Source organism: Tyto alba, unplaced genomic scaffold (assembly GCF_018691265.1).
Source record: "Tyto alba isolate M040663 unplaced genomic scaffold, T.alba_DEE_v4.0 Super-Scaffold_48, whole genome shotgun sequence".
Lineage (NCBI taxonomy): Eukaryota > Metazoa > Chordata > Aves > Strigiformes > Tytonidae > Tyto > Tyto alba.
In genome coordinates, this window is record NW_024881324.1 from 12,157,820 (window position 1) to 12,229,908 (window position 72,089).

Genomic DNA, 72,089 nt, shown 5'->3' on the forward strand with positions numbered 1-72,089 from the left:
CATCCTTTGCAGACAAATCCACAAAGCTACTAAACTCCTTCTCCCACAAACTGAGCATTATTACATTTATCCTATATTTGGGAAATATTCATGTACAGTAGTGAATGCGTCTATATGGATAAGCAGACAGACTGGACCTAGATTGCAACTGTTCAGGAATTTAAAAACCTGTCTTCCTCTTGACTTAACTCATAGATTGATGTGCAACAACTTGAACTTCTTGTAGATCATCACATGGCAGCAGTGGAAACCTGCTGTGAAGTTCCTGGGGTAATGAGCTGACTGACTGAAAATAACACATCCTTGTGGTTTCTTTACCCTGCGATTTTAATTAAATTAATTTGCCTAGTTTTCACTGTTGTTCTTTCCTTCACCTCTTCTCTTCCTCACAGGAAGATGAGTAGGCAAGTTTCTTACTTTATGGATTTGTAAATTAGAAATATATATTTTCTCCCACTTGAAACATACAAGGAAAGTCTATGCCAAGTACTGCTTAAATGTGCCAAGTTTAGCCTAGTCCTGCCCTACTAGTTTGCTTTTCTTGTTGCACATTTCTTTCTTTCCCCACAAGGGTGCTAGTCTGGGATATGTGGAAACTCCAGCAGATTGCAGCAGTGTTTTTAGAGAGCCAGACCATGCCTGCCTACCTGCTAAGGAGGACAGACATTTACTGATTAAATTAGAGCAGGACTCTAATAGCACATGAAGCATTAAGGGGTTGCAAAAATGTCTTATTCATTTGCTTAAAAGATCAAGTTTGTTTAAAAATATTAAAGGACTAAGGTGAAAAACTCGTCCCACTGGAATCAGTAGCCAGTTGCCTGTTCTTTTTGTAGAGCCAGAACTTCATCCTAGATCTCCAGAAGGCAAAGCCTCTGTCCTTGTAGCTGCAAATCAAAGTACTTCCAATTCCCCTTAATTTACCTAAGATCACAAACAGGTGTGGTTACTCTGATTGAGATCTGGTTTTGAATCTGAGTGTAAATTTCAGCTCTAGGGCCATGGCAAATTTAAGTTTGGGAGAAGAGAGGCTTTTTCCAGTCTTTGAATATTTTCCCTTCTTAACTCTTTACAGGCATATTAGCTTTTACCAGTAGTGATGCACACTGGGTTGGGGGAAGGGTTAATAAATATAACAAGCAGAAAAATGTTAGTAACCTGCAGCCTCTTCACACAACACCCTTAAATATTTTTGGCCTGAAGTCTCGACTCCACTCTCCTGTCTGTTATATGGTACATTATCATCTTGCAATGAGCCATCAGAAGCACTGATGTATAGTATCCCAATCCATTGCTGATTTATATTCTTTGTCCTTAAGTATGACTCTGGAACTATTTCTTCACATGGGACTCATGCAGTCTGAAGCACATTATGTCTAACATTACCCTCCAGAAATGTTTTTGTGCTCTTCATCCAAGGGGTGAGAATGAAGGGCATCTAGATACTGTAGGGAAACAGGAGCAGCGCACATTGAGGAAAGGTTTAGAGAGTTAGCACTGTTCAGCCCAGAGGAGAGAAGCTTCAGGATAATATCATCAATTTGTACAAATATCTGAAGACAGAGCCAGGCTCTTTCCAGTGGTGCCCAGTGACAGGCCCAGAGGCAGTGGGCACAAACTGAAACACTGGAGGTTCCCTCTGAACAGCAAGAAACACTTCTTTACTGTGAGGATGACCAGGCCCTGGCACAAGCTGCCCAGGGAAGTTGTGGAGATACTCAGAACCCCATCCAGACATGGTCCTGGACAACTGCCTCTAGGTGGCCCTGCTTGAGCAGGAAGGTTGGACCAGATGGCCACATGTAGGGTGGACCCACCTCAACCACTGTGACTATAGGGAGGACAGCAATGTAGTGACACCTAGGAAAAGCAAATAATACTTATCTGTCAGATACTTAGGAATGAAATATTTTTTTTTTATGCTCTAACCTTATTCCCACTACAAAAGCCCATATCTTAATTTGAACTGCAGCTAACAAAAAGTGATAAGGTCTGTTAGTAATATGAGATGCCAAGAATTACTATATGAAAATAGAAATGACAAGAAATCAGTGATTGCAGTGTGAATTACATTTTTGACACCTGCTTCTCCCCCCCACACCTCCCCAAGTCACTAACACCTGCACTGATTTTTATCTGGACAGCTTTTCATCCAAAATTCCTTCTGTGTTTAGGTATCAAATGCTTTCTTTATCAGATAATTGTTATCTTCTGGCTGGTAGTACTAAAAAGGAAAGTCTGGTAGCTTGGCTGAGCACCAAGAACATCCACAACTAACACATCAGGTATGATTCTTACACAGCCTCTCAGTGAAACACCTCAGGATCATTATTGCTTAAGATAAATGTTTTCTTTTCCAATTTATTTTTCTCCCCAATAACCTGCTTTTAAACTAGCCTAATACCTGCATATACATAAAATCATGAGGCATGTGGTATGCATGAGTTATTACAGAGTATATCACCATTAGGCACCAAGCGTTGTACAACTACATTTTACAGAAGCACTTTCATCCTTTCTCCATCTTTCAAGACTACTCATAGTACCAGAACGTCAGCTTGAAAATTATTTCATCTTATCTGTGATGTCCCTGCTCCAGTTACCAATTAGTACTTGCTTTATAGTTGACAAGTTGACTCAGACCCAGTAGGCTCTGAAAGATCCTCTGGCTGCTCAGGAACTATGGTAAATGATCAAAAACCATGAGCAATTACAATTCATGTAGTTTCAAAGCATATACCAGTTGCTGTGTTCTTTTGTTCTCTTCATTAAATATTATCTTTTTTTCTTTATCAGATGCCAGGGACCAGGGATGAGGAAAATCAACTAACAGGACTTCAATAGCTTTGGTTTTGTCCAATTACAAAAAGAGAGCGAGATTTTACCACACAATACATGGGTTTGAAACTTCTTACTTCTATAAATATCACATGAATAACTGTTGGGTTTTCTGAAGAAAAAGGTAAAGTTGATTCTCAAGGTGGGGAATCCAATATTTTACATTGCCTCATACCTCCCCTTTAATACTGAGCCTCACTTAATTAGTACATAACCATATCGCCCTTGCTTACCCATCGTTTTCACTTGCAAATTCCTGTTGTATGTTTAGATTGCGGTATTTCCCAATCCAAGACTATATTTTGTTACTTGTTTTGATCAAGCCAAACTACCAGAGACTTGGGCTGCTTATTGACCTTTTCCAAGCTTATTTTTGATTAATTCATACTCAGTAAGGAATAACATCTAACCGTGCATATTGTGAGGCTGAGAAATGAAGAAATAATTGATTCAATGTGTCTATTTTTAACTGTTTGAAGTCTCCATCACATGGAGATCCTACTTTGTCAGGTCCACGGGGTATATCTAAACCAAGAGAACACATGATACACAATTTATATCTTGCATTTTTACATTGTTTGCTGGAAGCAGCTAGGCAAGAATCATTGTAATCATACTGCTCATTCAAAACCCAAAAGTAACAGCTGTTTTTTGCATTCCAGGATGGTATTGATAGGAGTGAGGGAGACAGTTGCTCATGTGCAAGAGAGAAGTTATGTCAGCCTAATTACAATTTGCATTTGATCTTGTTGCTGTGTCCATAAGAAACAGAGGTCCAGAACAATGAGTATTCTCAATAGTAACATTTTACTGCAAGTAGACATTTAATCATACCTTTCAGCAATGTTATCCTTAAGATAAATTTCAGATGAAACAGTGTGTCTTCTCCTCTATGCAAATGACATATACTTCACGTTGACCAGCTCCCACTGATTTAGTGCACCGACGCACATAACTGCTTATGAAGTAGCTAAGAAGGCCACTGAGGCCCACCACAGCTCCTAGATATCCTATTTAGCTGTGGTTTAGCAGCCAGCAGAAGCCAATCCTAAAGCCACATCATTCCTGAGCAGCTATACCTTTTCTGTGCCTTTTTTTTTTTTTCTAATCCGTTGGTTTCCAGCTGCATCCATTCTTCTCTGCTCAGGCTATGTAAACAAAGTAAGCAAAGCAGGATGAATGTAGGATTTCCCCTTTAAATCACAAGTCACACATAAAACAGCATAATTAGCATGTGAAACTGCATCCTCAGATAATCTCAGGGAGCATGCAGAATGCATTGGCTGAAAAAAATTGCTTTGCTCAGACGCATCAAGTACCTGAGAGCACTGGCTAAAGCCAGAAACTTTGGCCTGGATTTACAGTAAGACCATCACAAGAAATTTTATTATCTGTAAACAGATTAAAACAATAAAATAATGGTTTGGGTTTGTATTTTGGACTAGGGTCCTGGAATAACACCAAGAAAACAATGATCTCCAAGAATTGATGGACCCAAGGTAATTGGTTGGTGACATCACTGCAGAACCAGCCTACTAAATGCAGCTAGATGTAAATAGAATTAACTACAAATAGCCTTTTAAAGGAAGAGAAAGAAACAAAAGTCATCTCAAAAACCAGCTCAAGACAAAGCCAAGGTTTGACAGGAGGATTCATGTAGGCATGTGTATAAAAGGGAACAAGAACTGTCAGTACATCTTACATTGACTGCCCAGATCTTTGTGACATGAAGGCCAATAGGACAAATGTCCAGCTTCGTTGTTCTCCAGAAAAGAACAGTTGCTTGTATAGGATTAAGGATCAAAAAGGAAACAATAATTTACTGGTGGTACAAACCTGGGAACAAGGAGGATGAAGGGGAAGAGCTACAGACAAGGGCTTCTCTAGTCACTGGTGTTCTATGATGACATGGCATGATCCACTGCACAGACCCATGTCTTCAAATTAGACTTGTCCTGGCAAGTACTGTAAATTGTTTCTGAACATCACTGATCATGGAAAGAAGCAGACTGAAGTTTCAAGTCAATGCCAAGGCTATGAATGTGGGTTAAAGCATACTACATTGAGTGGCCTCCTAAAACAGCAGATTTTTCTCCATCCAACAGTTCTCCGGGTACGGCATTATATCTGCACTGCCCAGTTCTGTCTACTCCAGCTCTTTCCCTAGGGGTGTCTGACCTGAGGTAGACCTTGCAGCGAGAGGAACCCAGATCCCTAGAGGTACACACAGCAGCACATCCCTATGTCCCATGTTCTGCAGTTTGATGAAGTTCTGAAAGCACCAGACATTGATTTTGCTAAACTTGGTGTCACTGACTGGCATATGGCTTCAGGTGAATCTAGAGTGAAACTGGGCAAGGAGAGAGGCTCCTGAGCCCAGCTGGAATTGAACTTGCCCTATTCCTTTATCATATTAAATCTGGTATCATTTTGAGAACTCATCATGGCACAGAATTTGTAGCAAATTCAGAGGGCTGGCTGTGGAGTCTAAAGGAGTACAAGCATAATTTAGTGAGGAATATACAATTGTGTTGAAATAACAGCTCTCCAGGTGCTAATGGAGCCAACTGTCTACCTGGAGAGATGATAAGTCTGCAGCAGGACAAGCCATGCGTTGTGCTTCTGTTGATGCTGTGAATGGATACCCCGAACATGCAAATCCTTTCATGGTCAAATAAGTTCACAGAAATCTTGCAGAACTAAATCACAGCAGATTTAGGCACAATAGCCCTGCTATATGCAGAACTATTACTTGCTTTGGTCTGTGGTCACTCAAGTAGTCATTAATTAAACCAGTAGGATAATTAGCAATGAAGCAAGGCTTATCCCAGTGTTGGTGCTCCCAAGAGGCCCAGACAGGCCCTATACATCCAACCTACCACCAGTGTAACAAAAATGCCTTTACAGGGACCAAGTCACTATTCCTGCTCGCTCATTGAAATACCTTTCCCCAGAATAAGCCCTCCTGACTCCAGCAGGACTGAACGCTCAAGGACCTAGAAGGCTGCAAAAATCAGACTTAAGGAAGGATTCAGTGACTTTCAACAGGCTTAGCTGAAAGAACAGTACTACCAAGAGCTGTCTACTTTTTAAGGTTGTTATTTCTGCACAAGTTACTAAGAAGGGCACAAATCACTTGGGCAATCTCACTTTATCAGCCAAGGGACAGAACCCAAATAAAAAGCTACATGGTAGACAGACACAGTGTAGCCTTGAGTAGATTTTATTCATTACTGTAAAAATTAAGGAAATTTTTTCTATACAGGGTGATCAGTCCTGACAGTGGTCTTTGCAAAACAGCCACTCTGAGATTGAAGACTGATAAAAGCTTATAAAAGATGATTTTCTGATGCTTGTTATTCAAAGGATCACAATATTTTTGATGTCATACACTGCATACCACAGTTTCAGGCAACTCAATTACAGCACCATTCCCTTAGGTTTGCTTTACCTAAGGTTATACAGGAGGTATGGGAAAGACTGGAGAAGATTAGCAGATTATATAAAACAAGGTCTATTTTTAATTTAGTCCTATGTCATGGATATCAATTGTTTTTGCAGATATTTCTGGCACCAATATAATTTTTTAAAAGTAATTTTTAGGAATCAATAATGAAAAAAAATGTATATTTTTTTCCCCTTTTTGGAAATTACCAGCATCCCTGCTATGAAACAACACCTTGTTCTTACTTCTGGAAGGACTTCACTGCAATATTTTGGCTTCACTGAATAATATTATGCAGAAAATGCCATTTCCCTGGTTTGCTGACAGACTAACAGAATTTTCTCTTGGGGGGCGAACTAGAGAATGGAAAGGAACAAACTGTTCCACACGTTGTTCATTTGGCCTAAAATCAAAATTATTCTCTTGTGCCTGAAGATGGCTAACTAAAAACATGTAAGTGGAACCTGATGTGTAAACTTCTAGCTTTGAAGCAGTTTCTGTTCAACGTTGGAAATAATTGTCTAGCAATATCAAAGCAGATTATCAGAGAGCTTTAAATTCACTTAGCTATACAAACAAAATCAAAAAGATCCTCTGCAACACTGAGAAATAATGAAGGAGATGGAGAGATTTGTTTGGAATGCTTTGTTATTTCCAAGGTGATGAAGGGTGTGTGGGGTCTCAGGAGTGGACAGCAGTCCAGAAAAGCATGTGAGTTAGGGTTCACTTCAAAATGCTAATGAAGCCAGTTTTCAGGCACTAGGAGCCTGACAAAGATTTCATTTATTCCTCAGGTTCCCTTGGGGATTGTAGGGCCAGGGAGCAAGACAGGATCCCTGGGACCAAAAGACAGTAGCACAGCTAGCCCATGAAATCAGTTTCAGCACTCACAGTAATTGGGACACAACAAAAAACAGCAAAATTATAGCAGAAAGGAGCATCTTCCAGGGCTTTACCTTCCAACAGTATGTGACTAACTTTACAGATAAAACTAAAAGCCTTGCCAAAATCTAAGAGTAAAGAACTCCAGATGACTCCTACAGCCTAATTTTTGCTATGATTACACCAAGAGGCTTGCCACATAATCCAATAATATTCTTGGCTATTGCTGCTGCCTTCTAAGTTTCTGCTTTCTGCTAGTCAATGCTGCTGTAAAAATGAGCTAGAAATAGAGATTTTATCATTCCTCCAGAAATAAGAAATAAAAGTTCCATAAGCAATGATGAGTCCAGCTTAAATGACTCTCTTAAGATTCATCTTAACTGCATAGTGAGCTTGGATCAAAGTCTATTACCATTAACTGCCCTTTTCCAGAAGTGAATGATCCCAGATGTTCTCAACTGCCTTGTCAGGAGCAAAAGGTAGGCCAGGTCAAGGATGCTCCCCAGCAAGATTGGGCTTTATTGTGCGACACAGCACAATCCACTGCTTCAGTGGTGAACCTTGGGTACCAGTTTTAGAACCCAGTGTGGTACAAATACATATGTGGCAGTGCGTGCCTGTCCACATGTCAGCACAGTAGAAAGCAGCGATTTTAACTTACTTTATTTTACTGATTCAAACATCATTTCCAGGCTGCTGCAAATCCTGAGCAAGAAGGACAGCAGTTTGGAGGGAAGCTGGTATGTGGCAGGAGGATACCATGGTGTTAATATCTACCTGCACCATCTCAGGCAAACACACAACTACAATCTTGTGAATTATGTGGATGTCTGGGGTGCAGCTGGGACCAAGGGGAGCATCAGCTCCCTGCTACAAACAGAGTCCTACTGATCCCTGGGGCAGACGTGCATGGCACTGTGCAGCAGCAGCTCAACAGGGCGTGATGAGAAAAGGTCACCTGAAAGTGCTTCCAAGGTTGCCAGCAGGAAGGAAAAGCCTTGTTTGTAGGACCTGCTTTTGTTTCCAGAGGGAAAAAGAGAAAATGTCATCTTGACTATTTCTGGAGACCTGCTCACCAAAACTTGGGGAGAGTTCAAGATCCAAGTCTGAATTTTACTTACTTAATGATACAGATATTTCAAATATTGAAATTAGAGAACTGTAAAGCAGACAAATCTGTACAAGAGAAAATCTGCCCCAAAATGACCTCTAGAAGAAGGATAAGCCAAATTCTCCAGGGTGGGGGAAATCAAACTTACAGACTTCTCACTAAGTACTTATAAAAATAATCAAATAATGTAACATGTTATTAAAGATAAGTAAAATCAAGCAGATGTGTAACTGACCTTTTAAGCAGCCTCTATGTTCATTAGTGGAGAAGTCTAGACACAGTCTGCCATTTTATATCCTCTAGAACAGGTTTTGGCTCTGATTAATTTAGAACTCAGACACACTACCATGTTAGCACAATCTAATAAGTCTTCTGAGCCACACAGAAGTCATACGCTAATGCTTTCAGACCACAGAAAAGGCAAGGTAATTCAACTACTTTAATAACTCTTTACCAGTCATAAGAGAGGGATTATTAAATTACTTTACTTTTTATTTGTGGGAGACAAGGAACATGCACAATCCCCATTCCATAGCACTGTAGATGTATGGTTACTTGTCCCACACTAAGCATGCTACCTCTGAGCTGACCTGATTTTAACCTGATTTTTATTTCTCTTGTGCTGACTGAGGCTTTGAAAGCACAGTGACACTTCCCACAGGCTCTTCTGCCACCTGAGTGCTAGAATACAGGACGGCATCTCAAGTATTTGCAGGTAGGCATAACCTATCCTTGACAGCTACTCAAACTGCCAAATCAAGAGTTTGTAGGTACATGGCTTTCACATCAAATTGGTCTGATAATTAAATCAGTCATGGGATAGTGTATGCCTTCATGACATCCTCCTTTTGAAACTGCTTCAATAGAGCCTGCCCAATTTGCCTTAACCATTCATTCAGTTTTTCAAGTAGTTTTAGCTTAGATATTCCAACCCTCGGGTCTATATGTAAGTATACCCAGGTATTTTTCAGAATGACTGGGATTAATCTATTGAGGAGTGTGCCATTTATTGTCCATGTTGGACAGTCATTGATCATATGAGAATCCTTTGTAAGCTGGATGTAAAAGCCATGGCACTTCTCCCCTTGTGTTTTGAGGCCTATCAGGTTGCAAAATACCTCTAAATCTTCAATGTTTTTCTCTATTCTGTCCCAGGATTCACTTAACAGAATTAAGTCATCTGCAAAGGCCAATGTTGTTACATTTTCCAAACAGTGGTGGAACCCAAACCCTTCCTCCTTCAACTTGCACTGCAACGGGTCCATAGACAAGTAACATAAAATTGGAGATGTTGGATTGTAAGCTCCAATAGCAACCTGAAAGAAATGGAGGCTCTAAGGTTCCCAGACTATAGATAAGCAAATTACCCCTACTCCTTTTCCCTCAATCTCCAGTTATTTGCCAGAAAACCAAACAATGCCAGATCAATTACAACTATTCTGAAACTTGTTCTAAATGTCATGAGCAGCTTTACAAATAAAAAAAGCAGCTAGAGAGGTTTCAAGATTTTTCCTGATATTTCCTAAATGCAAATGTTTATAGTAACACTTCAAAATTGAACTAAATTTAATCATAAAGTTTTAAAAATAAAACCATATGAAAATTGGATTATGTTTTTAAATTTCTTAGCTCAGCCAAGAAACCAACCACTATCCCAATTCCATGCTTGGTTGCTTGTAAAAATAAAAGAACCCCCTAACTTTCCAGCACTTTGTTCTTTCTTTTGTTTTTTTGTTTGTTTTTTCTCCTATGAAAACAAATATGTTACTTTTGGCCTAATTTAAGTTTGTTTGTTTGTTTTTTTTTTTTTTCAAATCTACAAATTTTAAAAACTGAAAACCTGGTCTGCCTGGTCTTAATGCTGAGCCTGGACTCAGAGGACCTACGGGATTTCCTGGAGCAAAGGGAGCAGCTGGGAAGCCAGGTAGGAAACCCCAAACCTCTCGGGTCATTTCACAAAGCAGAGTTACACAGTGACCAGATGTCCTTCTCCTCTTGATGTGTGTCATGCAGGAGACAAAGGCCATAAATGGTGGGAGGGCAATTTGGGCAGAGTTCTCTTGACTTAGTTGGATGCCAACATCTCAGAGGTAATATACATGTTGAGCGACATCCATGTCTTATCGACTAGTTTTATCCTCTAGTTACCATTGATCCAGCCATTAAACTCAACTTCATTGGAGCAGGAAGGCTTTTTATACAGTAAAGGGTTTACTTGTAGTCGGATACTCAACAGCAGCAGCTCCTATACATTTACTGTTGTAGCTGTGCTGGAATCACAGTACTCACCTGACCTCTGCAAGAAACTGTTTGTCCGACAGTTGCCACTGCACAGGCAGATAACAGGATGTGTCCCTCGGGCTTCGGTGAGGGCAACAGCAGGACCGTGTCTGTTGTTATGTTGAAGGAAAGGGAACGAATGCTGCTTTGTCTCCCAGCAGTTACCCTGTATCAGTGTCGTTTAACACAGCCTCACTCATTTAAGTATTTGCTATATACTGAGTAAAAAATGAGGAGCCCCTAGTCCATTTGCATGAGGAGAGTACAGCATTTAGGAGAAGGCCTGTCCCTCCCCACTGCTTCGCTGCTCAGTTCCCATTGACCTCCTAAGTCCTCACCGTTCGCTCACGATACTGATTTTCTCCAAAGCACATGCTGGATTCAGACCCTCCTCAAATTTTATACTGGTATATTTTCACCACTTCTCGTGAAGTCACTCCCGGTCAGAGCAGCACGAGCAGATGACTTTGTGGTAGATGGTGAGGAGTCAATTCTTTCAGCCTATTTCCTTTATATAGCCTCATTTTCCCTTTCCAGCGTCTCCTGGATACCCTGTGGCTGCCCACATTAGGCAGCCAGGCAAAACACATCCTCCCAGACAAAGTGGCCACCTTGGGCATCCAGCACTCCCTGGTTCACCAGGTGCACCCAGACTGCACGAAGCAAAGGACCATACTACATACATCCCCAGCCTGCCAACAGAACACGAACCTACAGAGGGATCAGCAACTTAAACATCTGGTGTATTAACAGATGGGTGTTCAGCTTTCTTAATGGAGACTTCCACTGGATTAACTCTACCATAAATACTTTGCTGATAGACTATTAAAGTGGCAACTGGCTCTGAGAGATAATGAATAGACCCCCAAATATTGCCTTTTCTTTATGATACGCTGTAACTGTGTATGTACCAACTGCATTTGGTGTGACTGAGAACAAAAAAAAAAAAGTTAGCCTCAAATCACAGGTGCATAATCATTAAACACCAGGCTAGTAGACACAGGCCAGAAAGAAGCAGAGAGCCTATGCACAGCCTACCTTGAGGGGCTTAGGAATTGGTCTTAAATTGTTTAGGCGTGTAAAAAAAGTATTTCCAAGTATAGCATTATTCTGAGTTACACATGACAAGTAACTCCTGCTCACCCCAGAACAGCCTAGGTTCACAGAAACTTCATCAAATTGACTCTTCCAGATTTATAAGAGTGTATAGAAATTGGAATCAATCCTAAAAAAACCCAAACTCTAAAACCCCAACTAAAACCCAACCTCTGCGTACTTATAATTTAATAATAACTCAGACGCTTTTACACCAAGTCATGTAGTTGCTATTCTGTAAGTCTCCCCACCCCTCTTTCATATTCATAAGGCTAGACTATTAATTAACTGGGGCATGTGTGCATTTCCAAACAGCAGAAGACAGACAAAACTCTGGCTTGAGCACTGCTGCACTGTGCAAACCATTACATACTCCGGGTCCTAAGCAGCAGTCATTTTCTAGCCTCAAGCCAGGGGATGGCAAATTCGCAACATCAAGACCATTAACTCAGTCAATAAAACTCAGAAATAAATTCCAATCCTGTTCAGAGGAAAGCCCAATTCTCCAGGGAGTTGACCCTGCTGATGATTGAACCCTCCCCAGCCATAGCAGCTGAGTCAGCACACTGGGCACCCATTTGCAGTTGAACAGGATGAGCATTACCTACACCGAGGCACAGGGAAGAACCAGGAGAAAGCAAATTCAGTGCAACCTACAAAGCTGCTGATGGGTACACCCAGCCCAGCACTCCTCTGCATGGGGAAGTGCTCGCAGCCACAGGCTGGACCAACAAGTTTATTCTGGCTTTTTAATACTAAGGAATTACTGTCTCAGCAGCAGAGATCATCCAAAGTTGCCAATCTTTCTTTTAAAAGATAGGAACAAAGTTCACTTCACATTTGGTGCAAGAAAGCTCCAGACCCCGTGAACATCCCTGCCCCAAACTCACAGCAACAGCCCCACTCTCATCTCTGCACCCCCACCCCATCACAAGCCACAGCCTGCCTGCTCTTCAAACCCCAGGCACAGCTCTCCCATCACACAAACACCAGGTACAGCCACAAAATCACTTTCCTCAGCTTCAGCCTGGCCCTCAGGACATGTTTACCTGCCACATCTCTTTCTGCTGGCTGACCACCACAAAGCTACTGCCAAATTTCAGCTCTGGAGCCTCTTCCTTACACTCCCCCCTCAGCACTGTTTTTACGATGGAGGAAAACTCTCCACTTATCTCCTTGGCACCCTGCGTTATCAGTATCTGCCCCACCTGCTGCCTACTCACTCTGGCCCAGGGCACCTGGGCCTCCTGCACCAAACCCCTCGGGTGTACAAGGCCAGCGCCACCACCGCCACCACCTGCTGCTGGGGCACATGCAAGGAAAAAGCAGCGTCGTCATCATTTCTGGGACGTGATCTTGCATTTAGGCCAGTATGATAAGACAAAAAGTTGATTGAGCCGTAAAGTAAAGGTAACGTGTAGAGGTGGAGCTTTAAACAACCTGACAGAGATGCCAGGAATGCCTTGTGCAAAAATATAAGCCCAGTCCTGCAGAGAGAGCGCAGGATTTCTCAGCCCATGCAAAGTGCAGGGGTGCACGCACCCAACAGCAGACTTTCCTTCGGTAATGACCAGTTTTACTTTTACTGTAGAGCCCAGGAACCTCCTAGTCATTTAAAACTGCAGAAAGTCTGGGATTAAATGAAATGGTGATGTTTGGTTTTTTTCCAGGGCTGTTTCTCCCTAACAGTCAGAAAGCCATTCAGGCGCTAGCTCGTCCTCTGTGGCACAGCTAATGAACTTCACCTGTAGAGAGAAACCTCTGAAGCAGTGGAGTTTCCTAGGAGATGGGATGCACTTTCTCACCTATGTTCTATAGAGGTCTCTACCACTGACTTGTACCAGTCTGTTTAATTTCTTAGCCTGGCAACTGAGGATACTTTATACATGCCAAGAGATTTCATACACAGCTCTCATCTTCAGAAAACACTGGAAATGTTTTTCAGGCTAGGAGGTACATGTTAACCAGAGAGAGCAGTACTGAAACCCATGCTATTCCTTACTGCAGAAAAGGAACATACTACAAAAATTAAGCAGCATCATTAACAATGACTGTCACTTATGCCTATCGGCTTCTTACTAGCTGTAGCAACTGATAAAATCAATAGACCGGTGGAGTTCCTACATGGTACATGGCTAAAAGCAGGTATGTGCTTCAGGCAACAATTTCAACTACTTACAGGAAGAATTTATGTCATCTACTGGCAAATTATACTAATAGTTGGGTCATTAAAGCTCTGTACTAGCAGTTGTCTAATACCATCCTAAATACTTGTAAGTGATCACCCTGCTAAGAACATCGTGCCTACTCAGAGGTACCTGCACTGTGGCAAATGGGAGAGGACAGGACAGTCCCGATGTATACAAATCATTTTCTGCCCCGGCTAAGAACATTCATGGCAGCTGAAGTGGCTTCAGACCATTTTTGTGTCCTCTAACCCTGCTCTGGTTTCCCATCCCAGGAGCTTTTTTGTCAGCTCAGATAAAAGCAGTCAACAGGCTGCCAACAGCCTGTGTAGAACTGACAACAGCAAGGCATCATGCAAACACTGATATAATCTTGCTATTTTCTCAATCTGGGCTTTCAGAAACCAGAAGGCGGGAGGACATTGCAAGAGGTGATTGTTCAGCTTCTGAAAGATCCTTCTCTGCCACCACACTGGCTGGCTAAGCCCCGTTATCTGTATCTGTTCTGCTCCTTGTCTAAAGTTACACTGATGTGGAAGGGAGAATCTGACTCAGTCCCGTGTAGCTGCAGAGACAATGGCTCAGATCAGGAGCGGAAGAAATATGCTTCTGGTCGTCATCAACTCTATAACCAACTGCAGAAAGAGGCTTTCTGCTTCTAGGGGCATAGTTTCCATTATTGGTGCTATCTTCATTTTCCTACTGAAAATGCAGAATCAGAAGTCCACATTCATAAAAATGATGGATCAGCATCATGAAAAATAACGTGCCTGTACACTGTAACAAAGATAGTATTTGCTATTTTTTTAAATTATTCTTTCTCTAATCTGTACCTCCAAGAATGTCCAGAACTAAATTTAGTAAATACACAACAAATACTTTAAAACTTCAAAAGTTTATTGCCCAGAATAGCTCACATGGTGCAGTTAGATTTTTTTTTTTTCATTACATGGAAATCAAGCAAAACAGTAGAAAATATATATGGGTAACAGTAAAACAAAAGCCCATCCTAACAATAGCCCTTTATATCCACCAAGTTATACTTAAGAAAATGGCTAGCCATAGAGAAGTAGAGCATCTGGAAGATAGAGATTTTCATTTTTATCGTATAGATTCTAAACAAATATTAAAGGCATTTTCTGTCCATATTGTTAATATTTTTTTCTTCATAATAGCCAATTGACAAAGGTCTATGTGGAAAAAAGTTAACCACTGCAAGACTTTCAAACGTCAGTTATCAGCTTATGGGTTGACAGTTACAGATAACAGGAGAAGGCACATAGGGTATTTAAAATATACAGAGACCAATTAAAATCCAAACACTAAAGGGAAATGGGAACCAAAATTCAAAATTCACAAATATGAATTTTTGCATTCCCTAATCTATATTCCATAAATTTGCATTCAAGCATTTACAGCTTTTTCAGAAGAGAAGTTGAACACATCCAGAAAAGACTTAAAGGTTTTGCTTTGGGTTACTTCGCAGTTGTTATTAGTTTGGTTGGTTTTTTTTTAGGAAAGAGGATACAGAATAATCTAAACAACATTAAAATGCAGACACATTCCCACACTTGTTGTTAGCGCCCAATAGACCCACTGCTGAAGGTCGAGTATGAGTAAGAATATGAAGAGCTTGCTGATGCATCAAAACTTCCCCTCCTAGACCCACTGCGTGAGCCTGAACGCGAGCCAGAGCGAGAGCCGGGTGCTGAGGAGACATTGTAGGGACTGGATATGCCTTTTGATGAAACTGAGGCTGCTTCCAAGAGTTTAAGCCCGGTGATGTCTTCTACCATTGACCGATTCATTGCATCTTTGTAGGATATTTTCAGTTTGGTCTTGGGGCAGGTCAGGATTTTGGGATAGCTGTTCGTGTCTTGCAATTTCTGGGCAGCGCGACCGTCAATCAATCCATTCCTAATGGCTTCTTCAGTGCTTATTCTTCCACGCACTTCTGGGTCCACGAGACCTCCTGTGAGGTACTGGAATTCAAGGAAACGCTGCCCCGCCTCGTAAGGCAACCATTTTTCCTTCACTGCTTCAGCTGCTGACATCCTCTTGCGTCCACCCTTTATGCCTTCAAACCCTATGAAGGCCTTCTGGGCTGGTTTGAGACGTGTGGCCATATCCTGATCAATGATGCCTTGACTGGCAGCTTCCTGAAGAGAAAGCCTCTGGCCTGTGGTAGGACATATTATGCCCCCTGTGCAGGCCTGGGCTTCAAGTAACCGTTGCCCGGTGATGCTATCCACTATGCCCCGCTGTATAGCTTCTGAAATGGAGATTTTCTCCAAGTTTTCTGTGTCAAATATGGCTGCAATAGGACTGCATTCTTCTGGGGTCTCTGAGAAAGAACCACTCCTGATCAGTGAAGAAGAACTCCTGACACTCAGCACGGTGGGAGACCGAGTCACCGACTCATGCCGGAACACCTCATCGGTACCGTTGCGGCAGGAAATCATGTCTGCAAACTGCGTCAGGCTTAAGCTACCAGAACGGTACTGGTCAAAAAACTTCCTCTCAACCAGACCTTTATCAATAGCATCTTGGATATCGTACTGGCTACCTGTTTTTCTGTCAACAAGGACTACTCTACTGCTACCATCTGATCCTGTAATAGTTATTTCCTCCCACTCACACTCCTGTTCAGCTAGTTCTGTATAGGTGTCATAATCTATAAGGCCTTTGCTGTACGCCTCCTGCACAGACATTTCCCTGTTTGTTTCTGGATCTACAATGACAACCCGGCGCTTCCTAAGGGTGTTCTTCTGCGAGGTGTGCACCACCTTCTTCTTCTCTCTCAGGGGTAGAAGGCAGAGCCCTGTTGCTTCATCCTTTATGCATCTTTCTTTCAGCTGCAAGTAGGTCAAGTTCTCCTCTGTGTTGGGATCAAAGAACCCTTTGGTGTCATCACTTGGATCACTAAGGATCTGGTTGAGCTCTTCATTGAAGTAGCCACGCTTGTAGGCCGTCTCTACTGGCAAGCGGTAGCTCTCTTTGGGGTCAATGATTCCTCCCGTAGCAATCTGAGCCTCCAGCAAACGAATGCCGTGGCCTCTCTCTATGAGTTCTTTGTTCATTGCTTGAAACAGAGAAATGATGTTTCCAGTTTCTGGGTCTTTGTACCCAGTGACAGCTCTTTCAGCAGAGAGGAGTTTCTCTTTAAATTCAATTCCAACAAGGCCTCTTTTGTAAGCTTCCTCAACAGGCAGCCTTACATTGCTGACAGGATCCACTATGAACCCTGTGGCTGCCTGGGCTTCGAGCAGTTCAAGGGCTGTCCCTGGTCTAACCAAACCGATTTTCATAGCCTGGTAAATACCAAGTTTCTCTTTAGTAGCCTCATTGTAGATACCTGCAATACAGCTAGAGCCCTGAAGGAAATCAATAATTCTCTCACTCACTTCTTCCACTGTAATTGCACCTCTTTCCAAGTCGTTCCTTGTTGACTCCTTAATAATTCCAGCCTCTAGCAGTGCATCTGCTGAGACAGGCTGCCTGATCCCTTGGAATGACATACTCCTCTTCTGCACTGGGAGGAGGAGCAGACCAGTGTGTGGTTCAATCCTACATTTCTCCTTCAGCTGCATGTAAGTGACTGCCTTTTTGGTGGTGGGATCAATGAAGTTCTTTGTAGTGCCTTGGCAGTTGTTCAGGACCCTGTACAGGTCTTTGTCAATCAACCCACGAGATAAAGCTATATCTTTGGGTAGGAAGACACTGTTGACAGGATCAACAATCCCTCCTACAGCCAGCTGGGCTTCAAGCAGACGAATCCCAGTTTCTCTGTCGACCAAGTTTTTCTTGATGGCTTCAGATACCGGCACAGTTTTGCCCGAGAAGGGATCTTTAAATCCTGTAATGGCCTTTTCTGCTGTGTAGATTTGTTCTCTGTCATCAAAGTCGATCAGATCTCTGGCAATAGCACTGTCCACGGTCAACATCTCATTTCGGTGTGGGTCTATCACGCCTCCTGTTGCTGCCTGGGCTTCTAAGAGCAGAACTGCATTTTCTGCTGTAAGCAGCTGGTTCCGTTTGGCCTCAACAAACGAGTACTTCTGTCTGGGCGAAAGGGACACCCCTGCAATAGCACCTGCCCCTTTGAGGTAGGGTTCAATGTCAGCCGCAACTTCTTCCACTGACCTCTGCCCCTTCAGCAGTTTATCCAGTGTGAGTTTGTCTATCAGTTGACACTCATACAGCTGCATTGCTGTAATCTTCTTCCGCAGCCCACTGAACAGCAACTTGGAGGCATCAATACAAAAGTCTTCCTCAGTCTGTGTAGATCTGTGGGACCCATATGGGCGTTGCTTGAGTTTCTCAATCTCTCTTTGCAGCCTGAGACGCTCAGACTCCAACTCTGACTGGCTTTTGACAGCAGTCTCTTCCAGTCTGCACCGGTATCTCTCCTCAATCCGTTTGATTTCCATCTGCAGCCTTTCGATCTCAGTCCTCAGGGTGTTCTTCTCCCTCTCGCTCTTCTCTCTCTCACACTGGATCTTCCTTATGGATTCCTCTGTCCGGGAGTGCTGGCTCTTCCACTGATTGAGGTCATTCAGGATTTGTTGCTTCTCACTTTCCAGGCGTTGCTTCAAACGAGACTCTGATTCCAGGGTAACTTTCAAACGGTTCAGCTCCTCTTCTAATCGCTGCAGCCTGGCTTTGTCTTGCTCCAAAGCACTCATTTTTATCAGCAGGGTTTCTCTTTCTTGCATAATGTGACTATACTGACTTTTGGATTCTTGAATTCTATTGGATGCCTACAAATTTAAAGAAGAAATAAACCAAGAGAGAATGGTTAGTTATGCTCTCCACTTACAATGCTCTTCAGCCTGTCATTTAACCTGCAGCAAGCTGCCACTGGAAAACATGCTAGTCGCAGCAGTGCCTTACCCAAGACCACAGATACACATGAACCAGTGAAGGTACATTGTCCCTTCAGTGACAGTGCCTCCAGTACCACTGGAGACTCCATTCTGTTACCCACAGCCTTGATTTTCTGCTGATTTAGTTAGCTCTTCATAACTTTTTATACTTCTCACAGTATACCTACACATACACAAAGCATTCAAGATTCATTAAGAGTCTGATGCTCAGCAGATGTACGCTGGCACAGTCCTTCTAACCTGGGTGAATTTGTATCAGCTAAAAACTGTTAATAATGGATCAAAAGGAAATATATCACTCAATTTTAACTTGCCTATTATTTTCATGTTACTCCAAACAATTTTACCTGTGTTGCTTTACATTTTAATTCACTTCATGCCTTCATGTATGTATACATACCCAAACACCTACAAGCATGCACATTTGTATGCGATCCATATTAAATGGAATACAAGTTTATATGTTTGTAATACATGCATATATATATATACACGCACAGATGTCAGATAGTCCTAAATGTTAATATTTTAAAAAAATTAGTATAAATAATTTTAAAATAAAGGAAAGAAAAACTGAGTAAAGGAAAGAATAGCTGAGAATGGGAATGAGAAAAGAAATATAAAGGGCAAGTATATGAAATATCAAAGAAACATTGTCACAAGTCCTCACTTGTACATATTTAAACAGTAGCTGTCTGGACAAGAAACCAGGCAGAAGAATGAAATAGGAAAAAAAGTTTTCCTTAACTTGTTTATGCTGTCACCTCAAGTTTAAGAAATAAGGGCCAATAGTAAAATTTGCAAATGCTCTTAGTGACTTAGGAACATAAATCCCCAAAACAGTCAATGAAATGTAGGCTTCAAGCACCTTAGGTAGAGCTGACAACATGACCTTTAATCCTCACTTGTAGTCAACACCTTACCCAGCTAAGTAGCACTTTGACAGCTTGTTGGTTCCGGGGTTTTTAGCTGGTTGAGGTTGCGATAGCACTCAGGTCAGCCTCGAAGGACTGCTTTAAACCCATCCTGGCTGAAACAGCCTGGGGAGACACACAGCCAGCATGGTACAGCTAAAGCACAGTGGTTTTCCATGTACTCTCATCCTCCCCTAGGATGGTTTGGTGGAGACTGGCACAGACCCAGGGTTTCTCCTGGGGCAAGGGCTGAGGGCAAGGCTCAGCTAGACGATAAAACAGCTTATGGCTCCCTAGTACAGCTCCCAGGAAGAAAAGAGGCTAAGAAAGCAGCCAAATCCTGTCATTTTTGCTTAAAAATGAACAAGGGGAAGGGCCATAAAGGGGATATTAGTCATGAGTACAGTGAACTTAAACAGCAAAGTGTGAATTAGTTGATTCAACTGGACACTGCAATTAATTACATATCCAAGAGACAGTAAAGCTGGGATCAAAATATGTGTGAATACCTCTAGAGCTTGCTTTTGGAATTTTTCAATTTCCTGTCTCAATTTTTCCCTTTCTTTTTGTAAATCATTAATCAACCCCTGAAGTTCCAGGGTTTGCTTGCTGCTTGTCTGAAGCTGATTCTTTAGTTCAGCAATGGCAGTATTTTTCTCATCAACTTCACTTCTGACCATTCTGAGGTCATCATACTCCAATCTAACATTGCGCAGCTCTTCCTCTAGTAACAAGTGTTCCTTGGTTAGGTTCTCAGTGAGAGACTGAAGCCTTTCAATTTCTATTTTGCACTCATTCAAGTTTTTGCTTTTTTCCTCAGAGGTTTTCTGTAAGTGCTCGTATCGCAGGTGAGCCTGTTTTAATTGCTCCTGTTCTTGGACCAACTGACGACGTAAAGTCTCAACATCAGATGTGTATTTTCTTATCTCCTCCATATATCTCTGCTTCTCTCTCACATGACCGTCTAATACTTCTCTTTGGTGTCTAAGGTCATCTTCATTCCTCTTCTTCACAATAGACACTTCCTCTATCTGCTGTGTGAGATTAGTTATTTTAACTGATTGCTCTCTCAGAGATCTCCTCATGCCTTCTATTTCCTCCTCCAGTTTCTTCCTCCTGGATGTCTCCTCCATCACATTTTTATTCTGTCTGCAAAGTTCCTCCTCCAGCTTATGTTTCTGGATCTGCAAGTCTTTTACAGTGCTCTGGAATTTTGCGCTTTCTTGATCCCTGCCTTTTTTCTCTTGTGAAACTCGTTCATAGTCAATTTTCAGTCTGGCCAGTTCCTGCTCTTGGATCCTCAGTTTGTTAATTGTCTCAGTAGCACTCGTGTTTGCTTTCTGCAGGTCAAACTGGACTCTTTTTAACTGACTGTTCTCATCCTCTAGTTCTTTTCTCTGACTTGTTTCTACATCCAACAACTTTCTCAGCCTTTCAATCTCTTTGTTTCTTTCCTTAATGGTCTTAGAAGCATCATCGAGTGACTGCTTGTACCGCATGCTTTCATCGGAGTGCCTCTGAATAACTTGCTTTAGCTCAATCTCCAGCTGCTGTTTCTTCTGAGAGAGCTCTGAGCCAGCTGCCTTCTGCTGCTGAGCATTCTCTTCTATTTTCCGTAGATTATCTGTTGTCTGACTTATTGTATTCTTCAGTCTCCTAATTTCTTCACACAAATTCCTATTTTCTCTCATGGCATTATCAAGCTGTGTTCTGTAATTATTTGTGTCCTCTTCCTTTTGCATGGTGACTTGGTGAATTGTGGTCTTTGTGATATTAATCTCAGTTTCATATTTGTTCTTTAAACTAATAATTTCCTCATCATAACTGTTCCTTACCTTAGCCAATTCATTTTCAAGTTCCCATCGGCTTTTGGCCTCTTCCTGAAGCTGAACCTTTAGCCTTTCCAGCTCCTTAGTTTTATCCTGAATAGTTGAGGCAGCCTCCTCAAGAGCCTGCTTGTATCTTGCATTGTCTTCGCCACGAAGCTGAATGATCTGTTTCAGCTCCAGCTCTAACTGATGCTTTTGCTGTGACACCTCAGAACTGCAAGCCTTCTGCTGAAGAGCATCTTCTTCTGCCCTCCTCCGTTGATCTGTGGTTTGAAGGATGGCATCATTCAGCCTCACAATCTCATCCTTAAGGTCTCTGTTTTCTCTTGTCAGTCTGTCAACCTGGGCTCTGAGGCCTTTTGCATCATCATCTTTCTGTGCAGCTATCTGCTGGATTGTGGTCTTCTTAATATTAATTTCTGTTTCATACTTGTTCTTTAAATTACTCATCTCCTCGCTAAACTGGTTTCTTACCTTAGCCAGCTCATTTTCATATTCCCTCTTCCGTGTGCCTTCATCCTGAAGAAGAACCCTTAATCTTTCTATCTCGTACTCCTTCTCCTTGATGACCTTCTCAGACTCTAACTTTTGCCAGCCAAGGCTATCTTTCTCATTTTGTCTTGTTTTCTGCAGCTGGTCATAGTCATTCTTCTGCTGTTCATATCTATCCTCCAGCAACTTCCTTTTCCTTTTCTCATCTTCAGTCTCATAAGTCAGCCTGGTTATTCTGTCATTTAGATCCTTTATTTGAGCATAGCATTTGTCCAGGTTTTGCTTAGCAGAATTTCCATCCATTTCAGCTTGTCTTTTCATCTCCTCCAAACTCATCAGCTTTGCCTTGAGCTGAGAAATGTCCATCTGGTACTTCTGCAGATTTTGCTCCAGGAATTTGTGTTTGTTGTTTGTCTCTGAATTTGAATCCCTGGCAAGCCTGAGTTCTTCTTCCAGGAGTTCAATTTTGGTGTTTTTCATCTGCAAAATGATAGCAGAAAAACAAACAAACCCACATAAACGCTTGTGACAACTGTTTCAAAATCAGCATGTGCAGTAAAATATATGTTTGTAACACTGACAACTTACAAAGAATTTTCTTCTCTGCTTCAATGAGAGCTCAAAGTCCTTTTTTATTTAATGTCATCAAGACAAATTTTGGAATCTTTATTTATTCAGAGTCAAACCTTACTCAGAAATCAGCATAATGACTTTTAGAGGGGAAATGGTACTTGGAGGGAGTGACATGTAATACATATAGTAAAATCTGATGTACCAAGAGTTCACCAGCAAAGTACTAAATAGCCTTCTTTAGAGCCTCCACAAACAGATGATTCACATTCCATATATATGACCTCTTAAATGGGCCAGTTTCCACTGAGCTACAGCAAATCAGGAGTTACTCAATTTGAAACACTTTAGATATGGCCTGAAATGAGGTGTGGCCCCTTAACCATGAGGAGCGAGTTTTCAGCACTGAGATAACTGTACTCTCACTGAGGTCAAGGCCACGATGGGCAGAAAAGGACCTCTCGTGTGCTTTGATGAGCACTTCCTATTTACCAAGAAGGCTAGCGTTCTCCATCTCACACATGACCTTTGGAGGTAACTTTTCAAGATATTGTACTCTTTCACAAAAGATACATGAAACTGCTTATATACCTCCTTCCTGGGACACCGCTGAGCTCAGGATTTAGTTTTGTGGCCTGTTTTGCACTGTACTTAAACAGAAAGTCTTTGATCAGTGATACCTTACTAACCCGTGATAAAAACAGAAGGTAAAGAAAATAAGAGTTGGATTACCTTCAAGTCTTCCATGCTCTTTAACATTTCACTTAAGAATCTGTAATAATCTCCTGATCTTGTAAGAAGTTCTATGTAGCGAGATTGAGCCTCACTAGCCTTGAAAAGAAAGAGAATTGTTAGCAACTTGTACTACAGAGTTAGATATGAACATACCTATGTTTCAGATCATTTAAAGGATTCCGATCCACTTGAGAAAACCTATCACTTGACAGAGTAAAAAGCAAATTCTCCTCCTCACAAATTCACATGACTTTCTGGGGATCCCAAATGTATAAATTATCCCTTCTGATAAATGCACACCTTCTTTTTCAAGATTTTCCCTCACAGCTGATGTGATATTAAATCCAGGGATTCATCCCCTGGTTCATCGTGCCTTTCCTGTCTGACAGTCACAAGTAACCTAAATTAAACTTTTAATAGTGGTTAATTCCCAGGTTGAAAATGACTAAACCACTTGGTGCATGAATCTTTCCTTCTCACCATATGTATGCAATGGACATTGAATAGGAATGAGGTAAATTCCTGAAGGCTAATCTACTGTCTACATGAGCCCAAGTATGGTTTTAGAGCACAGCGACTATTCTGCACTAATTCCATGTGCTTACATGCTTAGCACACATTACCAGTGACAGTGCTAATTATTAGAATACAGCTGCCAATGACTCACAATGGCTCACACGGACAAATAAATGTATCCAAAAGATTGATGGGAAGGAAAGAAAGATACCTCTTGTAGAATCAGCACTGCAGGAGACTGAACCACACTCTTCTTGATAGGTATGTTGAGCAATGTTTCTAATCCAGAACTGTAGGAAGCAACCTGCAGTTCATAATCCTGTAAAACAACAGGGAAAGGTAAGACCCATTTAGCAACTGCCAAGGAGCTCTCTGGCAATATGGATTTCCCAAAATGCAAATAAAGCTTTGGGGTTGATGTGGTTTGGGTTTTCTTTTAATAAAAAACTACATTTTCCCATCTCTGGCCATGTACAGATGATCCTCTATCATAAACAGAAGCTCATCAGTTCAAGTACCACTGTGGAGATTCATGGAGGAGAATGACAAAGGGAAAAAGAGAAAAAACATTTTACAAAAATGGGAAGATGCGTGTTTCCGTTAGTTGAGGGCTACCCGGAGATGAAAAAGATTCATGGGAGCCACTGGTCTAGGTACTGTTATCAACCAAAACTTTATCAGAAATAACTGTCTCTGCATCTCTTTTCATAGCACATACACTGCATCACGTACATAACAAGATCTTTGTCACAGAAAGTAAGATTGAGCTGGAGAAAGCACGGATATAAAGGTGACATAAAAATGCAAAGACCACAAAACAATTCCCTGTATCTCTTCCTGGTTTTCATGGCTATTGCAATCCATCCCTCCTGCTAACCTGGATTTGTCTTGCCTCTTCGACCAGATCCTAATCAGACCTAATTTCTAAAATACCAATCTGTTCTCTACTGCCTTATTTTTTTAACATGTGAACTGGGAAGTTTGGTCTGCCTAGAAGGAGACTCTGATTCTCCTGAAGAGAAGCTCTCACTGGTATCTCCTGCATCATGCTCTAGTCTTCAGGTGGCAAGTACATGAATTGTTTTCATTGTATTTTGTACACACAACTGCTTCACCCCAGCAATTTCTGCACACACACATCAGGGAGCCAACATTTCACCTGCCAGCAGAGCAGAGACAATGCAATATGCCTGACCATGAAAAACCACACCCCATAAAAATGCTGAAATCCAAGTACCTTAATTGCAGCCGAACACTGATCTGCATGCTTGAGAAGCTCTTCAACTTTGTCTCGCTTCCCACAGATTTCACTGTGCAAGTTCTGTCAAGAAAAAAAAAGTGAGCTGTGAGGCACTCGGTCAAGATTTACCAGTATTTCTTCCTGTATATGCTGGCTCCATCAGAAGGCACCTGCAGTACGAGACCACTGCAACCCAAGGCTGAGACCTGAAATGACCTGTAGCTGTGCAGTTTTAGACAAGCTCTTTGTGCATGAGAAGGTTGTTCTCAGAAAAAACACCTAGCAACTGAACAACCTCCAGAGCTGGGGAGGAAGAGTTCCTTGACTTTAGCTCAGATGTATTTCCTCGCTTTTTATTTTTGTGCTATAATTTGTCCCATAAGTTACACCACCATACAAGTCCCCTGAATTAATTCAAACCTGATGTGTAAAAGTGTCAGTGATCTTGTAGGAGCCAAAAATGATCTTGTTCATAATCTGTGGCAGTGCTGACAGAAAGTAATGAGGATAATATTTCCTCTCTCCTGCCTTCTACACATGTGGTGTTTTTTGGTAGCTTGTATACATTGTAATTCAAAACAGGCCACTGTATTGCAGACTGATATTTTCTGAATAGCAGAACAATTTAAAATCCAGATAATTGAAGACGACTCATTCAGGTGCTGCATACCTTCTGATCATGTAGGTATCTCATGATAGTGTTGCAATCACACAGCTTCATGGACTCAATAGAATCCTGCCTGCGCTTGGCATCACAGATCCACTTGCACAGAGCCTGGTAGAGATCTCGGTAAGTTTTCAGCTGTTTGAGCTGCCTTTCTAAATCCCACGATCTAGGAAAAAACAGGGAAAACTGTCACAATGGAAAGTGCATTCTCTTTCTCCCTCTTTAAACATTTTTCAGAAATAAGACACAGTAACAAACTAGGTAAAACTATAGGAGGCTCTAAAGGGAGATTCTGAACAAAAATTCCAAATAAATGAGAATTGTACTGGTTATTAGTCACCCAGCATAGGTTTTTAGTGCCTCACTTTTGAGTAACTGCAATACACAGAGGTTGGCACTTCCTGTCAACTAAGTGAGGGATGGATAAAACCTTGCAGTGATAAGCATCAAGTTCACTGACTTCAGTACTCTTATTCTCAATTTTCACCGAAACAACCAGCAACCAGTCAATTTTTATTTATAGGACTAGATTTTGGCCTGAAGTACAAACAAAACAAAACAAAACACAGTCCAAAACAGCCCCACAAATAATCAGAATATGTCTTCAGTTCAATAAAGCATTAGAAAAAAATTGTTGGGATTTTTTTATTTAATTCTTAGTGTTAACTTTTAACCCTCAGGTATAAGGTATTCAGGAATAAGCTTGGCTGATTTGTTTGAGGGGGGAAATACTGACTGGAAGTACTTAATCCAAGAATATTAGCAAGAATTTAAAAAAAAAGTAATTAGAACAACTCCTTATCACATAGGTTAGACATTTACATGACTAACTACATTTTTCTGCTTGGTCTTATATAATCCCTTTTAAAGTATGTTCAACCTATTCACAGTTTCTCTAGTCTTACTGCCTCGAAGACATAATTTGTCCTCTGGAAGTGATGATCAGTGCAGATCAGTTCTTTTAGACTCACTGTTAAGATGATCTTAGTAGAAATAGCAATAAGAAAGATGCTGCTAGGAAATATGAACAAACCTGTTATCTATCTGTTTATCAGCTCTCTGCCAGCGGTCTATTAGCTGGGTAACTTTGTCACAGAACTTTCCAATGTCCATGTCATACAGGGTATATGACTGGCAAGACTGTGCGTGAATCTGAAGTGTTTTCTGCAGCTCATTTTCCAGGGCATTCAGGAGTGACTTCTTCATGTTTAGGTCTGCTTTCATTTTCTAGAGGAAAAACAAAATGCTGTCATATGTTTTATTCTTAAGAGGATACTCAAACGTAACCATCAACAGCATGCACAATGTGTTGGGATCTAAAGATTTTGTTACTAATTCAATAAGGTATGTACACGGATGTCAGATGGACTTAACATATTAAAAGTGAAACACCTACTTTGGTAAACAGAGTTTGACTTAAGAATGTGTTTAAAGTTAGATTCACTCTTAAAAAAATTTGCTAAAACAAAGACCTCTGCTGTCATATTCTGCAGATAACATTTCAGTTTCTCATAATTATGTAGATCAATTGCCAAAAAAAAAGGGAAGAGCCTGCCTTGCTTGTTCCTACAAACAACTGACTAGAAAATTTCACTGAAGTACAAAAGATTCCTGCACTTGCAACATCTGTGGAATCAAGCCTTGGGACTGGCATATCCAGTTTTTAAATGCTATCTAAAAATCTGCGCAGAATTATTTTTTTTTTTCTGTTTACATTTTTATAAACATCTTCCATGGAGATGTTTCTTTACACACACTTGTTTGTGTGCACACACTCGTGTACTGTTGGGTATCACCAGAGAGCATATACAGTGCAGGCAGTAGTCTGCCTTGCATTCCCCAGTCACAGGGATGACTGCATCCTTCTATGTGCTCAAGTTGTTTTTTTTGTGTAGCTCAAATTTACACCAGCTAAGAACAATTCCCAGCAACTGAACTGCAGCTCTCATTTAACATAATAAAAGGTAACATGGTTGTGTTCCATTTGTGCCACCTACACAGTTTTTCCTGACTACACCTTCCAACAGGAAAGAATGAAAGAGCCCCTATTCTCCCAAAGGCACTCAGTGCACAAAAGGACCAGCTCAAAGCCAGATAAAGACTGGTTCCACAACTCAACTTCGTGCTCAGCAAAGCAGTTATTCATTGTCTTCTCCCCTTGTACAGGATGGATAGTTCTCACTGTAAGATTTGAAATGGACTCTATGGCAAAACTGGGACACACAATAATACTCAAATGTACTTGTTACAATTAGAAGACGATAAGGGAAATTAACAAGCATTGTTGGAAAAAAATTAGGTATTGCCTTAAAATCTAGCTCCATAAGTGATACAAATAAACACTGATAGTTTTTACAGAAATGGATCATGGAGACCTTCCATGCCACTGACTTTGCTGTGGGGGCAGCAACAGCCAGGAGATGGAAGAAGTAGTAACCTGTACATTCCTTCCAATAATTTGCAAAAGCATTGTATGCCTGTGTCAGAATAAAACATAGGATCAGCATTTCCATCTCCTGTGGTTTCGGAAAGGTTTCACCCAGCTCAATAGACTAGTGCTGGCAGCTATGAGTTTTGCCTTGCCATGTCCTTGGGTCTTGGCCTCTCACCTTCAGACAAGCCCGATAAGCCTCCACTTTATCAAGATCCAAAGGAACAGTCTCCTCTTCAGACAGTCTGACTTCAAAAACTCTGATCACATCTTCTGTTTGCAGAATAATCTGGAGCAGACACCTCAGTGCATTCAAACTGAAATAAATAATACAAGACAGATCTGTTATGAACGGGTGAATGAAAGGGGATATTTCTAATTAATTGCAGATCATTAGTTAAAAAGAATAGACAAGACAGAAAAAACCCCATTAATACCCATAATTCACCTTTTTTTTTTTTTTTAAAGTCTTCCGGAAAAGAGAAGAAATTCACATAATTGTCTGTTTTTACCCACGTGTACAGTGTTTATACGACAGAAGGTCTAATTTTACACTACTGGTAACAAAAGGCAGGTTTCTGGACTAAGAATTATAGAAGAAAGCGAATTATTTAATGCTATGCCTCAATTTTCTTACCTGTCTAAGTAGCCAGCAGAAACACCATTAATATTTTCCAGTTTCTGAAACAGGGCATTTATCTCTGACTGCAAGTACACATACTTCTCACAGCCTCTGAAGTTAGGCAGCAAGTCCTTATGCTTGTTGAGGGTTTCAGCCATTATTTGAGAGTCATTCTGCACACCCTAAGGAAAGAGAATGCCTGATTAACACGTTTTTGGTGGCTGAATGATCATTCTACAGCACATATGCAATTGGTCTCCTTATCCAAACAGCCTGCTGTTATCTAGCCAGCTTGACTGTGGACTGAAGCATAGCCTGAGCTTACTTTCTTCAAGGTAAGTAACACTGGCCGGGTTCTTTTTTGTACAGTCCACAAGTAATACCTCTGTTTGAGCATCTTGTCCACTCTGAAACTCATCTCCGTTGAAAAAGCAGAGCACTTTACTGCCAGTTCCCTGCTGCACTCAGTAGACTTGCCAAGATCCTTCTGCTCTTAAGACCTTTGCAACCTCATTGCCTCAGGGGAATTTCTCATATGCTGAACCTGATCTCTCTTCTTATTAATCTTCTCTCTCCAGTCTCCTTCATATCTTAAGAACTGAGAGACGGAGACAGTCTGTAAGCCTCATGTATCTACTCAGCATCCCACAAACAGCACTACAGAGGTAGGTGGTAAAGTGGGATCCATGCAAAAAGATTTTAATAGTGCTTTAACCTGGATGAGGCTTAACATGACTTTATGTCCACTTAATGTCAGGCTTTCTGTATTCTTTGCCTGACAGAATTTAACTTCTAAAATCCAAGAGTCAACTTTTTCTAGTCAGGAGCTAAACTCCAATCCAAATCATCGTTAGCTTCTGATTGAGAATTTCTTCCACAGAATGTGTGTCTTTCTCAGTTGATCAAAAATACAAATGCTCTGCAGCACAGAGTCATACTGAGCTTGAGATGCTCAAAGGAAAATATCCAGTTACCTCTAAATCCTTTATTCTAACTGAAAAGTCATGCACAGCCCCTTGGTCCACTCCAAGAGGAGCTCTTTGAACCATCTGAATCTCAGAAGCTTCAATCTGACGCCGAAGTTTCTGAAGCTCCATCAGCAGCCAGGCCTCCTGCTTCTCATGTTCTCGGTTTCTCTCATTAACGATAATGGTGTTTGAGGAACCCACAGGACAGCTCTCAGTTGGGACCACTGCAAAACGAATTGGGTAGATGTCAACTGCCAGAGAACTGAGCCTCAACATGTAGAAAGCCAATGTAATGCCCAAGTGACCAAAGCACTGAGCTGATCTGTAGAACTGACAACAGGTAGAAGATCTGGGCCCTTATGCAGCCGTTTCAAGGAATGAAATCTCTCACAAAAAGACAAACTTGGTTCCTCAAATGCAGCAGTGAGATCTTGCTTCATAATAACTGAAAACATATCAGATGGACTAAATTCCTCTCATTTTTCCAGCAAGTTCCATGAACTTTGGAGGACTAGTCCCAGATTCACACCAAAAGAAGAAAGAACATATTCTTCCCTGCACATGGACAGTTTTGTTATGTTGGGATACAACAGTACAATTCCTGAACATGTTTCCATTCATATGTTTATGAGAACATTTTCACATAAAAAGGATGTACCACCACCCCCCCATACCCCACACCCCACCCCCAACAAAGAAAACCAAGAAGTCTATTCTCTACAAAAACCAGGACAACCAACCTGTTTGCGGCTGCCGTGATTGATTGGGCAGTTGTATAATCAAGGTCTGGTAGTGCTTCTGAGCATCAGTGAACTGAGTCTGGATCTTTCGTTTGTCTTCATCGCCAAACATCTCTGAGCCTTGGCTGTTCCTGAGGAATTCTTGATAATGGATCTCCAGGTCGGTTATTATCTTTTGGTAATCTTCCTTACGCATTGTTTTCAGCTGAAATGAGGAATAAGAGAATTTTGAAAAAAGAAGCAATGGGGGAAGGCTTATGACTAGTTAATCAGTAAGGAACAAACTAACGCACCCATATAAAAAAAACAAACCTAAAGGAATCACATTTTGGAATAAAACCTATCCAGACTGTCTCTAGAAGTATGGTGCTAAAAGCTAATCTATTCTTGTTATAATCATTTAATAACTTAAGAATAGTTTGAAATTTTACCTCTTACTGTCTATCCATGCTCCTGCACAGTGGGAACAAGTACAGCAAGTATGTAATAAATCCCCTTATCTAATCTTCCTGTTTGTCCATATCGTGTTCGAATGGAAAGAGTTTTGCTTCTCCTTTAATGAAATGACAACTTCCACATGTAACCGTTTGTGTAACTCAGCAAAAGGAAGGCCCATGGTATTGCAGAACATACATCTGCACAGGACACAGCAAGCGCTGTTTGGGACAGCACGGGTCAGGTCATGGATATCCCTGGTCTACAGGTAAGGCCAGCTGGAGTCTTACCTTAGCAATAGTCATCGCTCTGATTTTCTCGATGTCAATCATGCAGTAATGCCAAGATACCAGGCTCTTCATGTTGATATACAACTGGTTCCACAAAGCTAAAATAGCTTCATAGTACTGCTCAATTCTGAGATGAGAAAAGAAATTCCATGGTCAAAATGCATCTGTCCTTGTAGAATAGCTACAAAACATCCAAAGAAACATCCACCAGATGTGGAGTGCGTTAAGGCTTGTTCTCTACTTGAAAAAATCTTGGAAGTGAATTTATCCATGACTTCCATTATTAGAGATGAGAAAAACCTTGTAGAAGTTAAGTTTTAAATATTTTTAGATCCCAGCCTAGATCTCATCAAGCTTCACTGAAGTGAATTTCCTAAAGTCAAGGGTCCCCCACCCTGTAAGGGTGAGGGGTCACTCTGATCACAGCACAGACCAGATTTTGTGATTGGCTGCTATTTTAAGCAAACTCTTCCATCTACTCCCAGTGGTAGGTGTCCAAACTCAGGCAGCAACTCACTTGGTGGCAAGATCCACTGCTAATGGATTGGGGGGTGGGATGATAAGACTGACAGATGGCACCAGCATATCCACACCTCCAGGGCCCGTCACCAGCCACTTGCTGCGCTCATTATTGTCCTTCAGGATACATTCATCTCCTTTGCGCACTGTTTTCTGTAAGAAACACCAAACATGTTTTTCTTTAGTTAAGTAAGATGGGGTTTCTAAGAGAGACAGACAAGGAAGATGCATCTAGATCACAGAAGTGGGAGTGGTTCCCAGCTGCCAGGTCTGGGTGTGCCCCTTGGCTTCATACTGGGGCAAGAGATCAGTGCAGATCAACCCCTTCTCCCTGAATCTGGTTTCCATGTGAAGAAAACCCAAGAAAACCAAGTGGGAGCCACAGAATGCTGAGCAATTGCCAAATCCAATTGATCATCAGACTTGGGATTTGCCATGACAAACATTGAAGACTGAATGTGGACAGATGGCCACAGTAAGCTATGCAACCACGTATGGCTGTAAGCCAGAGAGCTGGAGGCGTAAGGATGCTTAGTGCTGCATCCATATCTGCAAAGGAACTGGGAGTAACTGCAGCAGAGCTAGATCCACCAGCCCCAACCGCCAGCAATCCTGACATGTGGGCAGGTTACAACCCACTCACATCCAAGAAGGGGAGGCTCCTCCTATCATTTATCCTGACAGGACTCTACCTGCATCACACCTACATAGCCAGCAAATACGATTTTTGACATAACTAGTAAAAGACCACAGACTTTGCATTGATCTGAGTACGCGGGGGCTCCAGACTTGTCTGGGCTTACCTTCATCAGAGCAGAATTTAGCTTGCTTACAGTAAGAGCAATTGCCAAGCAGTCAGGTAACCAATGCTTAAATCTGTTTAGTTTTGCTTATAGTAATACCAAGTAGTTACTCTGTGTGGGCTGAACTTCTGTGACTCTGGAATAAAATGTGGTACAGAGTGCAGACACAGAGTGGATAGAAGAAACCCAGATCATAAAACACAAATCAAAGTCATCAAATACTGGTCACTACAGGGGTGCAACCTAGTGAATCAGGTTAAACAAGTTTTACAGATAACAGAACAGAAAAACTGGGTAATTGGGAACCAGTGAAGAGAAAGAGCACCTAAGCAGAAAACACATCTAAGCCAACTGTTAAGAAAAAAACCCACAGAAATAAACCCAAGCAGCTCCAGTACTGAGGAGGAAGAAAACCCACCACCATCAATCTCATACTCCATCCAGAAAAAAAATGGGGATACCAATGACTCACTGTACATTCCTCACCTTTTGTTACAGGAAGTGTTGACCTAAGGACCCAGAGTTACACTGGAAAGGTGGCAATCACCAAAAAAAAAGGCATAGATGCTGGGAAGCATCCTTATAATAATTTTAACCCTATTATCCATGGGAATTTTCTGTGCTAATTTGAACTATGAGTATTACTGAATATTTAATGGAATAATAATAATAATTTTGACTGGACTTATTAACCAATCAGAACCTAGCTTGTTTATTCATAATTGCAAGAAAGTCTGAGCTTTTTTGTCAAAGAAATTTAAATGCTGACCAAAAGCAGACAAAGGGGTTACACCTATCAGCTCAACAGCTTGTTTACTAAATAATTTGCCATGTTCTAGCTCACATGATGTTCATGCTCAGCCAAAAGGGGATACAATACCAGATCCTGTTTGTAGTCACACAGAGCCTTGAGGATAATGGGCTTGTTACTCCGGTAGTCTGGGTTACGTGGCTTCAGCTGCACAATCTTCTTGGATTTATTCACCAAACTCTGCACTTGCCTCTTGTATTCAAGAATTCTCTCTCGTTCATTCTGCAAAGATTAATTGTATGATAAAAATTCATTCTAAAAAGAAACCACATCTAGTTCCCACTGTTTTAATAAAAGAGGGATACATCTGGAGCTCATGGTAGGCAAACTTCCTTTATCTTCAGTGGGATGAGCCTTTGGCCTATAATATAAAACTGCAGTTTTAAAAAAAGAGATCAAACTATATATCTTCACAGCTCTGGTAAACTACAAAGTTTGCAAAACTTGCAAAGCAGATTTTTCACACAGATCTGCAATGTGGTTACAACATGATATTATAACATGAATGCTAACCAAATAAAAGTAATAACTACACTCTCAAACCTGACTTCATCAATTGCCCTTTTACATCACTGATCACCTTTTCCAGTATATTCAATTTTGAATTGTAGTGCCTAATTTATGATGAGCGAATAGTTAAAAAAGCTGAGTTAAGTCCTTTCAAAGAGACTACAGTGATATAGTGACACGATGAATCATTTATTAAAGTCACTTATCCTTTGAGGCCAAATCTATTCTACAACCTATGAATGAAAGACTTTTTTAATTTGTTAGCATGTCAGAAACTCGGTAATTTGTTGGGATCATTCCAGATTTAAAAACAAATCAGAGTTCCCAAACACAAATTAAAATAACACTGATCCATCTGTAGGCTTTCCTATGAAATGCACAGGAATACACTGTTATGGTTTCGAGTTCATACAGTACTGTATATATATACACTGCAGAACACCTGGCTTTACATTTCTTATCTGAAGAGGGCAACTGATTTCCAAGGAAAGCAGAACATTGCCTCTCAGGTGGGTGTGATCGTACCTCCAGCTCTTTGATCTGCTCCAGCAAAGATTGCAGTGACATGCTCTTATCACAGATGAACTTCTTTCTGATGGAGTCCTGTAGGTTTTTCAGGTAGCACTCTGTGGCTTGGGCCTCTTCAAAGAACTACAGGAGAGAAGTGATTTCAGCTGTACGCAGCTCTTAAAAATGTCTGCTAAAAATCAATGGATTCCTTTCATGAGGAATCCCAGTTCACGTCTGGCAGAACAGTAGCATTTACAATATGGAAACAGTGTGTTATGTATAATTTTGCATAGATTTAGAAAGATTTTTGTACAGAAAAAAGTATCTGTGATGGGATTCACACTTAACAAAAGTGGTGTGAATCCTCCATGTCGCTACTCACCTGAAAGTAGGCCGCGTTCTCTTTCAGATGAACATCAATACATTTGGTGATCTGAAGAATCCAGCTCCACTGAGTTTGTAACGTATCCATGTAGGCCTAACAAAAATAGTAATATACAGAACTCAAGCCACCACAGTGATCTCTCTCCCATACCTAGACTCAAGCAAAACTATTTATGCTCCACATAAATGCAAATGAAAAAAATGCTAAAACAAATTCGTGCACACCAGAATAATGCAACTCATGCAAGTAGTTCCCCAATTTCTAGGCATCTACCTAACTGAAATGAGTTCAATATCTGCTTGCAGGATCCAGAGAGAAATTTGTTCATGACTTGAATTTTGCTTGATCAGCATCAAGCCTGAAGTGCATGAACAAAAATGGGTTAAATGCACAAACAGTAGTGCAAATAAAATATTTCAATTGCAAATTGTCATGTTCTCCTTCTTCCAAGGAACACTGTCAAACATGATTTTTTTATGATGGCTATTTTTAAATTCAAACTTCTCAAGTAGTCCTCATGTATATTCTTTAGAAAACCATACACAACTTTTATTTCACCACTGGAGCTAACAAAAATCTTTCGTTTAAGGCAGAAACTGACCACAGAAGAAATATGAATGGTGATTTTACACAACATGGTAACAGTTAACAAAGTACGTACACTGAAAAGCAGAAAGGATTACATTGTTTTCATATTAGCTTCTTTCAGTTTCAGGGTTCTTATGCACTCTTAAAATTGTAACAACTACAGCATTTCCCATTCAAATGAGATTTTTCCAAATTGTTGCAGCCTTTGTAATTGAAAGGTAAATATACACCAAGCTGTGAAAGCAAAACTGTCTTGGCTAAGCTGTAGAAATGCACTATGAATTTCTGTTGCAGAAAGTATTTGCACCTGGATTAAATATAAACCCTCAACAAAGGGTGTGGCTTTCTTCAAAACATGCCTACTAAGATAACAGAAAAACAATGACATGTGTTCCTACCACAAATTCTGCTGCACTGTAGTCAATGAGCACTGCACTGTAGTCAATGAGCTACAGTGATTTCAATACATTCAGACAACTCCCTAAACCTCATATTAATTTTTACATGCATCTATCATCAAATTTGATAGCAATGAGAGCTCTCCCCATAGCTCTTAAGAAGCCTGCAGTTGTGGCCAGGTTTGTAGAAGAAGGTAGTAACATTAATCAGAGCAGCTCATACAGCTGGATAAAAAATGGACACTCTTTTTGGCAGGCAAACCTTTCCCAGGTCCAAATGCAGCATTTTATTTGTGGACTTTCACTGAGAACTTTTCCCATGTAGCAAATAAGGGAACCAGCGAAATCACACAAAGTCTAACTCACCTCAATTTTGTCTGAAGCAGGGTGCTGGTTGAGTACTAGCTGGTCACTTTCTTGCTTTAGCTTGTTGAGTTCTTTTTCTTTAAGCTCCAGTTCACTCATGCGTTTCTAAATAACAAAACCACAGCATTAAACAACCCCCCAAACATACACTGCATAGGATGATTTACTTAAAGTTTTCCAGATAGTGGTGATAGTGTAAAATTAGCCTTGCTAACACTATGTAGTAATTCTCTTCAGTGTACTGAATTATAAAGACAGTAGAATCAAAGAAGATACAGTCATTTCAGTTCTAGTCTCTAGGCTTGCTGCTTCACAGAGGAAAGCACCCAGAGTTCTGCCTTCCCTGGGAATGATGGAAGCACAAACAACTGCATCTTGCAACATCCAGAATAACTGAACAAAACCGAAAAGAGTATCTCCTTAATAGTGTGAACTTTCATTCCTTTTTCAATTTGGTGATCCGCACCAATATTGGTTAAAGAAACGCACAAGCACAATTTCCCTACGTACCCACAGAAGACAAGGAGCAGTGCAAACTACCTCTGACCATGTGCTCTATGTGCTGCTGGCAAAACCATCAGAGGAAGAGAGCAGTTCCCTCTGGTACAGCTCTCCTTCCTGGTGAGACACAATCAGGGCCAAATACGGGGACTCCCTAGCCCCAACATAGTCCTAAAAGGGAGAATCCAACTCCTTGATTCAAGCCCCTTAGTTCAGCATGCCAACATAATGACTGTGTGCACAAGCTGAATGTGATTACTGGTCCACAGCAGACTGTACTGATAAGGCCAGCTTCCAAGGTCAAAGGAAACCATGACAGCTGGTTGAATGGGAGCACAATCTTCCAAGAGATGTCCAATCTTGACTCAAAAGGTTGTCATGCAGTACTCAATCAAAAACGTTGACAAAAATCCCCAGGAACTTCAAAAGCGTGAAGAAACGCCCATCCTGTAATCAGTCCCCCTGAGCCAGGCTGTTCCTCCCTCACTATCTCAAGAGGGCCCACGGAAAGCATGGGGAGGTTGAGCTGTCTTACAGAGAAGGCCTCCTGCTTCCTGGCGATGTCAGTGTTCCTGTCACTCCAGTCGTAGAGAAGCTCCTCTTCCTCACAGTCGTTGATCCACATGATCTCTCTGCTGGTGGCTTGGATGAGGTTCTGGAATTGACGGAGCTGATCCATTCTCTCAAAGGAGTATTTCTGCAAGGAATTCCAGAAGTGAGAAGCCATAAACAAAGAAATACTGGTGCTGGGTAGAGAAGAGGAAGTCAAGAGCACAGCATGTCTTTTTTTTTTTTTAACTAAAATAACAATAAAAACTACACATCTATAAAACTGTTGGCAATGGACAGCAGATAATGTGCCTGGGTTTATTGAGCTATGATACTTGCTGGCAGTGGACAGTGGACAACGTGTCTGGATTTATAGAACGATAGGAACCTGAAGTCAGCAGCTTCCGAATGTCATTTCGGACACAAATGTAGCAGACATGTAGACAGGCAAGCAAAAAGGCATTGGGGAAAATACAACAAATGTCTGACAATTTCACATCACTTTTAGTTGCACTTGCTGCTCATGGTACATCCTTGATGTTGTAGCAGCACCTTTTGCACAGATGACACATCATGAAGAGATTCCTTCTCTGTCCTCACATCATAATACACATCCTGTTGCTTGAAATGTGTACAGGAATCAGCTTCCAATCCCAAGGGTTAAATCTACCATTTGCACAAGATTCTCACTGTATTTTACATGAAGATCCAAAAGATGCATAGCCCTATACAGAATTTGGTTCTAATCCCACCTTTGAGTAACCTTTTCAGCTTCATATATAGACTAACTTCATCGTTACATTTACTCCCACTAAGGAGGGAGAGTTCTACTCTCTACCTCCTTAGTGACCAACTCCCTCCACCAGGTGCAAACTAGAAAATTCCTTGTGAGGGTAAATCAATTACACACTGAGTAATGAATTAACCTCAAGTTCATGACTCAAACTGAATCTTCTAGAAACTACAAAGCACTGTCAGCTTACCATTGAATAGAATATTTTAATATGGTTCTTTCACTCTAATGAAACCTGAAGTGTCCCTTGACTATCACACCAGTGTTAATAAAGCAAAAAAAGCATTCATCATAGAGGGTACCAGAAATGAACACATCTCATGCTCACCAGCAGTCCTTCATATTCTTCCTCCAGCTGATGAACCGCAGCCTTCTCCCGCTGAAACAGAGAAAGCAAATATTTAGTGAGCCTTTTACAAGTTGCCTATTTGATGATATTTCCTTTACAGTGCCATTATCATAAGGTTATAACTACAGGTGGTGACCTGCAAATGCCTACAAGAGACATAGGTGAGTAGCAGATCTGCACCCCAGAGGATCACAGGAAGTACAAAACCAAGGCTTGGACAAACTTCCCTCAGAGATGTTTTGTACATAAGCAAGGTTGCACATGACCCCTGTAATACCAAAACAGCTCCCGAAACCACATCATCTGTACCAAACTCCTAGATAGCTGTGGGGAACTAGCTAGTCCTAGAGCTAGCTCTGGAGATTATGAAGTAGTATAAACTACAGTGTGAGCAGGAGGCTCCAATTTTTATTCCCATTTCTATGTCTGGGAACCTGCACAACCTTGGAACTGGTATTCTATAAGGCCAGACTATCACCTTTCCCATTTGAAGCAGAAGAGAAAAGGGAGTAGCACCCCTTCCACTCTTCAGCTTGGCTGAGAGATCAGAGCTCCAGAACAGAGTGCCTTTTCTTTAGATCCAACTCCCTCTCCTCCTGTTTGTGTAAGTAATTAACAGAAAAGAAGAATTGGGATGATGTAAGCCTCCTCTCTCCTATACCTAGCTGCTGTGCTGATAGGAGAGGAAATTAACCACTTCATGTTCAGTGACTTCTTTATTCCAATCACAAAATCCAGAGAACGGAAGCCTCAGAGGGGCAAAAAAAAAAAAAGAAAAAGTTAAAAAAAAAAAAAGCACCCACATCTAAGAAAATCTCTAAGATTAGCGCAGAATTTGGGCATTTTTCACAGAAATTCCCTCATTACTCCAGGTTGTATCTAAGCACCCATCCTATCCTTTCACTTTCTCGTTTAACATACCTAGACAGGAAGTGAGAATAATCATCCTTAGCCATTTGTCTCAAAAAACTGTTGCAATATTTATTTGCCAGCCTTGGTATACAACAGCAAAATGTTAAACAGCTACTAAATTTTCATTTTAAAATTCTGGGGAAAGAAGTGGAACACAAAATAATCATGAAATAGTAAGTACTAGGGTTGAAGGTGACTGCTGCCATGACACCAGTGCTTTCTGAAGAGAAGCTGAGATATTCAGCATTCCTTTTTGTAGTGAAACACTAGCGAGCCAATGATACAAATCTAGACTAAGCAACCTGTAAGGGAAGGCAGTAATTACCAGATCTGTTTTGACTTTGTCCAGGTGCCAGCGATAGTCTCCAATGGCATTGTGAGTTCTCCTATGGTCACCAATTTGTTGCTCAATGGATGCTGCATCAAACCCCCATTTCACTAGCTCCATTTCAGCCTAAGAGAGAGAGACAGTATTTGTACTTTCATTTCCAACATTATTATCTAAATCGGAGCATAAAGTAATTGAACTGAAGGAAACATGACTATGCAGTAGAAAGTAAAACTGAACAAAGGGATATTCAGAATAGGGGGTTACAATTTCTTAAAATGGTCACCAATTAAACTGTGACAGGCTCCCAGAGTGGAAGAAACAAAGTAAGGAAAATATTTAAGTTGCTTAAAATTAGACTAGATGAAGCACACTCAGCAGTGTATTTTCATCTGTTTTCATTGGACAAAACTGTTCTTTTATGTTTTACAGTATAGTTACAGTCTTATCACTCTGAAAACAAATTGTGCGACTCATGAAAATACCCAGAGTCAAGTTCTGTAGCCCATTACATTACATTTCCATTTTAATTATGCTCATGTAAACTCCAATAATTTCAGTTAAATGCAGTCAAACTAAATGGAAAAAAAAAAAAAAAAACAAAACCAAACAAAAAAAAACCAAACAACAACAACAAAACAAAACAAAACAAAACAGTAGATAAACTGAAATTATCACAGAACACGCAATTTGTCTTGCATTTTGGCAACATTTATTGTAGGATGCCAAAAGAAAATCTCTAGGAACACCCTTTGAAAAAACAGTAATACACCTTGATAATTACTAACTCTCTGACTAGCTATCTGACTGCAGTCCTTTGTTTCATTATTTTCAAATATTAAAAACCACTGAATTCACAATTAAGCTCCTCAAACTCCAAATCATCTTTTATGCTGCAAAGACACACTCTGTCACTGAATGGCTGTCTGCGCACGAGCACAGTGAAGGAAAAGGTATCTTAATCTTGGGTTGGAACTGAATTTGGTAATTACCAGCCTGGAGCCAAATCCATATGAGTCAACAAATGACAATAAAGCCCAAACCACATTCAAGCGTAGGGGTTCAAAGGCAGTGTTGAAAATGATCCAAGAAACAAAATCACTTTGCATTCAGCCATCTAAAAGTTACAGGACTTTGACCCTTCTTATTATATTTAAACAGTCTAAAGAGACCATAGCAACAGCAGCAGTCCTGGCTGGCTGCCACTATGCGGACCAAGGCTGTCTGACTTTTACTGCACTTTCCCTAATTCTGCACTAGAAAGTTGACCAACCCTCCTACCACCTGATCCTCCTGTCAGCAAACCATCAAGACAGAAAATGGAGAAGCACTGGCAGAAAACCACAGCTGCTCAGACCTTTTCCCCACATCTCATCACGATACTAGGGGAAACATTATCCTAGTCCCAGTGTGAGCAGATAATGGGACAGAGTGAGGCACGATGGAGAGAGACTTGGTGGAAAGTTCAAAATGAATTTTCCTTAAAAAAACAACCTCAAAACCCCAACAGGGAACTAAGTGCTTACTGGCCCCACCTCAGCTTTGCCTCAGGAACTAAAAAGGGAGAGCATGTTTACTTTCACAGAAGGTTTTGTGGGGGAACACAGCTATAAAGCTCTTGCTTAAGCTCCCTGTGCTTAGCGAGGGGTGTCTGAGCGGGGTGTCACGTGGTGTCTTTGGGAGATGAAGCATGTTCACTGTCTTTCATCGTTGGAAGTGTGCCCAGTGTCTGTCCAACATCACTCCTCGAGCCATGGCAGCTCTGACGATTAGCCTACTCTCCCACAGTGTGTGTAGAGCAGTCATATCTGCTGTTGCTGTCCGGGCACAATGCTTATGCACATTACCACTCAAGGAGTGCATCTCCACTTCCCCTTCTTCCTCTAAAACATGCCATGCTATGGGAGGGCACTGAAAAGACTAGACTATAACTAGCACTCACATACAAGTATGGGAACTGTACAAAGCTCTCCCCTCCTCATCTGGTTTGCATAGCAGCCACCTGGCAAACACCACATGCAGATAACTCACAGGATCACTAAGCAACAACCTAATAGAGATAAAAATAATGCAATTTCCATTGACAAGGAGTCTGCAAAGTATAACTTTGTTCCACCTTGTTCCATCCTCCCTACCTGTCTCTCAGAAAGGGCTGTCCAACCACAAACACACAACTTTCACTCCCGCAGCACAAAACCAGACTATGGGCTCTCAACGTGTGTTTTCTACTCCAGGTTACACCATCAACAGCTGTGCATAGGCAAATTTACTCTGGGAATGCAACAGATAGCAACTTCAGTGTTCTCAGCAGTGACTTCTGAAAGTCTACTCCTGTGGCAAGCAGCTCTACCTTCTGCGTCCCACTGTGATAAGGATAGATTAGAGGGGGAAAACCACTGTAAAATACTGGACAATGGTTAAATCTGTGAAGCTGGTCTATCTGTGTAGAGGGTTAAAATAAATACAAATCATAAGGGAAATTTGTGAAAGGAAGGAAATATTGAGCATAGTAATCTCTTATGCAAACATGCCAATGCCTTTTGTTATGTTAACAGCTGTGTCTCATTTAGCTTTCAAGTCTAACTTCCACACTTTTTCCTCTGCAAAAGATGACCCCAAACTCATGCTTATATTTCAGTGGAAACTCACTATATGCACAATAGTGGGTGGGGGTGGGGGGGAAGGAAAAAAAAATATAAGAACTTGGAATAATATATTAGCATTCATGTGCACTTTTAATTTTCCATTGGCACCCAAAACATTACTACATGTGACGTGACATTCATAAACAACACCAGGTCTTACCACTGCCTCTGGGTTTTGCATAGATTTACCTTCTGCTGCCTCATCCAGTTTAAACATTCACTTGTGACACGTTTCGTGTACTCATCCCAGCCTGAGCCACTCTGAGAGGAGTAGCAACCACCGCCTTTGGAGCTGGCCCTCCTGGCACGGGGAACACTGATGGCTTTGTACAGGGCACGCATTTGCTCTTGAAGTTGAAGCAGCCTGAAAGGGAAGGAATCACTTAATATCTACGAGGAAAACACCCAGACAACATGGAAACAACGCAAATCATCTCTCCTTCTGGACCACCGAGTATTCAAAACAAAGTGCTGAAAGCACAGGCTGTGGAAAAAATATACTGACTAAAATTTCATGGGGAAAACCAAGGTGTAAAATTCTATAAGAAATATATTACTGCAAGGCCCTTCTCCATGTTAGCATGCCCCAAATAGATTCAGCTCCATCTTCTTGATTTCTGTCACCTCCTACAACACCAGGGAAGGTGAGCACTTGAGACACAACAAACTTTTATCAGCCACATTTCCTTCCCCAACCCTTCCTTGGCAATACCTTTTCTGATACATCTCACAGGGCTGGCCCATCTGCCTCATCTCCCTGATCAGCCCATCCAGGATATCCATTTGGTCATTTGCCTGTGCAAAACACTCTTCCAGATCTCTGTTCCCTCTAATCTGGACACCATCCCCATATTTCAATTCCTAAAACAAACAAAAATAAACAAACAAAGAGATGGGAAATTAAATTAAATATTCATCGCCTAAGCTTCAGCTTGATTGTTTCAAAAGAGATATTATGAGGACTGATTATTTTTAAGAAGTATGATAGGTTTCAACTCCTAGGTGTCTGACTGCCAGTTTTAACTGGCAAAAGACAAATTAACAGAGAATCCATAGTCATTGGAAAGTCCTTATTACAAATAAAATATGAAAGAAAAATATTAAAACATAATACCAACCAAACCTTTCCTTAAAGAACAGCACGTCCTGACTGATATTTACTCCAGTGGAGCCAAGGCTTCCTACAGCGTTCTAAGTTTTTAAGACCTTATGATTTTGTGTTTAGAGGACAAGAAGTAAACACAGTCCTAGTGGGAATTGGTGGATATTGCTCCCTATTTTTCAGATGTTTCCCTGTGGTTCTAAGACTTTCCTCCCCTGCAAAAATGAAGACTGCATCCTATCTGCCTGGGACCAGCTCCATGCTCCATCACATTTGCATCCCACCTTATCACCCAGAATCTAGGCAAATTTTCCATGCACCCTCTCAGTGCAGTGGACCAGCACGGTCATGGTGCTTTGAGCAGGAAGACACAGTTTTTTGATCTCATCCCACACTGACACAGCCATGCTGAACAAAACATAACCCAGCTGTGATTTACTTTTGCAAATAAAATGCTTATGGACCTCATTACTTTGTCCCTCAGAAAGAAACGAAAAAAAACAAAGCAAACAATGCATGTTGTGGCATCAAGCTGGAACTAAACATCACCTTCTTTTAACTTCACTGGAATAATATTAATCCTTAACAAGAGGCAGTATTTACTCTGGCATTGATTTTTATATAAACATGCTCACACGTGCTGTATCTCTGGAAAGGAAATGAACTGCTAACCACAGAGTTCATTCCTGAAATAATTTTCTGTCCACAGAGGGTCCAAAAGTGTGCATTAAATCACATCTACTGTCAGAACTGTGAATAGGTTTTGCATCTCAGTGGCCTCAACAGCAGGATGCACTCACCACCCTCCACCTCCTCTGACTTCAGCAGGAACAGAGGACATCCCACCTTTGCCAGGACTGAATCTAGCATTGCTGAGTAACCCACCCCCAGGCGCTATGCGTTTATATCAGTGTAGCATACAGCAAAGATCATCTGTATGCATTTGGGATGAAACAGGCAAGAAGATTTTAACCTAGTTTCATATACTTCTTTAGGAATCATCTGGAAAAATTAAATAAAAGCAATGAAGGTCTTTCCTATGGTGGTTCAGGTTCATTATGGCCCAGAAGATGATGATGGTATTCTACAAGACACACTGAGAGAGTGCAAGTGGTCATAACATTATTAACATTTGTTTACTCTGACAGTGGTCTTGAACTAAAACTGAAAAATAAGATGCAGTAGAATCTGTTTAAAAGGGTGTTGTTGTTTTTTGGTTTGTTTTTTTGGGGTGTTTTGGGGTTTTTTAAATCAAGAAGTCCCCCTTTTCTTAATTGGATGCATTTCAATATCTTCCACTGAAAACTGAGTGCAGACAAGAGGGAGACCTAGGACGGAGGTATGCTATTCCACACCCAGTTGCCTCACACAAACAGCTGAAAGGAGATGAAGAAGCAGAACCTGTGAGTCCAGATAACAACGCAGCATTCATTCCCTGTAATATTCACAATCACTTTTGATAAGACGAAGCACTCACGGGTTGTACTATGAGCTCAGCTCGCATCAGGCAATCAGAACAGTTTTGCAAAAGCTCCTGGATGGTGTTCTGGCGTCTGGACACTGTGCAGGTCCCATTCTGACTGTTGTGGAGGGGGAGAAGAAGAAGATGAAGTAAGTACAGAGTAATCGCACATTTTGAAGAGACATGAGAAACACAAATTCAGAGCAGCTAAGGGAAGTTACACGGAATAATCCACCTCATTTAGCTTCACAAACACACATGCTTTATCTGGCCCTCCTGCATAACTTCACTGTGAAGTTTTAATGTGGATTCCATGATGGCAGAGCCACTTCATAATTCTATAACAGCAGGCATAGGCTGACTTTGCCACAGGACAGAGTAGAAGGTGAAAACTGGCATGCCATAATGAGAAAGTTTTCCTCCCAGTACAGGTATTTGTAGCTCTGATAGACATAATTTTGGCAGTATTACAGTGAGAATGAATTATACACAATACTTGTTAAAGTCAATACATTAGAACATAGCCTTTGCATGATGTTATTGCATGTGTTATCACACCAGCCACTGAATGTCAGAGCATAAAAGGAAAGCAGGATCCTCTGTTACACAAGTGCATGAACACACGAGTCCATACAAGAGTACGAAGGGCCCTTTTATCAGCAGAAACACATAAAGCTAGTGCAGTGTCTTAAAAAGGAATTACAAGATGCACAAGCTACTACAAAAACACGTAGGGCCTGGAATTAGAGGACAAGCTTTCTTACAAATAAATAAAATAGGAGTTTGCAGGTTCCAAGTAAAACTCCGCAACTGAAACTCTAGTGGAGGAAAAAGCCAAGATGGATAACGAGGTCATTACTGTTGTCTTGCACACAACCTACTGCATCCCTACTGCCAGAAGGTTGCTTTTCCAGCATTTGGGATTCAGCCACCAAAGCGAGCCACTGCTAGTTGAACGTGGGTGAGGTGCTTCAAGCGAGGAATCATTCCTTGCTGATGGGATCAGAGCTCCCAAGCAAGCCCAAGCAGCTCCCAAATGAAGCACTTGCCAGTGAAACTAAAATAAACCACTACTAAGAGACAGTGAGAAACCAAGACAGTCCCAAGCCTTGCCTTATTTTCTAACTCCTGTGCTCACAGTAGGTAACCTTTTCCATTACAAATCTCTTAAGGCCCCAATCTTCCATACAACAATAACATCAAAAAGACTATTGGTGCAAACCTCTCCAGTTTAGAGCCAGCAAGTCATCTGGATTCAGTGGAAATCTTTCCACTGACTTCAACAGACTCTGACCATGCTTCACAAAAAGAACTGTGACAATGTCAAAACCTTGGCAGAGCTGTCCTTGGGAAAACCACTACAGTGGTGAGAAACGTTCAATGGTATATTTTTAAAAGCTCTTCTGCAGCGTGTGCAGTTGGTGCTACAGCAGCCTCCTGTTCTCCTATCAGCTCTTCTTGAACAAGTGGAAAACATTTGAGCAACTTTTCACCAGCTGCCCCCAGTACCAGGAACAGACCCCCAAAGACATAGAGACAGGACTGGAGAAGCACTGGGTGACTTAAAACAAGCGGCACACATGCAACTCCTGGCTTGCACTGTGATCCTTTGGCCGCACAAATGCTGCGCCCTACTGTGCTATGCACCCCTGTACGTATTGGAAACGACTTAAAGAAAACAATTGTGAAAAATAACATATGGGTCTGATTTTGTGCCAGGATTCCCGTCAGCTTCCTTTTCTAAATCATTCCTTCTCCTTAGGCATTGCTGTTGTGTTTGGATCTAGAAGTATCTGGCTGCATCTAAAATTTACATTTAATTATACTCACAATTATTCTCATGAATGAAACATAATAAAGAAGAGAGAAGAATCTTCCAAGCAATTTTCTCTTTTTAGAACATCAGAAGAGTATTTTTTCTTCAATCGCTTTTTCAATCATCTCCTGACAGCTATAAATGCCGGATATCCATTAAAGCCAAAAGAACCATAGATGGGCACCAGACTTCTGCTGTAATAAATCGGCGTATCTCCACCAGCTTCAGCGTAACTTCACTAATCTCAAAGGCATTACTTCACTTTACACTGAAAGGAGGTGTAAACAACAGCTGTCATAGTTAACAAACTAAGAAATTGTGAGGAAAAGCTATTTTCAAATAAATCAAACTACTAGCACAATTTAATAGAAAAAATACAAGTACAAGCATTTTGTGTTCACCCCAATGATATGTGAATACCACATCCAGAATTATTGTCCAAATAATAAAAAAGCTGGAAAACTAAAGATGGTTTAATATAGATGCACAAAACTCTTTCAAATGTAGAAGCAGATGCCTTGAAGTGGGAGGCTAAAGCACATCCTATTTAGATCTTCAAATAAAGACCTATAAGTTACTTGTTTACAGTTCATGGGGACCTTCACAAGAAGACAGCAGCAAGCATTTAAGGCTCTCAAATCTAGTAGATAAAGAGATAACTAAAATAATGGCAGAAGTTAGAGCAATACAAGCTGAAACCAGACAAGAGCACAATATTTTATCAATGCTGCTTTTAACACCTTGGATGTCAGTTCTGTTGTTAAACAACTGTTTTGCTAGTCAAAATACTGAGATCGATACTAGGATAACGGGTGAAAAGGTAGTGGCCTGTTAAAGGCAGCTGATGACACCGGGCAAGCTAATGGTTTTTAAATCCGTCAGCCGGCCAAATGGAGCTACACTGGGTTAGCGGGCACACCCAGAGACAGCAGGTGCCAGTACAGGAGCTGAAGTTTGATGGCACGGCCCCACCAAGTCAACAGGACTCAAAGACTTCAAATCTGAAGAGGATTTAGGTATACAAATATACTCAAAAAGGGCATAAATCAAGCTCTGAACTTAAAAAGTAAAAATACTTAGCAAGACAATACTTCAGCATATATTGGTTGATAAATCAGATAGCACTAGCACAATCTCACATGGACACATCTTCAATACTTTTCACCCATATGACAGGAGAGTATTTCCTAAGTAGTTTCACAGGTCCTCAGTATAATATTCCTCTTATTGAAGCCGACGGGCCTTTAATGGGAATGAGTAGATCAAAGCAGAAACCCCAATGCAGAGTAAGCAGTCATCCAACCTTGAGGCAGAAGGAAACAGACAGCCAAAGGAAAACCATATCCAACACAGAAAATACTGGACCAAAGAAACTGAGGCAAACCCTAACCCCTAGACATCCTAGATGGCATCCTGACATGGAGGCAAGAACGAAGCTGGATTTTCGAAGTACAACCAAGTAACCTAGATCCTATATATAAAAAAAAAAAATTACGTCCCTCAGAAAGATGTAGGACCCCAACAATCCTCACAGGACACAGATTAAGCACATCCCTATGGATGGTATTTTATCAATGTCTCTCTTGCTTCGTCTGATTTTGTTTATATGAAACTGAATGAGTTTTAAAGTAATGTTTGGTCATTGTAATAACTACTGCCGCTATGATGACAATTTGATTGTTTTTAACTCTGGCAGCATCCAAAGCTCGAAGCTGTGCATAGGATCCTGCTGCACCAAATACTGTAGGCAAACCACACAGTGAAAATATGGACAGGTTTTCCACTTGTTTTACTGCACCCTTGTAAATACAATGTACTTTTTTCAACCATTCCGGCAGAAAGGGAAAGACCTGGAGCTTGGTCTTTTAGCAGAACTTAGAACACAAGAGTGCATTGCATTTGCAATAATCTGACTATCTGCTGTACTGTTTTAGTTTTGTAAACCCTGCAGAACATGGAGTGAAACAGCCTGGACTACTTCAGACCTTCACCAGCTATTTGTGCCTACAACTCAAAATTTTAGATGGTGACACTTGCATCGAAGGCAACTCAAGAATTTCAAAAAGGTACTATTAACCTGAGTTCTGCATTAAAATGACTTAGTTTTAATAGTCATTAACTATTAAAGGAACAAAGGAAAACAAAGGGGGGTAGCGTCTTTGGTTTAAAATGATGAGAATACTTCAAAACACAGAAGAATCACTTTTATTTGGGATCTTAAAATGTAGCCATATATCTCTCTACTGCCAGCAGAGCCCAGGGAAAGGCATGGCATCTTCATGCTGTCATCATTCTGTACAGGAGCCACCCTGCTTGCTGCATGTTAAGGCAGAACACACTGCTCCCTTGCTATACTGCGCTCTTGCTCTCCCAGAGAAATAAGAGGACAGGCCAACCCCTGCTGCCACCAGGATCTGGGCAGGACAGTAGCTCAGACATCTCCCTGCTGCAATATACCCCACCTGAGCTAAACTCAGCCATTACCTTACCAGTGAATCCTCAATTTCTGAACAAGGATTGCATTAACTGTTAAGCAGTACCAGCGATCTTCACAAGACCCTCAGCTCTACAGAAATAACTATTCCTGCTTTTTGTAAATGGGACCAAAAAACACGCTCAAAGCCATGCGATGAGTTATGAGAGTTGAGACAGACATGGCAAAGCCAGCAGTGCCCACGTCCCTTGAACACAGCAGGGCTGACTACTGCTGCCACTGACTTAATTCAAGCAGTCGAAAGGTTTCCCAAGTGATACATCTTGACTAAATGATATATCCTCTGTAAACATTCAGCTTGCACTCTTACAGGCCCAACCGAGTCGTCATGACTGCAGAACCCGAGGGGCAAGGAAGAAAGCCAGCTACCTTCTGCTTTCTCATTTGCCTCCTCCTGCTGAAGACCTGCACCCCCTCAACATAAATGCCTGAAATATGAAGGCTGCTCTGGTTGCTGCCTGTGTTAGCACACATTAAGAGGCTGCTGTGTTATCTGGGGGGCGATTAGTGTCTAGAGAAGCAGGGTGAAGGAGACATGCAGAAGCACATCCAGCAGGTCTGCGAAGCCTCCCAGCAGCCTCACAGCTCCTTAAGGCTTTGGGAGTACAAAGGGGACACTCTTGGCCCAAAGATCTGACTTAAACCAAATTAGAATAATCCTTGTTAAATTTTCTGATTTCTCCTCAAAATATTTAGCCTTTTAAAAATTCAAAGTATTTCTTCTCATTCAAAAAGTAAGGGAAACTTTAAAAAAATGTCTTTTTTCAGATCCAAAGTATTGAGCGACTCAAGGAGAGCAAAACAATAGTACTTCTTTTTCTTCCCCCCCTATCCACACAAACTTGTTTGAACAAGCAATACATTCATCAAGGGATTACCTGGTATGCCCAGGGTAGGCAAGTTAGAAGAAAAACCTGACCTGGAATCTGCATTCCCAGCACACAGCCTGCACACACCACAGGGCTAAACCAACACCCATCCACCACCGCCTGCCAGTTGGGTGTGTATGCCCATGAAAACGCACAGGCATACGCTGGCAAAAGATGGCAAATCACAACAACCGTAAGAATATAACCAGAAATTAAAAGACTATAAACCAGCTTTCCCCCACACTCCCCAAGAAGGTGAATGCGAGTGTCAGAAATCATGGAGAGTTTCATAATTGGGTCCTCATATGTCTCTGCTCTCATTAGGATCAATTTTGGCATACCATGGCCTTGCCAAACTAGTCCCATCTGCCAAGTATGCACATGGACTAAGACATGATGACAGGAAACCTCAAAAGATGTCTGCATCTTGCACGATTGGGCTCTAAATACCACTAAGAAATGTGCAAAAACTTAAGAGTCACTGGCGAAATCTTAAGACCCCTGAGGCTACACGCCTTCAGGGCAAGCAGGGTTTCACAAGGGATCCTGCCACACCTATTTGCAGAAAATCCTCACGCTTCTTCCCACCAGTATTAGTCACCAGGAGCAACAGCACCGTTTCTAAAGGCCGTACCTGCTGGGCGCAGCAGGCTGCAGTCGCGCTGCCTCTCCCCATTGGGGCTCTGGGAGAGGGAGGTGGCAAATGCAGGGTCCAGCCTGGACCATGGAAACACACCTCAGCCACAGAGCAGCCGCTGGAAATGCAGCGGTGACAGACAGAGGCTTTCACACTTGCAAAGGCACCTAGCTTGGTATCTCACACCCGTACCTATGGCAAGGTGAGCTGGGATGGGTACAACCTGGCTTTCGTCCCGCGGCGTGGCAGCGTCACCAGCTGTTGCTGAAACCCCTTTTCTTGCCCAGCTAGAGCACAGCGCAGGCTGTGCCGGCGCGGCAGCTATTCGGCAGCAATTCAAGACACATTCCTCCCTCCCTGTTGTCTGCCCATGTTTTTTGTTTGTCACCAGGGCAGTTTTTCCCTCCTTGCAACTCTATGGCAGAGAAGCTCAAAGGGAACATTATCACGCCAGCCTATCCACCACTCAGCTTGGCCAGGACCCTGCAGATCCCTGCAAGACTGATGGGAAGGGCAAAACCATAGCTTTGAATCTGTTTCCTCCAAGTTTATTTTGTCTGTCAGTCCATGAAAGTAGTGTCAAGGCATGGGATGTGAATTTCTAACTCCTTTTCTAACTTAGAGCATAGAAATTACATTAGCTTTTAAGCAGAATTGTGTAAATTAATTTATTTTCATACCACACGGTGACCGTGAATCCCAGGCTACTTTTTCCCCTAATCTCAGCAATGACAAATAGAACTGCACAACTTGCTACTTTTTGTCCTTCTCTCACAGTGTGTCAGATTTTATCTCCCTGTAGCAAAAACATTGATAAATATTTGACTGATGAATTGGCAGTTTAGGAGCGTGTGACTCACTGTCAAGCAGAGCATCTGTACTCCGGGCCAAGCTCATCCAGAGTTCCCAAGCCAGAAGAAACCGGGAATGTTGTAAAAGCACCTTGCTGAGCCCTACGGGTAGGGAGCGTCTGATATTGCTCTGTGAGTAATGTAATACTCAGCACAGACTTGTTTGGCAGAATACGCCCCAAAACTTACAAGACTGGACCCTAAGTTGAATCCTACTGCATTTAAAATTAAGGCACAGTAATATTCCCCATTAGAAAAACAAACCTCTGTTTTGTAAGTTCAGTAACTGCCACTAAACTTTGGCAGTGAAGAGGTCAGGCTGAACGCAATTATTAAAAGCAATTCCATAGATGATGACCCTCATCCTGCAAGCAAAACATGCACAGGATTTAGTGGATTTTTTGCACGCAGCACATGTGCAAAACAGTGCACAATTAGTCTTCTCATTAACTGGCAACAAAACTCTTATTTTGTATTTTGGGACACATTTTAATTCAAATCAGCACTGATTAAAAATAAACCTATGCAACCCAGTGAGGTGTAAACACGCATATTGTTTTTCAAAAGAATAAAGTATTTTGTATGATCAGATCTTTTAACATAAAAAATAATATGTGAATACATATGTACATATATACATTGATTTTATTAACAAGGGCCTTTAGTTCCATGCAGAAGCCTTGCAATAAAGTGAACAGGAACTTTCATTGCAACCTCCTTTGCCAGATATGCCTTCCCAAAAAGGAGATGTGAATATTATAAGGAGTAAATGAAAAGATGTTGATATAAGGTTGTTAACGTCTTGATCAAGTCTGTCCTTTCTACTCTTGCTACACCACCACTGAATACTAAAGAAAGAAAAGCCTAACAAACTATGGACTGGTTTAAAATATGTAATAAAAGCCAAAGAATGCTAAATTAAATGAAAATATTTATCCTCTAATGAAAGTCAGGAGTAATAGGGAACTCACTCTAGTGAATCCGATACAGTTGCACCACAGTAAAGTCTGGAAAAAGAGAACAGCCAGGAAATGGCATGTTCTGTCATTAATATTTCATGTCTCTCTTGCAAACAGTAAAGATATTTGCAGTGGAGCACCACTAGCAAAACAAATCCTCACTAATGCAACACGGTGACAGCATTTTGGAGTCCTAATATATGTACTCTCCCATGGTAAAGTACTGAATTAGTCTAATTATATAGCAATAAATAGGTATACTCCTACTACTGTAACTGTAAGTAGATGTCTTATAGCTGCAACTCATTGTAACTAACTTACCTGTGCACACACCAAACCAAAAGTCAAATGAAGAACTAAAACTGCATGCAAAAAAAACTGAGCAAAGTAATAAATGAAAAAATAGGTAGAATGCAAGTTTCGTCTTTCATTCAGTGATCCTCTAGTAACAGGTCTGACATACCTAAACAGAGCTCTCTAGGGTAATCCCAGTTCTCTACAGCCATTTATAGATCTGCTTGATATAATAAAGCCTGCCTGTTCTCATCTGATGTTTATTTATTATATATGTTTAGTTCTCAACCCTCTGCAATCTAATAATGATGTACTATCCATAAAACTAGGGCTTAAATTCTAACTCAAATTACATGACAACACTTCTGAATCAATTCCTAAAGTCAGTGGCAACAATAACCAGACCAATAGGTTTAACAGAGCAATTCCACGCATTTAAAAAAAAAAAAAAAAAAAAGAGTAGTCACCAGGAGCATTTTGTATATGTGCCTTATCATACGACAGTGATGTCTCTTTCGACGGCTCTAACTGAAGCCTGCTTTTCAGTGCTGTGAAGTCCCATCCAAGGGGATTAATGGAGAAGTCTTCGTGACCACTGCACTTATGTTTCATACATTCTGAGCGCCACTTTGCTCCAAAAAGTCTTTGCCAGAATTGACCAGTGCAGGTTGCCGGTACAGCTGCATCCATGAAAGCGGATGTTCTCCAAACCAGGATTCAGAGCTGGCACCCTGTCTACAGGATCTGGCCCGTGCTCACAGCAACAGGGCAAGTAGAAAATTAAAAAGGTAGCGGGAAGGAACGCAAGCTGATGCTGCTTATCATGCATCTTTGCTCCCCAACCACCAAATGTCAGGGGTCGCTGCATCAAAGATCATGGCCTTAAACAAGCTAGAAACAAACTCAAAAATTAATAAGAGAACGGTTCCCACCAGTTAAAACCGTTTTATATCCCTAGTTACGCAACTGCTGGGGAGGACAGCGAGAGCTAAGCCTGAGTGTATGAGGTATTAAGAAATTTACCTCAGTACAGCTTGTTTTGTCCCACTGAGCAAAGCCAAGTTTTATCAGCAGAGAACAGTACGGCCAGCACTGACACACTTACACTCCAGAGTGCAAAAGCCAAGGAGGGGATGCTGAGGTGACCGTTCTGCCATTTACTCTCTTCACGGAGAATCCCCCACCAAAAGTGCGTGTGGGTGGGGCGTTAGTAAACGAAACCAGTTCTTTACTTGTAGTTAAAAGAGGCTTTTCGAGGCTGGTCTCCTCAGGAAGAGAAAGCCGTGCAGGCTGGAACACCCGGGGAATCAAGCCACAGGCGGCTCACGGCCGCTCTCCCACGGCGGGGCCGGCGGGGCCCGCTCCCCCCCGGCCCGGCCCGGCCCGCACCTACCCGTATCCGTCGGAGGCGTAGTCCCCCCCGTAGGTTTTCTGGTAGTAGTAGGTCTTGTGGGTGTGGGTGCCGCCGCCGCCGCCCCCCACCACATGGGAGCTCATCTCGTAGCGCAGGTCGGTGCCCGACTCGGCCCGCGCCATCCGGCCCAGGGTGTTGATCCGCGGGTGCGAGCCGCCGTTGATGCTCATGGCGGCGGGGGCGGGAGACGGGGCGAAGGGGGAAGCGACGGGGAGACCGACCCAGAGGCGACGGAGGGGAAAGGCATTCACCCCCCCGCTGCCGTGCCGCCTACTCCCTCGCAGCCCACCGCGGGCCGGGAAGGGCCGAGCGCCGGGGACCTGCGCGGCCCCTCAGGTGAGGGGAGGGCGGGGAGCGCCGCGCCGCGAAACGGGGCGAGATGGCGGGCGGGCGGAGGCTGCTGGCGGCGGCGGCAAGAGCGGAGGTCCCGTCCCGTCCCGTCCCGTCCCGTCCCGTCCCCGGCGGCAGAGGAAAGGCGAGGCCACACCTTTACCGCGCCGGTTTTAAGCGGCGCTCCTGGGCGTGGAGCCGCCGCCGCCTCGCCTGCGCCCTCCCTCGCTCGGGTTCCTCTGAGGCCTCCCTCAGCCTCCCACCCGGTGTTCCCGCCGTCCTCGCTGCGCGCACTGCCCTCAAGAAGTTGTCCGTGGGAGTTGGAGCTAAAACAAAAGTTACAAACTTCCTCCTGGCTTGTGTCCTACCTGCCGGCTTGGGGGCGGCCGGGGAAGGGGTGCCCACCACGCCAAGTACCCTCAAGTCGCTCCTGATAGCAAACTGGCACCCCAACAAGGCAGCACCGGTTAAATCGGCACCGTTACGTCCAGGATGGGTCCAGTCCGCCAGCAGCTGCCCTCTCCCCCTGCATGCTCGTCAGGAAAACAGCATTGATGTTTGTTTTCACCAACTCCAAAATACATCGGGTCCCACACTTGGGAAGGCGGTTGATACCCCGAGCCCAGCATGTTTCTGAAAGAAGCCCTGAAACTTGTGTACGAGCACATAAAATGTTTCGTTTCTGTCATGCACTGACTGCATTTGTGCGTGAGAAAGAGCTTATCCAGAAATGAGTGTTTAAACTGCCTTTTCCCCTTAGATTTTGTCGATTCTTGCCTTCTGGTGCTCTGAAAGTTAAGCTTTACTCTTAAAAAAATTAAAAATAGGCCAGATCCTAGAGACAAAACTAATATAATACCTTTATTTGTGTGCGTGCAGGGTGTTGGCCAAGGCAGGTTGCTGTAGGATGCCCCCAGTGCCTTCGTTACCAGCCACTGACTACTGGGTCAGCCTCAAGGGTCAACTGGGAACAATTTCTTAGCTACGCACAGTGGCACTGCCTCAGCTGGTCTAGCCACTTGTCCATGGTGTTAGAAAACAAAGAGACGATGGCCAGATTCTAAGAAGCAGCAGTCACTTGTGAATAACTCAGCCAAGTTTTTCTGAAATAATCTCGAGGTTTTCATCCCAAAGTGCAGTACGGGAGCCAGCCATATCAATCATTTGATGCTCTGCAACAACGCCTGTGCTGTGTGTTTCTTAAACTTGTGGGAGATCACCAGCAGCCCACGCCATGCATAAATTGTTGGGCCCATTTCTGTCTTCCCTACACTGATCATTTTCCCGGTGTTTTTAAATCCACGAGATGGGCCACAGGGTGGTAAATAACAACGGAACAAACATACGGAAGGACAAGACTTTCTGAACTATTTAAAAGAAAACCAAATGAGAGCGATTCTCCTCAGTGCCACTGAAACTGCTGGGGCTCTGTGGGAGCACCACGGTGCAGGTTATGTGCGAACCTGCCCTGTTGCTGGAGGTGATGGTGGGCACAGCGTAGCGGAGGCACAAGAGCTCCTCCAAGCAAACGTGGGGTTGCTTTGGTCCCGAAAGGCATCCTGACGGCACTGCCCAGAGCTGTATGGAGTGCTATAAGGAGGCAGAATGCAAGTTGGCTATTACCTGTGAAGTCATACAGTAACTTCTATATTGTAATATATATGCTGTATTAAATATAACATGAATCATTATATATCAGTGCATATATATATGTATACATACATACATGTGTGTGTATATATATGTGGATTTAGGGTGCTTTTTTAAATACAGATTACATCTGCACAATTTGATGATTTGACATTACATTCCGAAGTCATTAGGGAGCAGAATACAAAAAGCAGTCAGGATGAGTAAGAAAAACAAATACATTGGCTTAATGACATAAAGAAGGAAGTAGAAAGGTAGAAAACAGATGTAGAATAGAAGGGAAATGCAGAATGAGGGAAACTTGAACTTTGTGCCTTGATACTCCAGTCCAAATTTTTTGGAAACGTAAATACAGATCACTATATTAGTACCACCGGCATACCTGAAAGTTAGATTTTTTTGAGTGGTGATGCATCAAGCCAGGCACTTCTGTTTAGACATACAAACACAAAGCAATTTTTTCAGCAAGTTCCCTTGAGAGCTGTCTGTTTATATGTGTACGTATTTAGAAATCCAAAAGTATTACACTGATCTGAGGTTCTTGCTGAGTTTTAGCACAATCTCCAATCAGCCCCACCTTTCAGCTTGGACTGGTGTGCCAGCTCAGTGAGACACTGCATTATCTGTGATGGAGACAGCATGTGTGTGATACACCCAGACCTGGATGAGTCACTGTTACCTGGACATGTAGAAAAATGTACTTAAATAGCAAGTGTATTCTGATGGTCCTGTTTGCACAATTAGCCCCACGGAAACAAAGAGGAGAGGATAAGACTGAACTGATACTGAAAACAGCTCAATGCTCCTACCTTAACAGTTTTCATACACAGGCAAATGAAAGAAAGGTAGAAAAGTAAATACAAGTATTTTTATTTGCTGAAACAGTCAATTTTACTTGGGTGCTTACCCTAGGTGGACTCGGTTATCTTGAAGCAGGATCAAGTCACATGGGTATTGCTTAAAATTCTACCAACTACAGGAAAATATCAGTGTCATAACTGGATGATCTCATTTAAACCCTGCTCCACTACTTCTGGAAAGGCCTGGCCCTGATGTACCTAAGGCCACATCCTAAGTTCCTTGACTTTCTTTGACTTCAAAGAGCTTTTGAGAGCAGATGTCCAGCCAACTCTGCAAACTGCAGGGTCCTGGGTCTCAGGAGGCCCTCTTCAAGCAAGTTACTCTAAAGGAGATTGCCTCCGGGTGCCTTAGAGCTCGAGCCAAGGTCTGTGCTGCAGCCCTTGTATCCTAACTCACCTCCTTTGGAATTGCAGACACCATGAGGATATTAGGAGAAAGCAATTCCAAAGAGGCAAATGACCTGCACCTGAACACCGCTTTAGTATACAGAGGGAAGCTCCTTCATATATATAATACTAGTGTTAGGCATAATCTATCTCTTTAGGTTTCATAAAAGGCTCCCTCCCAACCCCAAACGGTATACCCAAAAGCTCTGTTTTAAGCTTAAGCTGCTGGGTAGTGGGTCTTTAATTATTCAGAACGCTACCTGAGGTGAATGTAACAAGCGGCATTTGTCCCTGTCTATACCAGGGAGACATCTGTATTTTATCTTAAGAACTGAGTTCCCAAGGGCACACTCAAATTCCCCTCAACGGCTTGTTAATTAACAACTTCTAGCAGTAGCTGCCAGCCCCTCCTATTTCACATGTCATCTTCTGAGCTGATTTAATGACATCCTCTCTTTAATGCCCTCCTTGCGTGGAGAGGAACCAAATAAATTTACAATACCTGAAACACATTCGTAACCAATGACATTTGAAGTACAAATCTCAATATGACTTGGTAACTGATTTCTGTTATTGTAGGTTGCGAAGAACCAGGTCTGGCCTTCCAAGCGGAGATCAAATCATCCAGATAAAACGTCATGTGACTCCTGTGTTCCTAACTCCTACGTTTTTGGGCAGTAAGGACAAGTTTGCACGTGCAAGCCACTAATCTGGCTACGTGTCTTTGTAAAGCAATTGCTGTGCACCACCACTCCTCTGCAAGGGCTGCCTGGGGAGCAACAGCTTAGGCTGAGCAGCAGCGTTCACAAAGTCCATATTTATTATGACTGAAGGTCAGTCCTGGGAATTTCCACTTCTTCACTTTACTCAGGCTGAACAATCCCCAGAAAATTCACAGCTAACAATCCCATGTCCACAGTCTGAGCTCTTCTCTGCGTGGGAAGAGAGGCTCACCAGCTGGTGCCAGTAGCAACACCTCTACAGCTACTGCTGAGATGGTCTGAAATGTCATTAATAACAAACAGAGAGGGCTCAGACAACTTACTCAAAGATATCTCTGTCATGGGGAAGATACATCTTAAATACAGTCAACTGGTGCCTAATTATGGGCAGATTTACAGTGCCTTGCAGCACAATCCATTTTAAAATGTAGATATGCCCCAGCGAGTGTTTGGAGGGGCTGGGGAGGGCAGGGAATGACTGACACAAGGCACTCTGTGCGAGCCTGTGACTAGTGAAGCCCAGGACTGCCTGCCAAGAGCTGTCATTACTGGGTCCCTGAATAACTGCTGTGATCCTTTTAGACAGTCCCTGGAATACTACACTACCAGTTTCTGGTAGGGTTAAAGAAAAAAGACTCTGAATTCAGGGGGAAGGAATGCATCATAGGACTGCACAATTTCTTCTATACCATGCAAAAGTAGAGGGTGTGGTAAGGGATGTGTCAGCCTTGTCAAACCTGACTGACTACTTGTACAAAAAGTTTCAGAATGCCTTGCTGTTTTGCTTCAGGTGGAGGAGACCAACACGTGACATCCTTTTCCCACCATGGTCCCACCATGACCGATGGAGCACGCACACAGTATTTCTACACAGCTCTTGATTTCATGTCACTGCAAGCAAAGCACCCCAACAGTGACAGTACAAGGTCAATTATTTAATGTTACGTTATTTCTGTTCCTTTAAAAGCTCGCTTCATAATTCTGTTTCATCAACACCTGGTGACATTTTCTGGAGCTTGAGAAGTTAACATAGAGAAAGATACTTACTGGTGCTGAGAGCAATACAAGGCTATTTCTGACTAGTTGTTCTTTAGTAGTGGGACAAAAATCTTTTCAGCCACATGACATGCATGCAAAATGCATTCATGTGTGAGGATTAATTAAATTTTAATAAACCATGAACTTTTGGCAAGGTGCATCTCCCCTTCATTATTCAGACAGTTTGATAATTGGTGTTAGATACCACAGTGCAGCTCAGCCACTTGCAATAGAAGATGAGAAGTGGGACAGTGGAAGCTCTCAAGGGATCTTTATGCTTGCTTCACACTGGGGTTCCTCCAGTTCACACCCAGGTATCTGCAAGCCAAAGGGGATAAGGAGCACAATAATTTTATTAACACCCATCCCTTTCTACTGCTTGTGCCCTCATTTTTGGAAATGGTAGTGAAGGGTCAAAGGGGAGCTGCTACAGTAGCCCTGTAGACACCCAGGGTTCCCCCTCATTAGCATGGATATTTCATTAGCAAGGTTGCACATTGTAACAGAGGCTTGTCATCTCAACATGTCAAATAACTGGGTTATGGCATTGGCCCCAGGCACTGATAGCCTTATTAAATGTTACCACCGTAATTAAAAATACCTTGTAACTTGTAAGAGGGAATACCAAATCAGTGCAGTTATAAAGGTCCTTGGTTTCTTTCCCAACGAAATGGAGAAAAGTAGGACTTTTAAAACAGCTTTCATGCACATTCCCCCTATGTTGAACTTTTATGGCATATAATGGCTGCAGGCTGTGGAGGATAATGGAGAATCAGATCTAATATATACAAAAGAATGCCAATTAACTCACTTTGCGTTAGTTTTTGCAAGCAGACCTGTCGTTTCATGTTCAATTTGTGGGTCATACCACAACTGTTTTGATAACAACCAGGGAAGACAGAGATTCAGTTCTTTACTGTGCCAGAAGCTCTGCTTCTCACAGCTGAGGAGTGGAGGTGTCATCCTTGCAGAAATATTCTGTTCTCCAAAACCCCAAGGCTGTGGAGGGCAACTTATCTCCTGGTAGAATTGGAAACCTCCTTACCAAGATTCCTTCTCTACAAACTCCAGATGTTATCGCAGTGTCGTGTGCTCCAGCTGTGCTTGCTTGTACACCCAGCCAGCAGGAGTTCCTTACGCCAAGGGGATCTTGGGCTACTTAGTGAGGGCAGCATTAAGAATTCTGTGCTGAAAAAGCCTTTTCAAATGTGTAAAATTTGACTTAAGAAAGTTTCCACTTAACAGGGAATTTTGTTCCTATAAAGTCTACAGTATAAGTGAGAAAAAACAGGCAAACCTCCTCTCACACACATATCCCATAACTTTCTAAAGACAAATTCAGAATCAAGAAGCTGGAGTTAGCCTTTCTCCTCCCTCCAGATGAGTCATGTTGAACAGAAATAGGAACTCTTTTACTACAGCCGTATTCTGCTCCATTACAAAAGCACAGCTGTCACTAGAACTCATTTAAATCTTGACTAGTTGTCATCAGTGGGACCAGAATATTATGAGGCAGCCACTGGGGATCGTGAAACATGTGTGATTACCACAGCCTTCAAGATGTAACGATGTAAATGTGGAAGTGTCCCCCCATCTAGACCAAATTCCAGCTCTGCCTAAGTTTCACTCAGACTTGGAATGGAATATTCGCCGCCTCCTCAGTCCTCCGTTATTGCTATAGTGTTGCTGCTCAGCATTCAAGAAGTGGTGTGCTTTGCTTCCTTCCCCCAAACACCTACACGAACCTTGTAGTTCAAATAGCAGAATCAACTGCATTTAGTTTTCCGCCTTCTCATTCTCTGCTCCATGTAATTATAGAAGTCTGATAAAGAGACCAGAGGATTAGAGCCCCAATAGGATATGAGATGCTAAAGAGGCTACTTTGCATTAATGTTTTCTTCCCAGCTCTCTATGTGATTTGGATGTGTCTGTGGATATCTACAAAATCTTCTCTATGTAAGTAGGTCTGAGTCAGACACGTAGGAAATAAAATTATCACTTTCTTTCCTCTCTTTCTGTTCATATCCACTTTTCTGCTAGGATCATTTAGATCCCTTTAGGACACAGCCAGCTGTTTCCATAAAAATGCTCATCTTTTGCATGATGAGCAGCATTAGAGCCAGCAAGGTTAACATCAATTAAAAAAAAGACTTTGATGGGAAACCGGGAAGAAAAAGGATTGCTTCAAGTTAACCTTGTTGGCACAGCTGTGAACTCTTATGCTGGCACTGGGGAACTGGCAGCTCTCCTTAGTTTTATTTTCTGTGTGGGTTCCTGGGGAATCACCTCCAAATGGCATTGTAAGAAACAAGATCATCTTACTGTAACAAGGCCTCCTTGTGCACGTCTCAGTGATCTAAATGTGCTTAAATAGTCCTTAAAACACGGTAAACAGATACTGGAAGACGACTCTATGTAGAACACTGTATGACACACTGTATACATTATTTCCTTCAACATAAGCAGAAATGTCATTGTCCATGCTACTCTGTTGAATGTAGTATGACTTTAAATTAAGAATAAGTCCAGTCCTGCCAGTTGTTTGAGAGGTATGACCTCACCTCCAGGACAGACTCTAGCCACATCCTTGAAAAAATGCCAGTTTTGTCTACAAGAAAGCAATAAAACAATAATTATGAACTGGGCTACTGTTTACAGCAGTGCACTTTCTTGTGCTTTTGTAGTTAATACACTGTTGAGACAAAGTAGAACAAGAGGAACCACAACCTGGCTCTTCTGGGAGAGGCAGGAGCACTCGGAGCTCACTCCACCTGCCTCTGAGCTGGACAAAAGGCGTACGGGAAGTGGCATGAGACACTGCACCCACGAGGAGCTCCTAGGCAGCGGCGCTGCGCAGGAGGAGGAGGGGACTCTCATGTATGTCAGACATATTTTGCTAAATAGTTTTGCCTGCCTCATCTCATTAGGCCATATTTTTATTCTGGACTTTGGTGTGCAAGCACCGACTAGCACTGGGAAGTTCCTGATGTCAGTAGGACAATACCAGGGCTTCTAGATACTGAACAACTTAAGTACTAAAGTCTCCATTTCCAGTTTTAACAAGAAATCACAGAATGGTTCAGGTTGGAAGGGATGTCAGGAGGCTTGTAGTTCAACCTCCTGCTCAAAGCCCTTTAGCTATGAGAACAAAGTTACTCGGGGCTTTGTCCAGCAAGGTCTTGAAAACTTCCAGGGATGGTGCCTGAACCTCACTGCTTGTTCCACCGCTTGCTGTCCTCATGGGGAAAAGTTCATCTTCATACCCAGCTGGACCTTCTCTTGTTTCAGTTTATGCCCACTGTCTGTTGTACCTCTCACCAGGCATCACCGTGAAGAGATCTGGTGTCTCACAGATACTGACAAGCTGCTTTTAGGTTCCCCTGAAGATGTCTTGTCCCTGAGCTGGACAAGTCATGGTCCCTCAGCCTCTCCTTACAGCGCTAGTCTCCAAACCCCAACCACCTTGGTGGCTTAGTAACAAGTTTATCAACTGGTGCTGAAATCTGGATTTGGTATCTAGATGGATCTATGGAGTCCTGCAGAGGGGGACACTCATTCCCCTCCATCCCGTGGCTGTGCTCCTGTTGATACAACAGCCCAGACCACACCAGCCTTCCTTGCTGCCAGAGCACACTGCTGGCTCATGCCCAGCCTGCTGCTCGGCAGTATGTCCTTTCCTGCAGAGCTCAGCAGCAGCCTGTGCTCTTGCAAGGAACTACTTCTCTGCAGTTGCAGGACTTTGCATTTGTCCTTGTCACATTTCGTAAGGTTCCTGTTGGCCCCTTCCTCCAGGTGCGTCCGAGTGGCAGCCCTGCCCTGGACCGTGGCGATTGCTCTCTGCAGTTTGGTGTCAGGTGCAAACTTGATGGTGACTCCAGTGGAGGGGTCTCCATTTTTGCATCACTGACAAAGATATTAAATTACCAGAATAGATCCCTGCTTGTAAAGACTTCCAGGTAGAATATGAACCCTCTAAGCTCAACAAACAAGGCAGTTTTTCACCCATCTACTAATTCATCTGTCCAGACCAGAATGTTCCAGCTTCGATACAAAAGTGCTGTAGGAGATCATGTCTAACATTAACTTAAAGTCAAGGTAGACAAAAACCACTGCCCTTCTCTTATCACACAAAGCAATCAGGTTGGTCAAGCAGGGAAAATCCCACTTGATATTAGGGAAAATAAGTTTATCATGAGGATAAACACCAGAGCAGGTGCCCAGAGGGGCTGTGGAATCTCCACCCTGGAGATACTCAAAACCCAACTGGGCAAGGCCCTGAGCAACCTGCTCTGCCTGGACCTTGCTTTGGGCAGGGGTGGGACAAGAGGCCTCTAGAGATCCCACAAAGCTTATGTGATCTGATGATCTAACCTAGGTAGATCCATGTTGGCTATTCCAAATCAAATTCCTATTCATGTAGCAAAGCTTTCACATTCACCACTGTCCCTCAGAAAGGTTTGATATCAGCATGAAAACACCATGTCTGCCCTGGGATGTCCTTAGTCCAAAGGGCATAAATCACTTCTTTTGTTATTCGATAGCATACACTTAAATTCTGGCAGACTCAGTAGAGTCTCTGATACTTCTTTTCTGGGTGGATGAAGACAGTACTTTCCCTACGGGAATTTTTTAGGAGTTTTTTTTTTATTTAATTCTTGTTGCTGGATGATAGCTTTTAAGAGAAGGTGGAGCTGTCAGCGTTGCTTTTAGAATGGAAGAATAAGGGATATAGATGTGTTCAAGTGTTAGTGATGTCCACATTCAAGCATGTTAAAACACTACGGCTGGTCATAATTTTCCCAGTAACAATACTGATGAAATACTTTCCAAAAACCTACCCTGTATTTTGGCATCTCTGAGAGATGTCAAATGAGCCAACCTAATGAGATGAGACAACATAATGGTTATGCTAACATTAGAAATGTTACAGGCAGAAAACAATGCAAAATTCTTATGAATAAATGGAAAACATGCTGATTTACAGTTTAAGATTCATTTTCATTGCTTACAACAATATGCTGTAAAACTATCAAGCATCATCCTTAGGACACATCTAAACTATCATTGCGGTTCACTCCCTGTTTCAGTCCTGGCCCCCTGATTGTCCATACCACTTATATGCTGGTTTGCCCATGGGCTCCTACATTGAGAAAATCAACTCGCTCCCTCCCAGAGGGCACAAAATTCCCAAGTCCCAGCTCCAAGGACACAAGATACTCTGCTGCTTAGTAGGTCAAACTTTTCTTCCTGAGGCGGTCAGGGTTTACTTCCCAAGCAGACCAAGGATTGTGTAGGCTCACTTGTAGTTTCTTGTCATACTAAGATATTCATTTTACTGTGTTGCTTCATCTGGAGCAGATGAGCAGTTTTCTACAGGGCTGCTGGAAGGCTGCTCCAGGGGAAGCTGTGGGAACAGCTAGAGGAGGTGCAGCACTGAATGGCTGGACTCCCAGATTTGTCAGGAAGGGCATTACCACCAGGAGCTGATCAAAGAAACCTGCGGTTGTACCGTGGCTCCAGTATTTTTAAGGGAGAACATATGCCCGTTTCCTGGCCAGATGAGTGCTGCAAGCAGGGCCCACACCTGATTGTGCTGCACCAGAAGCAGCCTGCGACCCACCATCAGGCCGTGGGGTTGCCCACGACTTCAGCACAGCAAGAAGCCTGGGGGTTAGCTTCAACCAGAAGCCAGCAGCGATGAAACCCCAGCAGCAGGGACTCGGCGCGGCCGACGACCAGAATACGTGCCCGAGGGCTCGGGCAGCTACGTGCTGGTGTTGCACTGCTGCCGTTACACTGCCGTTACACCTGAGCCGGCACCACTAAACGAAGCCCAGCAGAGTCCGCCCATGCCGCAGTCCCACCCTCGGCTGCGGCGCGGACGTGCTCCACGTGGCCGATGATAATCGGTGTAACGATGCCCGACGTCAGCTCTCCCTCCTGCCGCCACCTCCTCACCCCTCCGAAAGGATCTCGCATCCCTCTGTGGGTACAGCCCTTAAGTGAAATAGTTCACCGTTCTTTTAGCAACAGCCTATCCCCAGGATTTTGAATAGGTTGGCCGGCTCTGTTTTAATCACTACTCCAACTAACCTTGCTCTGAGACAATTTTGCAGATAAATAAAAACAAAACAAAACCAAAAACAAAAGCAAAACCAACACCAACAAAAAAAAAGAAAAAAAAACCAAAAAACAACAAAACCCAAACAACCTGTTTCCTCTAGATCCTCACACCACCAATAAAGACAGGGATCACCCCTATGGTAGCAGCAAGAGGTTTCCCTACAACCCTCTGTCATAAAACCTGATTTTCTGTAATTTCACAGAAGGCTGGTTTCTTCACATATAGAGAAGCTGTCCTCCATGGCATCACTTCTGTAAGAGGTCTGTGGGATGCTCTGGCTTAAGGGGATTGCCTGTCATATATACAGAGGCTTCAATACTGCATGCAGAACTACCTTTAAATAAACACACAAAACGTCAGACCTAGGGGTCCCCAGCATTTTTATGTTCTGTGTTGTTACAATCTTCCTTCTAGTTTCACATGTCCTCAAGAAGATTAGGTTTTGCCCGTCAAATTGGCAGATGGATGTAGTCTATATACACTATCACATATTTCATGCATAATAAGAATAAAAACATCCTGCTCCAGAAGGACAACTGAATTCATTCATACATTCATGCTTTGCTCTGCATTTCCTTCCCCTTTATCCCTCCTTTCCGCACACTTTGACAAGTTTCCACAGCTAAAAAGCCTGTGTCCAATTTACACCAACAGATTGGAAAAGCCGCGGCCGTGTGCCCTTGTTTTTAATGGGAATAGCCCATCAGGCTGCTTGTTCTAACACGCGTGGTATGGTTTTTGCACCAGCAAACAAGTTTTTATCTAGCATGCAGAACTTATTCAAAAGGTATTACTTCTGCTGGGACTAGAGGCAGGAATGAGTCACATCTGTTTAATACTCATGAAGTGCCCTGCCCCAAGGAGTGCCTCTGTTTTCCTCCCCTCCCTGTCTCGCGCGCTCTCTCTCAAGCCTTAATTGTCTTGAGTTATAACGCTTTTGAGAAATCACTCTTAAAATTACGACTCCTGTTAAAGTTAATTAGACATGAACTCCGGCCAGGAGAGCAGGGGTAGTTTCATAATTGTTATTCTAGCTGAAAACAGAAGTATTCCTTGACCACAGGAAGTTCAAAGGACCAGCAGCAAAGGGAGGAGATAACCTCAGTTCTCAGGGAACACCAGCTTCACCTGGGATGCCAGCAGATTTATGACATGAGCTTCACTCTAATTACCGTTTGGGGTGGGGCCTCTCACATTGATAAACAGTGGGGTTTCTACAGGGCTGAATTTGCAACAGCACCACATATTTAGGCATAGGTGTTATGGCTACATGCATTCAGCGTATTTCAGAGTCTGCTGTCCCTGAAGCTGAATATTGCCCCGAAAAGATGAGGTGTAGCCTCATGCGACCCATTTGGAAAAAAAATTAAGCTTCAGTGAAGTCACACTCTTTTAACAAGCAAAATGTAGTAATATTCACAAATTTACGAACCCAGAAGTCATTCGGATTGGCAAGACTTGCAGAAGCAAGGGAACTTTATATAGACAATATCTGAGATATATAAAAATAAAGACAAAGCAAACTAACAACCTAAACCTACAACAGGACAACAATAATTGAAAGACTGTACTCAAAAACACCCTGTGGCTGAATTCCCACCAACTTTATTGAGCAAATTCTCACCCCACAGATTTTTCTTAAGCTGCTTCCTCACCTAAAAGTAATTTCAAAGTAATTTCAGAGATGAATAATGTTCTTCTTTATTGAGCATCAACCGTGTATTTAGCAATATATAAACATGCACAGCAGAGCCTCTGCCCCATGGTCACCGCAGTCTAGTCAAAATACAGCTAGAACAGATTCAGAAGAGCATAACTACCTAATATAATCGTTGATCAAAATGAAGCCTCAATTCAGTCTCACTCTGTCAATACAAGCAGACAGATACAAATATTGAGACTGATGGAGAAACATTTGAGATGCCACTGTTTAAAGGGTTCATGCATATACAGAAGGTTTTGGAAAAAAAGAAAGGAAGGTCATATGACTCACTGGCAGGATGAAAGCCAGTTTTTTTAGAAGGCACCAAGTTGAGATCTGTAAACACATATGGTCTATGGTCAGGAGGGAATCTGGAGCAGCATGAGAGCCAGATAAGGAAGGAATGTGTGAGCAGATACCGAGAGAAGGGGTCACAAAGGGCATCGCTTCTGACAGCAAGAGGCTCCAAACTCAGTGCAGAGAGGCAGGAAAACCTGGAGAAAGGAAGTGTGAGGGGGGCAGCGTGGCAGGAAGGGAGGCTGACTTCAGCAACAGAAGCAATTAGGGTAATCCATGATGGGACTTACAAAGTTACAATTTTGACTTTTCCTACAAGTTTTAAATACAAATGAGTTCTGTTAGAAGACTGTATTTTGTTATTTTCTTAAAGGATTCAAGAAAAAAAAAAATCCATACATGAATTACAGAACTTCCCTCCCCTGACCTATTGATGTTACCTCTCTCTTTAATACCTGCAAGAAGAGGGCTGATAGCTGCTCACAGAAAGGAGCAACACAACATATTTCTGCATGCAATGTTCATGCTTTTCGGTGAATGTAATATGCAGAAGGCAGTTTGACCCTATACTAAAGATTTACACTTCAGTGGAGCTGATGTACGTGAGCCTTAACAGCAAAAAACAGTGCCTTGGAAGGCAACTCTGAAATTGAGGAGCGATGTAGGCAGGAGTAGACGCAGGGCAGAAAGCAGGCTTGTTTGCTGGATGAAACACAGCAGATTTACAGAGAGCCGGGATCCCGCGGTGAGCTCCCCCAGCCTGCAAAGATGCAGTTCGTGCCCCCGGCGCGAGGGAGCAGGGAGACCCATCCCGCTGGGAAGTGCCAGCCCTGCAACTGCAGGAATCTCAGTTTGCACCAGGTAAAGGCTATTTTTTCCATGCCTTCCTCTCACCCATGAAAGCCCCCAGACACTGTCAGGAGGTCAGGAAATCACTGCCTTGCAGAAAACCAAACAGCACAGTGAAGAGCTGCCTACGCCAGCACGAGATGGCTGTAAGAGATGTAACAGAGACCATTTTCTAAGTGATGCCCTATCCTGCATACAGCCATAGCTGAAAGACAGCTGGCTACTTTTCACAGAGGTGAACATTTTAAAGCCAGAAGGAACTCTTTTGATAATATAATTGGTCCCCGGCACAGGACAGGCTATGTAATCTCACTTTGCAAATCTAATCTTGAATCAAACTTGTATTTTGTGGCTGAGTTAAAGCATAACTTTTGGAAAGATAGGCAATCCCGATTTTACTTCAGACGACTGTATGACAGAAGTGGTTAAGAGCTTCAAGAGGAAAAGATCAACTTCAAAGGATCATTTTGGACCACAGGTCTATGAAGCTGACAGTTTAGCCTCCCCCTATCCCTGGATTAGCAAGGAGTGTGAGAGGACCTCAGTCCAGCCCAGCTATGGGAGAAGTGGTACCTTGTATGGAACCAGCTTAGGTGGGAAAAAAAAGAGACATGATGAAGGAATACTGAAGTGGAAAGCTTGCCTAACTTTCCAGCTGTATTACTTGATCTGACAAAAGATTTTTAGTCTCTTGACAAACCTTGTTTCTCTTTTATCCTTAAATCATCCCAGCTACCACGGTTCTACCCCTGCATCTTGCCTCTCACCTTGGAAAACTGTATACACAAAAAAAATGTCTTTCAACAAAAGAGAAAACCACAGCAAAATACCAAAGCGTATTACACCCCCACTGCATTGCTCACAGCCAGACAGGATGGTCTCAAGATCTGTTATTAAGCATTGTGTAAGTAACAAACATTTGATCCTATAGACATAAAATAATGCATTCAAACAAACAGACAATGTATTCATATGCATGCTGTCCATCTCCTGTCTCGCACATGCAATGCTGGAATGTATTACTTTCATAAAATATGCCTTTTATCTTGCTGCAGCTAATAACAGATCTGTGGTTAAGAATTTTTCAGGCATGCTCCATTCAAGCGGTGCTGCCTCAACAGAGAGCTGCTGTGCCTTTCCCCTCCCCTCGCAACCCCGGCCAGCCGGCATATCCCGAGGGAGGCCTGGCACACCAGAAAGCTGGCTCCTGCCAAACTTACCTTCTGAAAACAGGAGGGGTAAGAAGGGGCACGGCCACAAACCAGAAATCCTCATGGTGGCCCTCCTGCAGCATGATCTCTCTGCCTCCAGGATAAAAGAGCTCTGGCCGAAACAAGCAGAATTTTCCATTGTGTTTGTCATCCCATCAGTGGGAAGCAAACTCCTGTCTCTCCTGATCTCCAAAATGAGCTGGAAATAGCTCACTGTTGGTGCAGTCAGCCTCTTGGGGGTCAAGGGTGGTGGGGAGAATGAATGTTTTACCTGGTCTCCTCTGATCAATACAAGACAAGGAAATTAATTTCATCTTTCATAGCCTGTGAAGTAGCACTCCAGGCTTATGGTACTTTGAAAGACTTATCAGAAGATCAGGTACTGCCTGGCACCAGCTAGGTACTCTTGTATCTACATCTCCACTTAGACTAACAAATGCAAACGTACCTGCACACTGTAGGCATAATTTTTAGTGTGTCCACTTCTGCACAGTTGCACCAAGGGCTCACGAGATGCAAAGGGACTGGAGACTAATTTCACTGACTGGCACGCAAGCTCAGTTTGTACAAACATGTGGCCCGGAGAAATATTTGATTTATGGTGAAATAAGTTTAGTTGCTTACGTAGAAGAATTTGGCAGAAAAATCCTTTTTTGGATTATAAAGTTGCCATGCTTCTAAGCTGCAGTCTGCTCAAGACAACTTACCCTCTTTTTACAGCATGATCCATTTGTGGTCCCTTGTGTTGCACTTGCCATCTTCACACCTGTCCAGGAGAGCTGGGAAATACAGGCAGGCCCCCACCCCCCAACATATGAAATTAAAATGACCCCAGTCCTTAATAAGCTCATTTGAGTTCTATCTAATTAAAAGGCATGAGAAAGGGGTAAGGATCTGGCCCTAAGCCCCCTCCCGCATCACCTGGGAGAGCTGAGGCCCCTGCCCTATTCCCCAGGCTCCTGCAGCCTGCTTGGGCGGTCCGAGGAGGATGGTGTCTGTCTGCAACCTGTGATCCTGGATACCAAAAGCCACAAGAGCAGATTAGATTAATGTTCAACTCCACCTGCCGAGCCAAACACATCTTACATTTAAATCTGTTGATATCAGTGGCGGTGCACGAGGGATGGGTTTGCTACATTGCAGCTACCCACTGAGATTGCTGTTTGCAAATATTGTGTGGGTTTATCTGCTTTATGTGTATATGTCCTGGCTATGCTGGCCTCAGCCAACCTCCCTTCTTTATGTGACTCCTGGAGCAACACTACCGTCAACCCCATGTGAAACAGCAAGGCAAGGAAGGTACACGAGTGTGGAAAGTAGAAAGCTGATGTGAACAAATTCAATGTGGAAAGAAGCAGAGGCTCCAGATTTGGCCCAGACTTGCTGTTCATCTAACCCCAGCACTCTCACTCCAGCAGTGGTCTTCAGAAAGAAAAGTTTCTCACCAAAAAAAAAGTTTAGATAATTCCCTGATGAATATGATTGTAACAGTACTAAGACTTGTTTGTGTTTCAAGAGGAGAGAAGGAATCATTTTCCTTTCCCGTCTATACTAATGAGAAGTGATCTGAAACAGTCAACGGCCTAGAAATTCATCTTTGAGTGAGAATCTTCCAGAGCCTGTGGTAGGTGACATTTGAGAACACACAGAGTATACTTGCAAAGAAGAAATGAAAAGGAGGTGGCACAAAAATTTCCATGTACTACAAGCCTTTACCTTGAAGAAAACCCTGTCCACAGGTATTTCCTTCACACATTTAGATGTGAAGGACTTTCAAGCTGACCAGCCAGCAACTTTTGGACAGAGTATAGCCACCTTTGCAAGAAGCCACATCAACACCTAAGCCAAACACCCCCAGGACAAGCTACTTCCCATTTACTCTTTCCAAAGCAGCACTGGATCTGAGCTTTCCAAAGAGCATGCCCTTGTCCTGGGCAAAGAGGGGAGAGTTTGCCTCTCGCTCCCCCGACGCAGCTCCTGGCCCCCGTGAGGCTGTCCTAGCACAGGGCAACGGGTGTGGAAGGCAGGCAGCTTCCACCTTCCCATCCCCTCACTATCAATAAAGCATAAATCATTCGCGCTTGGTCACAGGTAGGAACGTGCCATCTGGATGTCTGCCTGGGTTTGTTCTGCCACCGATGGCTGCAAGTAATTAGCAGTTAGCCCTGGTGCTATTTTTATAGATCTAGCAAGCTGCGATTATATAGGGACCACAATAAAGGCTGAAAATAACCCACAGAGCCAACTGCCAGTGGAGAGGGAGTGCTCTGCGGCGTGGATGCAGCCAGCTTTCCACTTTCTAAACTCTGGGAAATGCCCATTTCCCTCGGCAGCTTCGGGTCCTCCCCATCGCGGCGCCGCACAGAAGAGCCCAAAGGGCCTGCCGCTCTCCATTCGCACACCCTCCAGCTCCTCCTCGCCGTTCACTTGCCTTCCAGACTGAAAATGATTGCCCTGTTTGGCAATCACAAAATGTGGAGAGAAGGATGGGGGGCAAAAAAAAAAAAAAAAAAAAAAAAAAAAATGAGAAAGAAAAATAGGCCTCCAGTGGTATAAAAAAGACCCCTGCACCAACGGGGCTGGGTAGGAGCAATGCCTGCACTGCCAGCCAGTGTGGTGCTGGGAGGAGGTGGGACTGCACGCAGTCATCCATAGGTCTTGTGGAGATGGAGGAGATGTAACTTTTACGGGTGGGATATAAAGAAAGCACACGCACCAAGAAACCAGATAAATAGAAACTCTGAACCCTGTGCACATTGTAGACATTATGCTGGCTCCGGCAAGCACAGGGCAGGCAAGAAGGGAAGCCAAGGATAGGTGGGAACCATCAGCAGTGCCAGGGAGGAGAGGGTAAGCTCTGGCCAAAGAGGCGAGGGAGTGTC

At 42.6% G+C, this 72,089-nt stretch overlaps 1 protein-coding gene across 3 annotated transcripts; it reads right to left on the minus strand.

Annotated features, from left to right (window-relative positions):
• Positions 1-14,716: 14,716 nt before the first annotated feature.
• Positions 14,717-54,491, minus strand: LOC104363522 (desmoplakin). Of its 3 annotated transcripts, none has more exons than XM_042806775.1 (24): positions 54,017-54,491; positions 44,719-44,821; positions 42,852-43,000; positions 42,329-42,503; positions 39,492-39,620; positions 38,234-38,284; positions 37,099-37,260; positions 36,063-36,167; positions 34,708-34,803; positions 34,341-34,466; positions 33,375-33,527; positions 31,690-31,844; positions 31,173-31,299; positions 30,448-30,652; positions 29,714-29,931; positions 28,755-28,921; positions 28,296-28,434; positions 26,720-26,913; positions 25,690-25,852; positions 25,017-25,100; positions 23,991-24,098; positions 23,261-23,359; positions 20,147-22,438; positions 14,717-18,597 (listed from the first exon to the last, which is right to left on the minus strand). In XM_042806775.1, the coding sequence occupies exons 1-24, from the start codon at positions 54,205-54,207 to the stop codon at positions 15,415-15,417; spliced, it is 8,574 nt and encodes a 2,857-aa protein (XP_042662709.1). In that variant the 5' UTR covers positions 54,208-54,491; the 3' UTR covers positions 14,717-15,414. The 3 variants fall into 3 exon arrangements, with proteins under 3 accessions (XP_042662709.1, XP_042662711.1, XP_042662710.1); XM_042806777.1 differs by having other exon boundaries at positions 21,941-22,438; positions 54,017-54,489; XM_042806776.1 differs by having other exon boundaries at positions 21,473-22,438; positions 54,017-54,489.
• Between the last annotated feature and the right edge of the window lie 17,598 nt (positions 54,492-72,089).

Coding starts and splice junctions, on each gene's coding strand:
- LOC104363522 (XM_042806775.1), bottom strand. CDS start 54,207: ATGAGCATCAACGGCGGCTCGCACCCGCGGATCAACACCCTGGGCCGG. Junction 38,285..39,491: donor ACAAAGTCAAAACAGATCTG/GTAATTACTGCC, acceptor TCTCTGTTTCAG/CGGGAGAAGGCTGCGGTTCA. Junction 31,845..33,374: donor GTGACTACAAACAGGATCTG/GTATTGTATCCC, acceptor TGTTTCTTACAG/AAAACAGTGCGCAAAGGAGA.